This window comes from Vicia villosa, linkage group LG5 (genome assembly GCF_029867415.1).
Source record: "Vicia villosa cultivar HV-30 ecotype Madison, WI linkage group LG5, Vvil1.0, whole genome shotgun sequence".
In the NCBI taxonomy this organism is placed as follows: domain Eukaryota; kingdom Viridiplantae; phylum Streptophyta; class Magnoliopsida; order Fabales; family Fabaceae; genus Vicia; species Vicia villosa.
The window spans coordinates 5425143-5496096 of record NC_081184.1 but is presented as its reverse complement, the minus strand read 5'-3'; the positions used below and the strand labels follow the sequence as shown (position 1 = coordinate 5496096).

Sequence of the window (70954 nt, the reverse complement as noted above, 5' to 3'; positions counted from 1 at the left end):
AACTCCGATTTGCATGTTCTTTATATCGTTGGAAAGCTTGTGAAACGTACTATCTCATGAAATGATTGATATTGATTGATTGTAGGTTATTCATGTGTGTTTTCCTCTTGACATTTGTTGTCCTTTTTATGTGTGCGTTAATTGTTCATTTTCTTTTAGCTTATAATGCAATAACGCAATTCCGATTGCGATGTTTGTTATCTCTAACTTGTGTGCTAGTATGCAAGGCTTTTGGATAGTCACCGATTGACGATTATTACCCGAGTGTTCTGCTTCACTTGCGGAACACAATCCTATTCACTCGTATCGTGTTCTCATCCGGGAGACGCGATCACTATTACTTTATATCTGCTTGTTTGGTTTGCTTGTTCCTCTTGCAGGTGTATTGTGATTATGCTCGACGCGCATGTCGACCGTTGTGCGCTTTTGTGGCTAATCGGTGTGCTGACCATTTGCTTTTTGCTTGCTAGCTCGCTTGCGGGATTCTACTTTCTTCGCTTTGCTTCGCTTTAGTTTACGGATCATCATCCGTTTGGTATTGATCCCGTTTCATTTTATTTCTCTCGCACTTTATCGTTTTTCTCGCATCATCCTTTAACATGAGAAGTAGGACCTAGACATGCATCTGGCCAAGCCCTCGAAAGAGGCTCTGTTTTTGTTGGTGTGTTTATATTTGTGCTTTGCGGCAGGGAGTCACGGTGTAATAAGTCCTATATGGCACTCCGTTAAGTCCTCATGAAAGGCATGCGGTCAAGGGTTCGTAATCAACCCCCGCCTAGTCTCATCGAGTCTGTTCAGTATGCGCACGCTACGCGTTGCTCGCTTCTGAACCTGCACAAGATCTTGTTATCGAGTATGTCAGGAAAAGGGTTCATGCAGCCGGACCCCCGCCTTTCCTATAGCTCGCGTCGCTCGACGTTGATGCTCGGTGTACGCACGCACCGTTTTCCTTTATGATCTGTGACGGCTTGGTTGCTGAGAGGGGTCCGCCCTTTTGTCTATGGCCCGATCATTTTCGCGAGGTCTAATGCTTGGTTGACTTGGGTTGAGCTGCTCCCCTTGGCTATGGCGGGACCGCTTTTCTACCATTCGGTCAGTACCGTTGGTTTTGTTTGCTTTACGAGCGGATGCTCGTTTGTGTGATATTCTTGTGTGCTTCCCCTTTTTCCTCGTAGGTTGATAGCTTAGCTTAGACTTGTACCCTTTGTATGATAACATTAGGTAGCAAGCTTTCCCCCCTTAGCTTAGGTTTTCCTCATGCATCTTTTAAAACACAAACCACACTCTTTGATCTTCTTTTCTTAAGAACTTGTTATTTCCGCTCCATTCCCAAGCATAAGTCTCCAAAGGTCGAGCAGCGGAGTGTGAATGTAACTCGTTCACCTAAAAAACACAAAACAAACAAAAATTAGTTAGCCGAGCTACGGTTTCTCTGATTCCTCAAAAAGGATACGTAGGCAGCGGGGTAGGGCCCGTGCGAGCATAACTCTTTCTTTTCCCTACATTCTGCATTCATTTTAGTCTAGATTAGCGCAGTTTGTTTACACACCCATAGTTTTAGACACAGGCGTGGATACCATCGAGTACGATGGGCGTGAGGGGTGCTAATACCTTCCCCTCGCGTAACCGACTCCCTTACCCTTTATCTCTGGTCGTGAGACCGTTGTTTTGTTTTGTGGTTTGCTAGCATTCCCTTCTTTTTCAGGATAAATATGTTAGTGGCGACTCTGTTAATTTTCGCGGTAGCGACACCCCCACAAGCACAATTCCCATTCGGATTAACAGAAGCATCATCACAGTTAATTTTTATTCAATTCCTAGAGGGAGGTTTCCAAATAACCTCAATGATCCTCGGAGCTCGGGGAGGATGAATAGTAACTCGGAAGCTCTTAAGAATAAAAAAATCCTTCATATCTAGAAAGGATTCATCTGCAGTGTTGCCAGCCAAGGAGACCGCATCTAGAATACTAGAAATAATGGAAGAAATACTAACACCAATGTTTTGAAATCTAACCTTGTTTCGAGCTATCCAGATAGCAATAAAAACAAAAATCACCGCATCACAATGTAAGATTTTACATTGACCTGAGGTCCTCTTACTCAAGCCAAACCCAAAGATGATAAGTAAATTTGCAAAGGAAGAGTAAGTGATAAGAAGATTCCTCCTAGTTACAAAGATCGCATCGAGACGGAAAGGCAAAATTCTTTCGCTTCCATTGATCATCTGTGGAAATCTTATTATGAAGCAATTTCTAAACCATACAGGATTTTAAGGGTGGAATTGTTTTAAACCAAATCCAACACCACCAATCCCAAAGAATGCCTCTAGGCCTCTTGAAATCATAGCAAATTTTAGGGTAAAGCTCACCATTAGGAGATTGCTTCCAAACTAGTATCCGCCCGAAGATCGTGTGGGATGTGGGAAGACCGAATACGCATTTGAAGCGAATGGGGAATAGGAGGAACAGATTTTGAAAAATCCCAGTCACCATTAACAATGATGCTGCTCACCTTATGATCAACCAAACCATTCGGATCATCTGCCTCTAGGTAAAAGGGATCACCGCACCAACTGTCGAACGAAAGGTTAATGGACTCCCCATTGCCCAAACACCAAGCAGAATTATCCAAAATAGTGTGTAGCTCAGATTTAAGACTAAACTAAATAGAAAAGAAAATGCGGTGTTTAATGAACTTACCCTTTCTAAGAATTCTACTTCTAAGTAACACTGCCCAAGATTCAGAAGAGATAAGGAGATCCCAAGCAATCTTCAAGTTGAAAGCTTCATTCAACTTAACAAGAGAACAAAGACTTAGTCCTCCTTCAGCAAAGGGAGTGCACATCTTCTTCCAAGAGACAGTAATGACTTTGCTTTTAAACGAATTTCCACTCCAAATAAATCTTTTGATCGTACGCTCAATGTCTCGAATGAGGGAAATAGGCCACGCATAAATGGACATAGAATGCGTTAACATGCTTTGGATAACGGATTTAACGAGTTCCACTCTACCGGCGAAGGACAACGGTGAGCCTTTCCAAGAGGAAAGTTGATTGATTACTTTATCCGCAATAGGCCTAAAAAACACCGCTTTCGGTTTGCCTTTGAAAATTGGAACCCCGAGATAAATAAAAGGAGTTTCACCAATTTTAAAGCTCGTTATATCCAACAGAATATTTAGCCTAAAGGTTGACATTGCCCCACCAAAAATGACAGACTTACTGCAATTCACATACTGGCTCGAGACAGCCGCATACTCATCGAAAGTAGAAATGAGGACTTTGATATTGGAAATTTTGCCTTTACAAAAGACAAGAACGTAGAATGTGTGACGGCACAATTGTATTATAAGGCCCCTTGGAAAGCTCAAGAAACGTCGAAGAAACCAATAAGTTGATCTTTCTACTCAAGACTTCCTCCGCAAGACAGAACAGTAACAGAGAAAGCGGATCCCCTTGACGGACTCCATGAGAGCAAGAAAAATAACCCATAAGACTACCATTGACATTCACCGTGAGCTGGGCAAAATGCAATTAATCCAGGAGCAGAATTTTGCATTGAAACCAAAATTATGCAGAACTCTGAGTAAGAAATCCCACCAAAGAGTATCGAAAGCTTTCGAAACATCCACTTTAAAAACTATATTACCACACCAAAACTTTGTGTCGAGTAAGTTGAAGGCCTCATACGCTAAGTCAATACAGTCCTGAATCCTACGATGACAAAGAATACGTTAAAACATTTCATTGCTATTTTATATTTTATTTTACTTTGACAAAAATATTTCATTGTTATTTATTTTAAAAAAACATTTCATTTTCACAAAAATAAAAAATAAAAAATTCATCACCGTTACGACAATTTTAAAAATTTGTTATTATCTGAATCAGCATCTTCGTGAGCCTCATAAAAACCAAATCTCCATCTTCACAACCTTCCATTCATTTCAATCGAACTCTCCGCACCCTAACCCTAATGGCATCCATCTCCGTTCTCCTCGTCGCCCAAGTTTTACCCTACCTCGAACAAGAACTCAACAAACGCTACAACCTTCTCCGCGTATGGGACTTCCCTCAAAAATCCAACCTCTTCGCTCAACACGCTGCGTCGATCCGCGCGGTGGTTGGACACTCCGGCGCCGGCGCCGATGCTGAACTCATCGACGCGCTTCCGAAGCTGGAAATCGTTTCGAGCTTCAGCGTTGGTGTTGATAAGATTGATCTTGGCAAGTGTAAGGAGAAAGGGATTCGTGTTACGAATACGCCTGATGTGTTGACTGATGAGGTTGCTGATTTGGCTATTGGTTTGATTCTTACGCTTTTGAGGAGGATTTGTGAGTGTGATCGGTTTGTTAGAAGTGGGAATTGGAAGCGTGGTGATTATAAATTGACTACTAAGGTAAAATGCTAATCGCCATGTTTATATGTTGATGTTGCGAAATTTCGCAGTCTAATTCAATCATGTTGTCAATCCTAAATCAAGGAAATTAGATTTATCAAATTATGCCATGCAAGAGTGCTGCAATCTCTGTAGCACCGACACCTTTAGAATATAAAACGGTGTGTTTGTGTCTGCGTTTGGTGTCTGAAACCGACTATGAACTTGTGATTGCATTTGATTTATTCAATTTTTTAAATTATTGCTGCATGTTAGGTTGGTGTTGTGTTTCCAGTGTCCATGCTTCATAGGCCACAAGTCTATAGTATTTCTATTTGACTATAGGCTACGAGTCTATTATATTTCTATTTGACTAAATAGTGTATTGGGAGAATAATAGCAATTTTAGTTTGTTGAAATTGCAACATTGAATGCTATTTGTTGTATGAATAACCATGGCTTTAGTTTTAAGTCTTGTTTGTGTGTCTATGGTATTAATACTGTGAAAAAATAGAAGTGGTGAAACCAATGTGAATAGTATGTTTGGGTTGACCTTGAGTTTGGCAAATCACAATGTACTATGATTTTGTTGAGGCATTGAAGTTTGAATTTTACCATAATTTTGGCAACTCACTGTAATTCCACATATCTCAGTGTCAATTCAAACCTGCACTCTAAATGATTTAGGTAGAGCTAGAAACATGATTTTAAATTTTGGCTTGCGACTGCGGCCGTAATATAAAAAGTCTTAAGAGGTCTTTGCAAGGAAGTCACAGTCACAATTTGTGGCTGCATTTTTCAAAATATCTTGGAGCATAGTAGTGCATGCTCTTAGGATCCCTTTATCTCCACTCACAAACATGTATGAGTTAATGCTTCAAAATAAGAAAATTGAGTTCAACTGCTTACAAAGTCATGTTTTAGATTACTCAGTTGAACTTATTCATACTTTTGCTCAGACACGCGAGATTATACTCAAGGGTGTGAGTTTATTAGAAAACCCACATCAAAACCAATATCATGTGTTTCAACGTAAGAGTTTCTACATTTTTATCCCCCATAATGCCTCCCTGCAAAATGAATGTTCTCAGTATTTTACAATTCATGTAATTCGCTTCTTGATTCGATACGAAATCAAACACAGTTGATACATATCAGAGTGTGAATGAATCTCTATTGGACCTCTCAGCGTGAATCTCAATTCAATTCGTTGAACCTCTCAGCGTGAATCTCAATTCAATTCGTTGAACCTCATGGAGTTGGGAGTTGTGAATCTTGTTGAATTGCATGATATGAATTCAATCATGGGTACATCCTAGAAACAGGCCGGAGTTATGCAAATTTTTGCTTTTACTTTAAAATGGCATATTTGTATATACTGGAGAAACTCAACTAGTTTGTAGTTGTACAGGTTCTAGAGTTTGACAAGCCTCCTGTTTTTCAATATTTACAATTTCTAAGCTTTTAGAAAGCAGTAAAAACATTTCAAATTGGTTATATGGATCCTACTGTAGTATTCCCCCATCCATTTTCCAACAAGAAATTGATTTTTTTTTTCATCTGATTTTTCCTTGCAGTTCTCTGGAAAAAACGTTGGGATTATTGGGCTGGGAAGGATTGGCACCGCAATTGCCAAGAGAGCTGAAGGTTTTAATTGTCCAATAAGCTACTATTCCAGAACTCAAAAGCAAGATTCAAAATACAAGTACTATCCAAGTGTTGTTGAGCTAGCATCCAACAGCGACATACTGATCGTTGCCTGCCCTCTTACAGAGCAAACCCATCACATCATCAACCGAGAGGTCATCAATGCACTTGGTCCAAAGGGTTTCCTAATTAACATCGGCCGAGGTAAGCATGTTGATGAGCCAGAGCTGGTCTCTGCATTGGTTGAAGGTCGTTTGGGTGGAGCTGGACTCGATGTTTTTGAGAACGAGCCTCATGTTCCGGAAGAGCTGTTTGGGCTAGACAATGTTGTCCTGTTGCCTCATGTTGGAAGTGCCACAGTAGAAACTCGAACTGCCATGGCTGACCTTGTTCTTGGAAACCTGGAGGCTCATTTCCTTGGAAAGCCGCTGTTAACTCCATTGGTTTAAATTCTTCACGCCCAGTCTGTTGGCCATTGAACTAGATAATTTGAAGGAATGGCCTCCATTCAGTTACATCATCGGTTAATGATTCTTGTGATGTGGAATTGATGATTGTGAGCGTCTCAGATATCTTATCTACTTTGGTGCTTCAACAGATATTGTAAAGAATAAGTTAGCACATTTTAATTGTGTTACATCTTAATGCATGTTTGGATTTAAGTTGTTGCTTTGATTCAAATGTGTGTAGTTCGTTGCAATAATAAACACATAATCTGATTATCAATGAAATTTGACTGGCATTTAGAGAAGAAATTATCTAGTTAAATGGCTGACGCCATTGTATTCAAATTTTATTGCTCATCTGATAAAATGGTGCTTGTGGAACAATTGATATATTTTTGAGTTAGCAACACACTTTTTAATACGCGGTTGTTTATTGGTTAAAATTCACACGAGTTTTACATATTAATTTAGAGGGGCTTATGAATTCTAACTTATAAGTGAGTGTGTATGAATAATATAGATTAAAGAGTGTTGCTAGCATTATTTTTAGGATAAAATTTGAGTGTTATTTTCCGACTGCAGCGTGATCAAAGTTATGTCTGAATTATATGAAAAGATGATAATTTATAAGTGATCAATTTCTTGTTACTCCCTCATTCCGAAAATAAATGTCGCATTTTAACAAATTATTTGTCTGGTTGCTTTTAGTTTTCAATGTAACTTTCATTCTTTTCTTCCAATTATATCCTTTAATTAATACTAACTACATCATTCTTAAGTTGATATTCTTTCACTTAACATTTATGATTATTAGAATACATAGTTAACTAGGATAATATAGGTGAGCCATAAATTCCACCAAGATGAATTTCCATTCAACCAACTTAACTAATTGAATGACCTCAGGCAATTTAATTCCATATTTCTTGATATATATATATATATATATATATATATATATATATATATATATATATATATATATATATATATATATATATATATATATATATATATGTTAGATGTTTCAGTTATATAAGATTGTAATCTGAATTATCCTTCCAAGCTTCTATACTTGGTTTTGTAAGAATTTCGGCTCTCAACCTCATCTAGCTGGATTCTCCTTTCAAGTTCCTACACAAATAACCATATTTCAGAAAACGTTAACATGCAGTAGCCAAGTGAGATGGCGTCTCCATATAATTTTTTAAAGGAGACGCCAAATGAGATGGCGCCTGGTAGGGGTAGGAATAAGCTGAGCCGAGGTAGGATTTTTTATGTTAACCAAGATTAAGAAACGTTTGGCTTCTTGGAAAGGCAGATTTTTTAGTTTGGATGGTCAAATTACTCTTATCAAATCGGTTATGTCTAGTTTGGCCATTTTCTAGCTCTCGTTCTTCGAAGCTCCGTCAAAGGTTTATCATATAATCAAGCAAAACCATAATAGGTTCTTGTGGGGAGGTTTTTCTAAGGAGAGGGAGATGCAATGGATTAGGTGGGAATCGTTTTGCCCTTCCATCGATAAAGGCGGTTTAGGCTTTAAGAGTTTTAAAGAGTTTAATGCGACTCTTCTTTTCAAGTGGAATTGGAAGATTTTACAAGGTTTTAAATCGCTTTGGTCGGAAGTTTTGGAGGCGAGATATGGGAACTTGAAACACTGTATATTAACAGGTGCTAGAAGATCTGATTGCAATCCTAAATTTGTTTGGTAGAGGGACTTACTCAATCTTGAATCTAAATTTCCTCATCATATTTTGTCTCAACAGTGCTGCTTTAGTGTAGGTAGTGGGGTTGATACTCCATTCTGGAGTGTTGTTTGGAACCGGTCCAGCAGTCTAAGGTCGGATTTCCCCGGGCTTTTCGCTGTTAGCAAGGTTAAGGATGTGGTGGTTGCTTCGATGGGGTCGTGGGAGGACGGTTGGGGGTGGGGCTCGTTTGGCATTCCTGCGAAGATTTTCGAGGTTGTCGTAGGTTGGGTTCAACAACTACAGTTGTGTTTGCTTGCAGTTTGTCCGCTGCCTTTGGTGGAGGATTCGGTGGTGTAGCAGTCGGATCGGGAGGTGGCTTTTAGAGTTAAAGTCTTTAGGTGGAGATGTTTGTGTAATAGGCTACCTTCGAAGTATCAACTCTTATGTAGAGGTATTATTGTCTCTGTTTCTGATGCTTTTGTTGGAATTAGACTCTCAAACCTTTGAGTAATTCCTTATCGTTAAAGATGACAATGAAGAAAAATAGGATTAGGGTTTGCGGAAATATTAAAAGAGAAGGAGAAAATATTTTCTGCAGAGTTTCTCTCTGCCCACAAACTGTGGAAATTCTGTTATTCACTTGCAACTGCAACTTCTATGAATACAAGATAATGACTTGATTACAAATAATGAGGGTTACTCCCTATTTATAGATTTAGGTTAGCCTTCTCCTAAGCCAAAGCCCAAAACTATAAAAGCCCAAAATACCTATTTTGGAACTAAATCAAATCTAATCTATTTTAAATCTAAATCAAATCTATCTAAATTTAAAACAAACTTATGTGTAACAAACTGTTACACACTTCGACACACCTTGTGTTCGAGTAACAACCTGCCTCGACACAAGGAATTACAAATTAACACACCACCTAATTCATTGTGTCTAAGCTATCCACATTCATCATAGCTCTTAGTCTTCTGAATATTTCGACTAGCACTCCCTTCGTCATGATATCTGCAATCTGATTCTCAGTTCTGCAGTGTTCCAAATTCATCTTCCCTTTAGCTACCTACTCTCGAAGATAATGGAACCTCATTTCGATGTGCTTGCTTCGACCATGTGCTATCGGGTTCTTCGCCAGATTGATAGCTGACATGTTGTCGATCTTCATGGTAATTGCTCCATGATCTTTACCTGTTATCTCTTCGACCAAGTTCACCATCCATGTTGCTTGACATGCACAAAGAGAAGCAGTTATGTACTCTGCTTTGCACGATGATAGTGCCACTACTGGTTCCTTTCTCGAACTCCAAGCAACTGGTGCACCACCTAGCATAAACACATATCCTGCTGTGGATTTTCGATCCTCAGCATCACTACACCAACTCGAGTCGGTGTAACCCACTAATTTGCATTCTTTTCCCTTATCAGCTGCAGGAAACAGAATGCCATAGTCGAGAGTTCCTTTCAGATACCTCAGTATCCTATTCGCCGCTGCTAGGTGCGATACCTTTGGCTTCTGCATGAATCTACTTATCATACCTACACTGTATGCTAAGTCAGGTCTTGTGTGACAAAGGTATCTCAATGACCCAATAAGTCTTCTGTATTGGGTTGGGTCGACATCCTCTTCATCTGAGTTCTTCGACAGTTGCAATCTTGTTTCAGCATGTGTCGAAGTCGAATTGCATTCTTCCATCTCAAATCTATTGAGAATTTCACTTGCATATCTTCTTTGATGCATCATCAAGCCTCTACTACCCTTGTAGAATTCGATACCAAGGAAGTATGAAATTTCGCCCAAATCTGACATTTCAAATTCCTTGCTAAGATCACCTTTGAAGCCTTCGATCTCTTTCTTGCAGTTACCTGTTATTAACAAGTCATCGACATAGAGACATAGTATAAGCAATTCACTCTTGCTTCTTCTTACATATACCCCATGTTCAGTTGTGCACTTCACAAAGGATTTCTCTCTTAGGAAACTGTCGATCTTCTTATTCCAAGCTCTTTGAGCTTGCTTCAGTCCATACAGGGCTTTATGCAGTCTGTACACTTTTCTCTCTTCGCCGTGTTTCACAAACCCAACTGGTTGTGTAACATAGACTTCTTCGTCCAAGGGTCCATTCTGGAATGCACATTTAACGTCCATCTGACACATGTGCCAATTGTTAATGTTCGCCAGACCAACAACTAACCTGATCGTTTCGATCCTGGCAACAGGTGCAAAGACCTCATCGAAGTCAATTCCTTCCTTCTGAAGAAATCCTTTCGCCACAAGCCAATTGTAACACCCCAAATTTACCCAACGAATATTTAATAAAATCAGAGTGCGGAAATTCAACATACAATTGGGATGTCACATTCAACGTAAAACAACAAACAACTTAATCACATATATCATAGATACATAGCACATAACTCGGATGAACCGATAAAACCTGTTTACTCTTTTAAAAAATAAAAACAACTTTTATTAATAATAATAATATCAATTATTCAACTTCACTTCGCATAATATTTTTATTAAACTAAAACAACTTCACCAACATCATATTACTTCATAAATTCCACTTAAAAGTTAACAACTTATAGTTATAACAACAATTAAAAGACAATCGTTCATCCCCCCGAGTGCTACGTATCAGAGCAAGACCCAACTCGAACTAACAGCAACTAAAGACTTCATAAAATCACTTCAAACTCCCACCGCTATCTTGAGTACCTGTCCATTTCCCATGGTAGGGAAACATCATTCAGAAGGGGTGAGATATCCAACAATATAAACAAGCGTATGATAAATAATATATTAGGATTAAATCATACAAAGTTATCACTTCACAGTCATAAAACTATAAATCACTTCACATCACAAAAATCAACTCATGTCACTTCAAATGAGACACAACTGTGCATATGCATGTGGTACCCAGGGCTTCAGCCCCCATCGCCAATTGCCAGTTAAACAGAGGCATCAAGGCATAAGCCTTCGTCGCTAATTTGCCAATCCAGGCCGTCGCCAAAATATGCAATGTATGCAACTCGATAATGCACATCACACAACATACAACATAAACAACAAATCCTCGTCGCCAGGCATAAGCCTATATCACCAATTCATTTACCAATAATTAGTGGTAAATATCGTCACTGAAACATCCTGCAACTTCGCATAAAACAACAAAATATAGCAACATACACATCACTGATAAATCTCAAAGAAAATAGCAGCCCATCGTATTCAACATAATGCACGAAACAACTAATATACAACAACGTCATAATAATTTCATACTCATTCAACACTCTAACAAAATATTTTTATTAACTTATTCTATACTCTTAACTCGCGAAAATTTTTAATAATTAATAATTATAACTCGACAGAGTTTCCAAGAACTCTAAATAATTCTATAATAATCTCTACAACTCTAAAGTGCCAAAAAAAATACTCTACTGACAACATCTAGCAATTTTCTGCAACTAATTCCTCAATAATAATAATTATAAACCCTAGGTTAATTTTCCACCACCATTGATTGAACTTTTATAACCTTATTCACCGACGTCAATCAATTTCAACATTCAACAATACAATCACAACACACGAAACAGAGGCAATCATACAACCATAACCCCCACATATCATTCATCATAATCCTGTTTATAGAGCTAGAACCCCACCCTTACCTTGGATATGAGATTTCTCTACTCTCCCGGTTGCCATAGCTTATGCCTCCGCTTCCATCTTTTCTCCGAAAATCTTTTCTAACAACGTGCAGAGACGCAACAAAAACCTGTTCGGAAATCGCTTTGTCAGACGGACTTAAAATCATCAAAACGAAAATCGCTCCGGTCAGAAGTTACCTCTACAAGTCTGAAACGTTGTGTCCAAGAACCGCGACGATCCAACGGTTGGATTGGGAGAAACGTCCGTTTTACTAAGGTGTCTCACTGCAGAAACTTGCTGCGAAAATTGGACTTCCTCTAGCTTTTCTCTTCCGCCATGGCTCTCTTCCTCACCTCTCCTCCAAACCCTATTCCTCTTTGTGTTATGATAGTTCTTCCTTCTTCCAATTCTAAATCCAACATAATTGGGCCTAAGTTACATACCCCCTCCTAACTTCACAACAACTCAAATTAAAGAATTCTCACTGAATCCTTCTTGACATTTTCAGTCCAATCCCATTCTTTAAGCTCATCTATGATCACGTCCCTGCTGATCACTACTTGCTTGTTCACTGGGTCGAACAACTTGTATCCTCCAGTCGAATGATATCCTATAAGAATCATTTGACTCGACTTGTCATCAAGTTTTCTTCTTAACTGATCTGGCACATGTCTATGTGCTATAGATCCAAATACCTTCAGATGACTCAAGCTAGGCTTCACACCAGACCAACATTCTTCTGGAGTAATTCCTTCTAGCTTCTTCGTCGGACATCTGTTTAGAATGTATGTTGCAGTCGACACTGCTTCTCCCCAAAATTCCTTAGGTAAATGCTTTCCTTTCAACATACTTCTCACCATATTCATGATGGTTCTATTCTTCCTTTCTGCAGTTCCATTTTGCTGTGGAGTGTAGGGTGGCACCACCTCATGCACAATCCCTTCTTTCTCACATAACATGTCGAAGTCTTTCGACACATATTCTCCACCACCATCAGTTCTCAAAACCTTGAGCTTTCGACCACTTTGTCTTTCGACCATAGATTTGAACTTGACAAATACCTCGATCACTTCACTTTTCTTCTTGATCAGGTAAGTCCATAGTTTCCGACTGAAATCATCTATGAATGTAACAAAGTATTTGTTACCTCCATTCGAATCCACCTGGATTGGTCCACATACATCAGAGTATATGACATCAAGGATTGCCTTCGACTTGCTTCCTGCATCCTTGCTGAAGCTATTCTTGTGCTGCTTCGCCTGCACACATTCCTCACATACCTCGTTTGGAATGTCGATTTCTGGCAGTCCTGAAACCATATTCTTTCTTTTCAACTCTCTGATGTCATTGAAGTTGAGATGGCCTAGTCGATAGTGCCATATCCATTCATCTCTGCTAGCTGCAGTTGCAAGGCACTCGTGCTCCATCACATTGAGTTCGATCTTGAAGGTTCTATTATGTGACATAGGAGCCTTCAAGATTAACCTCCCATTTGCATCGACAACTCTCATCATCTTATCTTCGATCGAAACCTTGTAGTTCTTTTCGACCAACTGCCCAATGCTGAGTAAGTTGCTCTTCATGCCTGGTATGTACAACACATTGGAAATTACTGACCTCTTTCCATCTTTCCTCGTAATCATTACATCACCAATACCTTCAGCTGCTAGAGTATTGTCATTTGCAAATTTCACCATGTTCTTTATTGAGGGTTTTATGTTGACAAACCAATCTTTCCTTCCAGACATATGTGATGAGCATCCTGAATCCAAGTACCATTGCTCCTTGAATTTATCTTCATCTTTTGTTGTGACCATCAGCAACATCTCTTCTTCTTCTTGTTTTGCAAGCTTTGCATCACTTTCTTGACTTTTATTCTTTTCTGGACAAACTGTCGAATAGTGACCATACTTCTGACAGTTGAAACATTGAATGTGACTCTTGTCAGGCTTTCGACCACCACCTCTTCCTCTACCTGCAGCACCACCTCTTTGGTTGCCTTGATATGATGGTTTTCTCTGATTCGACCAATTTCCTTCTTGCTGATTTCGACCAGTCAAATTGTTGTAGCCACCTCTACCTTTATTTCTAGTCCAGCTTCCTTTGCCTTTCTTTTTGTTTGCTGACTGAGCCTGCAGAGCCACATCGTTCTTCGACTTGCCTGCAGCTCTTTCAGCCATTCTTTGTTCATGAGATTCAAGCGTCCCTTGAAGCTCTTCTTTTGTCAACTTCGACAAGTCCTTCGACTCTTCTATGGCTACCACAATGTGATCGAACTTAGGAGCCAAAGACCTCAATATCTTCGAAACAACAGCTTTTGTTGTTAACACTTCTCCACATATCTTGATTTGATTCACTAGTTTCGTAACTCTAGTGAAGAAATAAGTTATGCTTTCGCTATCTTCCATCTGAAGCAGTTCATACGTTCTCTTGTGAGTTTGTAACCTCACCTCTTTCACCTTTTCTGCACCTCCAAAAGACTTTTCAAGAATCTCCCAAGTTTCTTTTGAAGATTCTATATCACTAACCTTTTCAAAATTGTCTGGACTCAGACATTGATGGATTATAAAGAGAGCTTTATAATCTTTCTTCTTCAATTCTTCATGTGCGGCCTTTTCTTCCTCCTTCGCACCTTCTGCAAGCGGTTCTATCCCTTCTTTTACAAGATCCCAAAGATCTTGACAACAGAATACAACCTTCATCTGCTTGCACCAATTCTCATAGTTATCTCCTTTCAGAATTGGTAGTGTTGCTGGAAAATGCCCATTCGGATGATTCATTGTCATCGCCATTCTTCTTGCCTTGAATCGATTAACCGGAGCTCTAGATACCAGATGTTGGAATTAGACTCTCAAACATTTGAGTAATTCCTTATCGTTAAAGATGACAATGAAGAAAAATAGGATTAGGGTTTGCGGAAATATTAAAAGAGAAGGAGAAAATATTTTCTGCAGAGTTTCTCTCTGCCCACAAACTGTGGAAATTCTGTTTTTCACTTGCAACTGCAACTTCTGTGAATACAAGATAATGACTTGATTACAAATAATGAGGGTTACTCCCTATTTATAGATTTAGGTTAGCCTTCTCCTAAGCCAAAGCCCAACACTATAAAAGATCAAAATACCTATTTTGGAACTAAATCAAATCTAATCTATTTTAAATCTAAATCAAATCTATCTAAATTTAAAACAAACTTATGTGTAACAAACTGTTACACACTTCGACACACCTTGTGTTCGAGTAACAACCTGCCTCAACACAAGGAATTACAAATTAACAGCTTTGTGTTCTTTTTGTTTAGTAGAAGCCGAGTCGATTTCCCATATTTTTTGGATTGTCCCTTCGTTAAATTGATTTGGTGGGATATTTCTTCGTGGTACGGTTTTAATTTCGAGTCGGGAGATATTTTGTGGTTATACTTGAAAAATTGGCTTGTGGAAAGTAGGAGGTTGAGGGTTTCGAAAGTTAAGGCGTGTTCTATTTGACTAGAGGTGTGTGGTGCTGTTTATGACATAATAGAAACGGCATTATTTTTAATGGGAGTAATTTTTCAATTTTCAATATAGGATGGTTGATTATGTTATTTGCTTGGAAAGGAAATGATTTCAGATTGAAAACATTAATACGAGCACAAGATCATCTATTGTTTATTGGTTCTAGGCCTTTTGTAAGCGGGTAATACATTCCTTGCTTATAAATTTTTTTTTCCATATTTTATCATGAACATAGAACTTGCAAAAATAAATTTAAAAAAGGTAAATTCTTTGGTACCCTTTAGTTTGAGTTGGGTACCGGTACCCTTAGTGTTAATTGATTTAAAATTTTAATTTTTTTAAAAATAAAATAATATTAAAAAATGATGTGGCATTGAATATCTTCATTTGATTGGAGGAAGGTACCGGTACCCAACCAAATTCAAGGGTACCGGAGTGTTCACCTTAAAAAAAATTTTAATATAAAATATAAACTACTTGGTGTATTATTTTAGAAACAAAGCAAAACGAAACCAGTTACATTAAGATTTTACCTATTCATACACCAAACTAGAGATTAAACCTAAAACCCAAAATCCAAATTTCTCAGACATAGCTTCCAACCAAGATAGGTTTCTTCTCCTCCTTCTCTTTTTCTTCCCTTTCCTTCGCATCCTCTTTCTCCTCAATCTCCAACCCTTCCAACCCATCCACACACGGTCCCGGCACTTCATTCTCCGGTTCAATTCCATCCACAACATCGCACTTATCGTCTTCAGCAGGCGTCGGATCATCGATGCAAGCATCATCGCCGGAGAATATAGATGCGGCGCCTGATTTCACGGCGGCGGCGGCCTTGAGAAACGCCTCGTGGATTAAATCTGGCGGTAGCGCGGGATCTTCGAGACCTGCGTCTTCTAGACGCGGTGGTATAATCTGGTGCAGCAAATTTGATTGATTTTCGGTGGTCTCCATTTTTTTTTGTCTCAAATGATTCAAGATAAAGCGCTATTTGATATACATATATACTACCGTTGAAGGCGGTTATGGTGTGTGGGCTTTTTTTGCTGGGCTTCTAAGTTTATGGCCCATTATAGTTTTTATAACCCATTTTAATATTAAAAAAACATCAATTTTGTTAGAAAAACACATATCAATAATTAAAAGTTAAATATACCTATACCAGAAGGCCTTCTTGATCATGTTCTTGGTTTACACGTCCCTTTTGGTGGACAAAAATGCAAACTACGTGGACGTAAGATATCTCCGGTATTTCATGGATTTGGATATATTGAGGGAATGGAACTGGGGGCGACTGTTTGATATACCTATACCAAAAACTGAATGAAACCTCTAACTGAAGGACGAGATAACTTACAAGTTTTGCCACACTGCTGACGGTACCTTTCATTCCAACTATTAAATTTAATTTACTATTAACAATTTGTTAATAATTTACTATTAACAAATGTTATCGAGTGCCTTAGGCGCACTCTTTAAAGTTTTCATATAAAGAAAATACTCTCTAAATAAATTAATCAATTCAATTTCCAATGCACTAAATACAAGTTTTGTTAATGAAACATGCATTTTTGCTCATTAAAAGAAGTCAATTATTTCTATTTTTAATGCATTAAATACAAGTATATTCAACAAAACATTCCTTTTTTAAACTCTTAACCAGTACCCCTGGGGCACTCGTTAGCATTTCCCTTTTTTTCCTTTTTATTATTCGAGAATATTATGTGTTTATTATCGCTTTTTATTTCTTATCGTTTTTGCGTTTGCATTTCATTTATCATTTTAATCTAATTATGTATCAAAACTTTTATATATATATATATATATATATATATATATATATATATATATATATATATATATATATATATATATATATATATATATATATATATATATATATATATATATATATATATATATATATATATATATATATATATATCATTGTCCAGGATTTCAGATATTTCAGATATGCATTTCTAACACATTTCTCGCGTATTAAGGGTGCTTTCGAATATAAATCTCCGAAACAATCTCTTTTATAGTGCGTTCAGAGATACATCTCCGAAAGATATTTTTCACCCTACATGGTGTAAAAAAAAATTTCTTAATGTTATCCAATTTTATCTTATTTATAAATCTTAGTTCTACTAACAAAACTCAATATTAAAAAAATCAAAGACCTCGCAATTATGTGAAAAATTTTAGAAGTTATTACCACTTCATCTAAGACTAAAAAATAAATAATTTTAATTTGAAACTTTCATCAAAAGACTAAAAAAATTTAATTTTAACTTGAAACGTTTAGCCTCTGGATTTAAATTTAATTTTTATAATAAAATTTATTATGCAATTCATTTTCACATAAATATATTCAAACATAACCACTTAATATTCCAGTTACTTTTAAATAAAATCAATTTTACAAAATTAATTTTTATCAATGCAAAACCAAGCATCGAATAAGTGGAATCCACTTAAACATTTGGGAATATCCTACATGCTTTGGCACCTTTATTTTGAAAGGGGAAGGAGGGTTAGGAATATTCTTTAATAGTGTGTTGCATCATCTTCATTAAAAAAATAAATAAATGGAAACCTTTGATACACTCTCAACCAATCACAAATCTAATGATGGATTCACATTGTTAATCCAAAGCCAAAAAATTATGAACATCAATGCAATAACTCCCAAAAGCACACAACAATAAATTCACCAGTATACATTTCCTCATTCAGAATATATTTTGACAAACAATCGAGATCAAGACAAATAACCAGAAAAAATTTAACAAGATGAACATCTAACCCACACTACTGAGATACAAAACATTCCTTGGTTTTACCATTGCTAATAAAAATAGCTGCTGGCTCATAATCATCGAGGGACAATTTGTTCGCATCAAACAATCACAGAACTCTCTCTACTCAACATTCACAGCCAGTAGATCTTTGTTGTCGGCCACCATTGCCCACATCGATTGTGTCGGGCAGATACCTGGAATAATCAAGAAACACCACACTTAAAGATATGACATTTTTATGTAAAAGCAAGTGACATGGCAAAATTATAAGCCAATACATCATCCACTAGTAATTCAAAATCCAACCATTAATGAAAAAATCTACTAATGATAAAAGATTAAGTTCCTCCAAGGCAAAACAGGATTTAGTTACTTTATCTCAACTGTTACTGAGAAGATCAACTATTGGTATTCGAACACATCCATGATATGTAGTAGTATATATGTTGGACCGTAAATCAATCATTGATTTTCTCTTCAACGGTTATTACATTACCCTCTGAAGTAAATTACTCATTTTAGAGGTGTCAAATCCAATGAATACTGGCATGCATAAAGAAAAACCCGGTTCAAGAAAACTCACATTTCTTCTTCAGGTTCATTCTTGAGTGCATTTTTAGCTATACACTGGAAAGCAGCTTCAACATTAAATCCTTCTTTTGCAGAGGTCTCAAAGTATGGTATGTTTCCCTTTGAAGCACACCATGCCTTTGCTTTCTTCTCAGAAATCTGAAAAAAAAAAAAAAAAAAGAGAGAGAGAGAGATAGTTATGTGACATCTTCTGGTAGGTATAGAAGAAAATTTAAAGAGCCTGTTTGATTTGAGAAAATCTGTTTTGCTTTTGTTTCCCGTTTTACTAATATCTGATAAGAACATTTCTAAAATTATAAGACCCTTATTCACAGTGCGTAATATACAATTATGACATTGGAAAAGGAGTAACTTACAACTCTGCTGTTCCCACCATCAACATCAATTTTGTTTCCCAAGACAACAAACGGGAAGTTTTCGGGGTCAGATGGACTAGCCTGAAAGTCAAATAAATCAAGAGTTTCTCAAAGTTACTTTAATAAAAGAGATGTAAAAATATAACAGAGCGTATCATTGATTTGAGTTTAACACAGACACACCATCAGTGTAAAATAGTTTAACAGTGACATCCAATGAGAACTCATGATATGGCCGCATAAGACCACTCTGTAACTGCAATTCTCATTGGATGTTGAGTAAAACTAGTTTACTTCGGTAGTGCATATCCCCTTTTCTCTAATGATCAAACAAAATTACCTGAATGAGAAATTCTTCTCTCCAATGGTTAAGGTTTTCAAAAGATTTCAGGACATTAACATCATAAACTAGGACGCAACAATCAGCACCACGGTAGAAAGCCACACCAAGACTCTGAAACCGCTCTTGACCAGCAGTATCCCAAATCTGCATGTACAATTGGAATACAAAAGTTAAAAATAGATGTTATGTACATCAGAGAACATTTCAATCTTAAACAATAATAAATTTATATCATGCATTAATTCTGAGAATATCATGGCAAAAAAGATACAACCAAACATACATTGATCTTTCATCAAGTAGAAAGTGAACAAGTCGCAACAATCATCAAATATCATGCACAACGGACATCATTTTATGGTTCATTCAACAAAATGACATTAACTTTACAACAAAAAACTAGGATATTTTCTTTTCATTCAAAGTTTTAGTGTTATAACCTTTCACTTGCCTAACTTTGACAATAATCTGTTAGTATTGATAACAAATTGTAATCTGAGAGTTTTCCCATCAATGCAGAAGAGGTTGACAAAGTTCATAACTCTATTCATGAAATCCGAAAAACAAAACATTTTTGTAACTGGAAATAAAAACATCTCGGCAAAATTTGAAGTAGCACACAAACTAATAAGTTTGTTAGCTCTTCAAAAAGACAATGATTTGAACCAATGAAGATCTGAGCCATTTCAATTGAGGAACAAATTGATCCTTTCATGGCAGCACTTACGGCAGTGAAGGAGAACATCCATAGAGTTGTGATGGTATGCGACGAGCGTGAGTTAACAGCAACTCCACGTACAGGGTTTACGACGAGCGGGATCAATTGTTTTGTTAGAAGACAGGGAAAGCTAACTAGAGAACATAAATTCCCGAAAACACTTAAAAAAACATGTTTTGAAATTTTTGATAAATATTCAATCTATTTCAAAAATGCATTTCCAAAAACTTCCATAATATCTTCTCTAATGTCTATTTAACTATATTACCACCAATGAAGCACGGACACTCCGAACATGACTATGACACTGACACGGCAACACCGGTAATAATTTGAAAAATTAAATAAATTAGACGGAATCACAAGTGTCGGTGCAGTGCGGGTGTCCGACACAGATCCAAACACACAGACACGCATTTTTTCAGAGGTCTCGGTGCTACATAGATTACCACGGGTCATAAATGGTATACGATCACACATGGCTTCTATAAGCTAAAATTCATCTTAGATTATATACAAAACGGAGATGAAATCTATCAAATTGTGTTTATGTGTATCTCACCTGCAATGTGAACAACCTATCTTCAAATTGAACTTCCTTGGTGAGAAAATCAGCACCAATGGTAGCCTTATACTGATTACTAAATTTTCGATTCACATACCTAAATGCAAATCAACAAAACAAAACAAAAAATCATGACCATGCAAATCAAACATTTCAACAAATTACTAATCAAAATCCAAAATTTATACATACTGATTCATCAATGATGTTTTACCAACCCTGCAAAAGAAAAAACAAATCCAAAAAAAAAAAAAAGTCAATAAATTTGCATCTATAATTGTATGATATGAAGAAAATTGCACAAATCTGTTGAATCTATAACAAAAAAAAAAATATCTTTTCACAATCAAAATCAATAATTTCTATTTTTTTTTTCTGATAATTTCCTTTTAGGTAAAAATCGATTAATGAAGATTGGGAATTTGAATTAACAAGAATAAGAAGGAGAAGAAAATTACCCACTATCTCCGAGGATTATGACTTTTAACAACATACGGCGGCGAGAAGCCATGGGAGATCAGAATCAAAATCTTGTGGAAAAGGAAAAGGAAAGAAAATTGGATTGAATTGGAAGAATGAGAATTGTGATGTGGTTGAGATTTTTGTGCAAGAAAAGTAAGTTTTGAAAGACAGGTGGAGGAAGAATGGTTATTGGTGAATTAGTACTCACCTAGGAAACAATGAATGAATGCTACTCCAATTACTCTTTTGTTTCCTAAATTGCCCTCACTTGTTTATGTGACTACTTTTTTATTTTATATTTTGGAAAATACTTGCTACTATTGTTATGTTAACTTTTTTTTATTTCTAACTTTTTTTTTTAACTTTATTTTGTGGTATTTAATTAGATTTTTATTTATTTTAAATAAGACTTCTTGTACTATGTTAAAATAATAAATGGATCTTCTTGAGCTAAAAAGAAAATTAAGACATGTAGCCATAGTTAGCTCAGAATAATTTGCATTTTATATTTGAACAACAAATTAATGGACCTTGCTTCATAGAAACAAAAGTCTTGTAAGTTCTTCTTTGAGTTAAGGACCAGGCATGAAGCTGCATTATTCTATCGAAGTTTTTATAATTGGTTCATCCTGCTTTATAGAAAAATAAGCATTAAGGTATCTCTTTGGAATTAAAGACTAAGTCTGAGTCAACGTACTTATATCGGAATTTTCCCATACAAGTATATAAAGACTGGGGAGAGGATAAATCTATGGTTGAGGACTTAAGGGAAAAGGATATACTCTTGTATAGTAGGGTTATTATATTTTAGAGTATATTATTTAACGGTTGTAGAACACTTCGTTATGATTAATTTATGTATCAATGAGGATATGTGGCAATTAGGGCGAGACAATTTTTAAAGATTTATAGGAAAAAAATCTCAGAAACAAATGAGAATAATTAATAGGGAATAGAGTTAGAGCCAGAAGCATCAATGCGTGAAACAGATCAGCATGATCAAAGGGATATTCAAAAGTTAGCATACCAAGATAGTATCTACGAAGGTTGGCCTTTCACTCAACAACACAATGACGAAGGTTGGATATTCAAAAGTTGCATTTTGTGGAGAAGCCTGCTCCTATATTCCATGACCAACACAAAAAGGTAAGGGGAGATGGGGTCCCCTTGCCTTATTCCTCTTTTGGCCATCATAATATTGGATGGCTCACCATTGATACTGAACCTATATGAGACAGTGGAGACACCAATCACGATCCAATTAACAAAAGGCTCAGTGAAACCTAACTCAAGCAGAATAGTAGTGATAGCCTTCCAGATGAGCATGCCATATGCTTTTTGTAAATCAAGTTGAATGAGGCATCTTGGGGGACCATGCTTCCTAGAATATCCTTTAATAAGTTCAGTAGCAAGAAGAATATGTGAGTGAATCTGCTTACCAGGGATGAAAGCAGCCTGGTTATGGCTGGTAATAGATCCAATGATATTAGCAATTCTGGCAGTGAGGATCTTGGAGTAGACTTTATAAGCAAAGGTACAGCAAGCTATAGGTCTATATTCCTTTAGGTATTTAGCATCCAACTTTTCAGGGATCAAGGTAACTAGAGTGCTATTGAAAGCTTTAAACATGGTACAGTGTCTAAACCAATAGCATATAGTGTTGATAAGATCTCCCTTCACAATGTTCCGGCAGCTCTTGAAAAACTTGGCACTATAACCATCTAGGCCAGGGGCTTTAGAGTCACCTAAGTTATGGAGGGCGTCGTAAATCTCCTTCTCTTGGATGGGGTCAGAAGTTGCTGCCTTTGAGTAGTTGATAATTGAGGATCATCTCTCATAGCCCTCAAATCAATTTGTTGAATCTCTCTATCCTCATTTCCCATTAGCTCACCAAAATACATCAGCACTTCTTTTTCAATATCATCTCTTGAAGTAAGTTCAATTCCATCAGGTATGCACAAATACATCCTTTTCTGTTTATTTTTAGCTTTTAAAACAGCATGAAAGAAGTGATTATTACCATCTCCAAGTTTGATTCAGTCTACTTTAGATTTTTGCCTCGGTACTTTTTCCTCCATCTCTTGCCATTTGATAATCTTTTCAGTCTTCTCCTTGATTTGCTGCATAAGGGTATGATTCAGAATATCTCCTCCAAGAGCCTGTTGCAGACTAGTTAACTCTTGCCTGGTAGCAGTGACAATTCTCTGCACATCAGTCAATGGCTTACTCAGATTTTTGATAGTGCTGACAATCTTTTTAATTTCTGCCATAATATAAAAGGGGGGCTCCCTGTGATAGGCATATTCCAATTTCTAGCCACAGCTTCCTGAAAACATGTAATCTCGGTAACACAATTGATGAATTTGAAATTACTTTTCCTGGGCCTTGTAACACCCCATACATAATTGACTAGTATATTATGCATGAAACGTTAATAATTGATATTGAGTACATACAAAATCCAAGGATACAAGATGATCCATTTAAAATACAACATGAAATAATAATAATAATTACAAAACACGTGTCTTCAATGGATCTTGCACAACAGAAATATGAGATCAGACGAGGTTTTCGAGCCAACACCACTTCCAAGTCTTTAGTCCGAACCTGCTACTGATCAACCACTACCAAACTGCACCTGAAAAAAATATAAGTTGATTGGGGTGAGATTACTAAATCTCAGTGAGTCCTCCTATCCTATGGGTCCACTCGGTTCTATAGGGTACATGCATCAACAAAACCGAATCCACCATTGATTCGGGGTTGTCCTCACATCCGGTATAAATACGGAGCAAACACATGATTCGTCCACCATAGGAGTCATCATATCACAAGAACACAAATAGTACTCAAACATGTATGCAGACCCATACCCATGTACGGGGAATCCAGAAGTGGTAACAACCAAACTACCAAGGCTGCACACACACCCTCGGTGGGTTCACCCATGCCTATTTGCCAAGAGACTTGCACAAGCACCCTGCAAGAGTGATTAAATGGGTTCGCACAGGCCTACATGGCTGCGAGATGACCTTGCCTAAGAGGCGACACTGTCCCATTAACCATTTGTACGCACGTGGTGTTAACGGCAAGTGCAACACGCCGTCTCGACGCATGAGCCCATCCGGGTAGGAACCTAATGATATAGCCTACTTGGCATCACTAGAGATGGTTTACCTGTTATGCGTAGGCTTACTTAGCCGCATAACGCCACCATACCAAGCACGCAAGTGTGTTAACGGCAAGTGAGTAAAACCCCGTACGGAAACTCACGAGCACACTGCAACGGTAGTTCAGGTGTGTTAATCATACCAAGAACGTCAATGTGTTAACTGCAAGTGAGACACGCATCATAGACTCTCACGAGCACATCGCAATGGTAATTGGAAACTAGTCCATATACAATGGTGCCTTACCACCTAGCAGTGGCCCACTTCGATTCTAGCATACCACACGCATAACAAGCGTCAATCACACAATACAATCAATCCCGAATGTTTAACCGAAACAACGGGCATTTATGATCATTATCACACAAAGCATCATGCCACAAACAAGCAACCATCTCAGAACGTCAATCGAACGGACGGATAAACATAATATGATCATCATAAAGCATATCAATATAATGCATTAATTAATGATTCGCATATTGAGAATCAACACATCCATGATCATAAACAACATTAACATGTTCAAATACAATTTAAACAAGTCTCACCCGACTAAGGAGGCGTTCGGTTCTCTATTCGGAATGAAACTGCTCTCGGGGGAATTAGTAACGTAAAATCTCGCCCGACGAGGCGCACTAAGTGGGGTTCCAATATTATTAAATCAAACATTCTGATTTTGGGACCAATTTTATTATAAAGTACACGTCGCTAGCTTTCCAACGATATAAAGTTTGTGCAATTCCGATACCCGAGCCGAAAGTTACGAATTTCCGAAGTTTGCTGATTTTTCCCCCTGCGCCCAGGGTAACCGATTACCCAAACTCAGTAACCGATTACTGGCACTAAAAACAGTCCAAAATTGCATTTTTAACAGAGTAATCGGTTACCCAAAGACCCGTAACCGAATACCCTGTAGCAGAATCAATTTTCTGCATTTTAAAAGCTCTAAACCAGTCCCAATTGCCCTATAATCAATTCCAATCATCATGATTCAATTCTAAACGAATTTCCAACATGCAATAGTGATCTAATGTACACATTACATACATAAAACACAATCTAAGCATTAAAGCAAGCATGCATTACATAAAATCACCAATTAGCAATTAATCACATTTATCACTATGGATTCATAGAGTTATCACTCACACCCAAAACCCCAACATGCAATTTCCCACAAATTTTCCCCAAGTCTCTAACTAAGGACTCACCTTGCATCAATGGAGCTTTGGATGATGAACATGCTGCAATTGAGCTCCTAACTTGACCAAAATTCCAACCCCAAACTCATCAAACCCGCATCCCTCTATTCACACCTTCAGCATAACTGACACAACTTCAAGCTCAGTTTTCTCCTCCAAAACAGAAGCTATGAACGCGAACCATAGGTGCAAATCAAAGAGAAATTTGTTAGCTTTCCAATGGGACCAGAATCGTTACGATTGGAGTTACGAGTTGAGAGTTATACCTGATTTAGTGGAGGCTGCCATGGAATACGAAAATGGAACTTGAGTTATGAGTTCTCCTTGGCTCTAATCTCTTTATTCTCCAAAAGAAATGATTCTCTAACAAAGATATGCATCCCTCAATCCAAACAACTCCTTATGACTCATGCAAGATGTCTATTGTCCAAAATGCCCTCTAACTATGCCATAATCACAAAGTTGTCATCTTGTTGGTTTCTAACCAATATCCTTCTATTCCAACTTACTTTGGATTTTTCTACTAATCCACTTACTCTCACTTTTCAATTCAAATGGGTATCCTAACGGACACCGGTAACGGCTAGTTTTGGAGCGTCCCTGCTGTTTCTCCACCTCTTTCCGGTGTTCTCTCTTCCCCCTCTCATCTTCTTCTCTCCCCTGCTCCTCTGTGACTTCATCTCAACATGGATTTTTCATTGCTTTTCCCTGAAACGCGCGTGAACAACGGTAAACCAAACCCAATCAACGATGTACCTAAGGTTGCACCCTTGGGTGTAAGTAAATATTTTGCTGCTGTGGTCTCAAACAACGTCTGCGACATTCCGTTGAGCCAACTTCCTACGCCTTGTCTGAAAGGGGATAGGCTTGCTATTACTATCCCAGAGGAGGAATATGTGCTGGGAGTTGAGGCGTGTAAACACCATTTACATGGTAGGGTAGTTTGGTCCAAGGGATCCCAACCTCTCACGATGGTCAATCTGAAGAGCAAACTGATGGCGCTATGGCCGTCTCTTGGTAAATGGGGTGTGACGTCCTTAGGGAAAGGCTTCTTTGAATTCGCTTTCTCCTCTCTTGAGGACGTTCAGAGAGTTCGTTCTGTTAGTGCTTGGTCCATTCCTAATGGGGTTCTAAAACTGTTTCCATGGTCGAAGGACTTCATTCCATCTACGTTAAAACAAACATCAGCCCAGGTCTGGATTAGGATACATGGGCTCTCCCAGGAGTATTGGAGACCTAGAATCCTTTTTGCTATTGCAAGCAGTATAGGAACACCGATATGTATTGATTCAACATCAAATAAATCTGCTTTTGATAGGCCTTTTGGGCACTTCGTTCGTATTTTGGTTGATCTTGATCTCACAAAGGATCTTAGTTACAAGATATTAGTTGAAAGGGTTGGATTTGCCTTTTTTGTTGACATAGAGTATGAGAAAATACCGGAGTTCTGTGCGTATTGTAACAACATTGGACATTCCATCTCCAATTGCAAAAGGAAAGAGCAAGCTAAAGGTAAAGGCAATACCTCTGTGCAAAAACAGGACACAAATGTTTATGTCCCAACTGGAAAGAAATTCACATTAGGGGAAACATCTAATGCCAATAAAGACTCTACTCTTGTGGAGGATAAGATGGCTGAGAAAGAAGATCACATTCAAAAAGATCTAAAGGTCAACACGGAAAGAACAGATGCTGGATCTGATGGTGCCAATCTCAACGAGAATTGTAATGCTGTGATAGTGGTTCAGTCCTCGGACTCTGCAGAGGGTGAAGGTGCATCTGAAAGTGAGTATGTGGATGCAACACAAATGGTTAATTTTGTGCCTGAAACACAGTTAGAAGAAAAACATAAAGAGCAGGTAACTGATTTCTTAAAAGAAGCGTGGGATAATATGGAAGATTTAGATGATCCAGGTGTAGACCTGTTTCAGCATAAGGATTTCCAGTTGGTTTCAGGTAAGAAAAGAAGAAACAAAAGAAGTGTATCTACTAACAATACCAGGCTTGTGGCTGGTACCAAAAACCTTACTCAATGAATAGCCTCTTTTGGAATATTAGAGGTATTGCAAAAAGCTCCTCGAGACTGGCCCTAAAGAAGCTCATACAAAACAACTCTCCTGATTTTGTGTTTTTGGCTGAGCCTTGGATGGATTATAGTAATTTTCCTCAAGGATGGATGTCAAGGTTTGATCTCAAACCTTTTACTTTCAATAAAAGGGAAGGTCTCCTGCCTAACATTTGGTGCTTTTGTAAGTTGAATCTTAACCCTACCATTTTGTTTACTGATGAACAACATGTTTCTTTTTCCGTTCATGTTAATAACCAGGTCTTCTGTTATTCTGTTGTTTATGCATCTACATGTTATACTATTCGTAGAAAGCTTTGGCATAATTTAAATAGTTTAATCAATAACACTAATTATCCGTGGTCTTTTATTGGTGACTTTAATGCTATTATTAGTGCTAATGAGTATTGAGGTACGCATAATCCTAACAACACTCCTATGAAAGAATTTTTTAATTGGTCTGATTCAAACCATCTTATTCATTTGCCTACTATTGGGAATTTCTTTACTTGGAGCAATGGGAGAAAAGGTAGACATCTCACTGAGAAAAGATTGGACAGGGTCATATGTAATTTAGAGATGTTGGACTCTTGTAATACCCTTGTCTGTCATACTCTGTCCAAGGTTAAATCTGATCATTGTCCTATATTGTTGACTTGTGCTTTTGATCAAATTAAGTACAGATCCCAATTTAAGTTTATGAAGATTTGGACTTTACATGAGGAGTGTGAGAAGGTCATCAAAGACATCTGGAGCATCAAGATATATGGCTGCCCTATGTTCATTTTAGATAAAAAGCTGAGAATTCTTAAAGGGAAGCTAAAAGAGTGGAACAAAAGCAATTTTGGTAATGTGCAAGAGAAAGTTATGCAGACTGAAGTAGCCCTTAAGGATCTTCAGGATATCATCAATAGAGATGGGTACAATGACAATTTGCAGATGGAAGAGGCTAAAGCACAACATGAGTATGAAAAAGCTTTGATTCTTGAAGAAGAATTCTGGAAAGAAAAAGCTAATGTAAAATGGCATAGTGAGGGAGATAGAAATACTAGGTTCTTCCACACATATGCCAAGATTAGAAGGAAGAAAAGTTTAATAAATTCTATGAATATCAATGATAGGGTTATTACTGACCAAAATGCTATTGAAGCTCACCTTGTTGAGCATTTCTCTAACTTGTTCAATAAAGATGTTTTCCTGCAGGATTCAGGCCTCATTCAAAGGGTCATACCTTGCTTGGTCAATGACAACACTAATGCCTTGCTTACAATAACTCCTAGTGCTATGGAGATCAAGAATGCTGTCATGAGCCTGAAAACTGACTCTGCCCCTGGTCCTGATGGATTTGGAGCCCTGTTTTTCCAAAAATACTGGAATATCATTCAAGAGGATGTCATTGGAGCTGTCACTCAATTCTTCTTGCAGGATTGGCTGTTGCCTAATTACAATGCTAACACCATTATTCTTCTTCCCAAAACTAATGAGCCTACTGCTATTAGTCATTATAGACCTATTACTCTTGCGAATTTTAAGCTTAAGATTATCTCTAAAATCATGGCTGATAGATTAGCCTCTATTCTGCCTAGCTTGATATCTAAGGAACAACATGGTTTTGTTGTTGGAAGAAACATTAAGGACTGCATATGCCTTGCTCCGAGGCTATAAACATTCTGAATAATAGAGGGTTTAGTGGTAATGTTGCCTTGAAGATTGACATCTCTAAGGCTTTTGATACCCTTAGCTGGGATTTTCTAATTAAAACCCTTGAAGCTTTTGGCTTTTGCTCTAAATTCTGCAATTGGATTAAAACATTGCTGCACTCTGCCAATCTTTCTATTGGTTTTAATGGGAAGCAGGCAGGCTACTTTAAATGCAAAAATGGGGTCAGACAAGGGGACCCCTTGTCTCCTCTGCTCTTTTGCCTGGCTGAAGAGGTGCTAAGTAGAGGGATTACAAAGCTTGTGGAATCAAATTAAATGAATCTTATTAGAGCCTCTAGGAATGTTTTTGTTCCTTCTCATACACTTTATGCTGATGATATAATGATATTTTGTAGGGGGGATCACAAGTCTCTTAATGCCATAGCTAACTTGCTTGAGGAATATGCTGTTTGCTCTGGGCAGTTCTGCAACAAGAGTAAATCTCTTATATATGCTGGTGGCATGTCAACAGGGAGGTTCAAACATCTTGCTGATTTGATTGGTTTTACTATGGCTTACCCACCTTTTGTGTATCTTGGTGCTCCAATCTTTGTGGGCAGACCTAAGCCAATTTATTTTTTGTCTGTTTCAGATAAAATAAAACTCAGATTAGCTAGCTGGAAGGCAAGTATGCTCACCATGGCTGGCAGACTCATGCTTGTCAAATCTGTCATCCAAAGCATGGTGGTTCACTGTATCTCTGTATACAATTGGCATGGAACTCTCACTAAGCAAATCATGACATGGATGAGGAATTTCATTTGGAGTGGGAATATAGAGCAGAAAAAGATTGTAACTGTGGCTTGGAAACACTGCTGTAAAAGTTTAAAAAATGGAGGGCTTGGAATAAGATCACTCAAGGAATTCAACTCTGCAACCAAACTGCATCTCTGCTGGCAGCTTGTTAAAGGGAACTCTTGCTGGTCAAATCTTCTGGCTGCTAGGGTGTTAAGGAACAAAAGAGTAATTTCTTACCATCTAAGCTCTTCTATTTGGACAAGCATTAAAGACAGTTATCAAGTGGTGATGGATAATTCTAAGTGGATCATAGGTGATGGAAAGAATATTAATTTCTGGCTTGACAATTGGTTAGATGAACCTTTGGTGACGAAGTATAAAATTCCTCAGATTTTTCATAAGAAGATTGTTGTGTTGGTTAAAGATTGGATTGAAGATAATAGATGGAAAATCCCCTCTAATGTGTTAGCAGCTTATCCTGGTCTTAGAGATTTAGTGGAGAAGGTGGAAATCCCAAATTTTGCCATCGAGGATCAATTAATATGGAGGAATTCTGGCACAGGGGAGCTCACTGTTAAATTGGCCTTCGAGTTTCTTCAGAATCAGGGCATTGCTAATACTCTGCCTTTCTATCCCTGGGCCAAATGCGTGCCTCCCTCACACTCAATGCTTATTTGGAGAATTGCGCATGATAGAATGCCAACGGATGAGCATTTGAAAGTCAGAAGTTTCCAATTTCCGTCTATGTGTGCTCTTTGTAGAAATAGTTCTGAAAATACTGCTCACATATTTTTCCATTGCTCCTTTGTTCAAAATATTTGGAACTGGCTGCTTCCTAGGCTGCAGTATGCTGGCAATCTTTTCTGTTTGCAGGATTGTTCTAACCTTGTGAATGCCTCGTGGTCTAGGCAAACAAAAGAGGTAGCTTTTTCTTGCATTTGCAGTGTTTTCTTCACTGTTTGGCGGGCCAGAAACTTGAGGATATTTGAAGATAAGGGGATGCATTGGAAAGTCTGCATTAGCAACATAATCTCAAGAGCTAGACTGGTGGGGAATAACACTTCTAGTACCTCTAATAACTGTATTGACAGTTTCACCATCCTTAAAAATTTTGATGTGGTTATCTTGCCTAGTAAACCTTTGAGTCTCTTGGAGGTTGTGTGGTGTCCTCCTCCAATTGATTGGATAAAGATTAATGTGGATGGTCTCGCTCGTGGCTCTCCTTCGTTAAGTGCGTGTGGAGGTATTTTCCGTAATAGCCAAGCTTTGCATTTGGGAAGCTTTTGCAAGTTCTTGGGTGAAGGAGATGCTGTTCAGGCTGAGCTATGGGCTGTTATTATTGCCATTGAAAAGGCCAAAGAGATTGGCTACAAGAATGTTTGGATGGAGACTGATTGCAAATTGGTTGTCTCTGCTTTTTCGGATCCTCGTCGTGTCCCTTGGAAGATTAGATCTCGTTGGCTCCACTGTATTGATTACACTCGTAAGATCGAGTTTATGATTTCTCATGCTTTCCGTGAAGCCAATTTTTGTGCTGATCTTCTAGCGAATTTAGGATTATCTTTCGGTAAATTCTTTTGGTTTGATCATGTACATTCTAGTTTAGTTAAAGATTACCTCTTAGACAAGGTAGGCACTCCTAGGATTAGATTGTGTTCTTAAAGGGGTTTTGGCTTTATCCCCCTTTGTGTTGTTTGTTCTCCTTTTGTTTTTAATATATTTCTCAGTTTAAAAAAAAAAAAAAAACTTACTCTTATAATAATCCTCCTTAGATTTAAGTGATTTTTAATATTTAAAAAAAGTTTATAATAAAGAGATGAAATTCATAAAATAATATTTAAATTAATTTTTTATTTAAAATTTATTTTATTTGATAAATATATCTATACTAAATCATATTAGTCAAAAAAATATTATTTAAGAAGGTAAAAAACTATAACTTTTATACATAGAAATATTTTGGCAAATGTCTATAGCAGCAGCATTAGATACATTTTTTTTTTTTGACAGTAGCAGCATTAGATACACGAATGCATGTATACGCATACACAGAAAAATGAAATCTGATTCATTCCGCGTCAATATCACGATTCATAAGCGAAAGAGTTCAAGAGAAAACTGACACACACACAAAAAACTCAGAAAAATCAAACTCTCAAACGCCATCACCACCAAAATACCTAATATTCAATTTCATGCTCCTATCTTCAATTTCTGTTCATCTCAATCGATGATTATCATTTCTATTGATTCGAATCGTGTTTTCTCCTATCAATGGAGGAGTTGTGGTTTTGATTGATTTCAATTTCGATTCGTTATTCCCAATCTGTGACTTGATTCCGAGAATTTCGAGATGAGCATGCCGAAACCTAATCAAGTAGCAGTTAGAGACCTCGTTGAGGAAGCGAAGAAACGGATTGTGATTCTCATCGTTTGCGTTGTTGGACTCTCCTATCTAATGTCATGTGAGTGAAACTCTCGTCGATTTTTATTTTTCGCTTTCGTTTTACTTCAATTGAGAGTGTTTACTATGCAATCTCTGACTCTATGTTGTTTGTTTGGTTTCAATTGGTTTTACTTTGTTTGATTATCAATTTATCACTTGCTCAAATTTTTTGAAAGCGCTAAAGTTATTGTTGCATTGTTAGCTGCTCTGCGAAGATTGGTAGGATTTTGAAGTAATATGGCGTTTAGTGTTTAATGCATCTTGGTTTGGAACAGTTAGTTTAGTGATGTTGAAATTAAGACATATGATTGATTCTTTGTCAGTTATAAGAAATGATAATATGATTTGGAAACGTCTATAGGACAGTTGTTGGAAAGTTTTTGTTGGAACATGTTTAGCTCCAATCCATTATCATATTCTTGTTGGGTCCTATATTTTTTACATTATCGGTGTCGGGGTGTCTGTGTCCGTGCAGTGTTTGTGTCGGAGTTCGAGCTTCATAGGATACCACAAATATCATTGTGCAAGTATTTTGGGTACATCATGTAGGACAATGGGAGAGTTGAAGATGTTAAGGGTGGACGAAAGGGAAATATGTTTCTAGTTTAATTTGTGAAAAAGTACCACTACTTCAAGTTTAAAAGGAAAGTTTTGGTGCAACTATAAAATCTGCGATGTTTTATGAGACTTAATATTGAATCATGAAAAGACAATTAGAAATAAGTTCAATCTTGTAGAAACAAAAACCGTTGTTAAGATGGTGTCTATTTTGCGTGCTCTCGTCTACAACTTACATTGGGCTCTGTAATAGCTAGTTATTAGAAATGTGTGTCATATGGTGACTTGAAGGAGGAGATCTTTATGGAGCAACCACTCTGGAATGTGGCTTAAGGGAAGTTATGCCTTAATTACAGGTTACGAAAAACCTTGTATGGTCTTGAACAAAAACAATCACCTAGAGCTTGGTTTATAAAGCTTAACAAGTTCATTTAGTAGGTTTGCATGATTCTTTGCAAGACGGACCATCTTGTATTCCATAAATGCTTTGCTTTGAATAAACCTATTTATCTTGTGATGTATGTATTCCATAAATGCTTGGTTTGAATAAACCTGTTTATCTTGTGATGCATGTAGATGGCTTTGCCATTAGAAGCGACGACCAAGAAGCCCTTAAGAACTTAAAGCAACATTTATTCAAGATTTTATAAACCAAAAATTTAGGTCGGTTGACTTACCTTTTGGAATTGAAGCTACCCCCATCACAGGCAGGATTTGTTATTTCACAAAAGATATATGCTTGGCATTTTAAAAAAATACAAAGATGCTTGATTGTAAACCCAAGACACCTAGAGACCTTCATTGGGAGCCAAATCCTAACCTGGAAAGATATAAGATGGGAAGGTTTTGTTATCTAACAGTGTCAAGTATTTTGCTTTCATTCACCCTTAGATAGTCATTGAATGTAGTTGTTTTGTTCATAAAGTCTGTTTATACAAACACGAGCCAATTCAACATTATTGGATACACGGATTCTAATTGGGTTGGTGATGCAAGTGATAGAAGATTTATTCCATGTCATTATTCTCTTATTGGAGACTTAACCTCTTTGAAGAGCAAGAAGCAAGTTAGTGTGCCAAGGTTAAGTATGAAGGCAGGGAGTCATGCTATGAGCTTGTCTGTGATAATCAATCAACATAGTGTCTTTTTTCACACCCTATCAATGAAGCACGGACACGATACGGTTATCAAATACGGTCATTTATTGAAAAATTTAAGATACAAAACGTTTAAGATTCGTGTATAAAAATTAAAATTAGATATTGTTAAATCACACATTACTAAATATTAAATCTAGTAATTAAAGTTGAGAGAATAGTACCCGAGGGGAAAGTTTGATTCTCAGGATAGAGAAAGAGAGAAGAGGTAATTAAAGGAGAGAGGAGAGGTAATTAAAATGGAGAGAAGAGTAATTAATGAAGGGAAAACCTGATCCATGTATTGGAAAAATGAACACTAATGAGATAAACCTGTTGTATCTGTGGTGCATCAGAGACGTGTCGATGGCATATCTCGGCGTATCAGAATTTTTTGTTTCTTTTTTTAAAATAAAAAATTCGGATATTCCTTCAATACGTATCACAGTGATTCAACGTTTCGAGTGCGATTCGGCAGAGATTTTAGTGTATTTATGCTTCATTGCACCCTTTCTTTTACTAGAGGACTAAATACATAGAAGCAGATTATCATTTCATCATAAAGGATTCTCTCTAGAATCATCAAGACTTCTTTGACTTCTTTGAGCTCCAAGGACCTGTTAGTTGATCTCTTCGCTGAATGCTTATTAGGACCTCGGATAGATTACGGTGGTCATAGTTTATAGTTTTAAAACTATATCTAAAAGTTAAAAGCTGTTTGAGGAATATTATAAAAAAATATTGATTGTTATCATACTATCATATAAATGATCCATGTAGCCGACTCCACTTAATGGGATAAGGTTTGGTTGTTGTTGATGTTGTAATATCCACAAAGTTGGAATTTGACTGAAACAAAACATAGTCCCTCACTGATGTTAAAGGGTGTTTATTGGACTAGCCTTATTATGATTGGTTCCAGTTGGTGTTGGCATCCCTACTGATGTAGTCCCTTCTGCCTCGATTTTTGCTAATACACCATCTCAGACATTTATTTTAATATTTTACCGCTTTTATTTTAATCTTTGGTGATTCAAATCGAAACAAATAAAATAGTTCCAAGACTAGAAATAAAACGATCAGTTTGTTGTGAAATAAAACATGGATCAAGTGATAAAAGCAAATAAATAAAAACTACTCCCTCCGTCTCATAAAAATTGTCTCATTTGCATTTTTGCTATCTCAAAATAAATGTCTCTTTACAATATCAATACAATATTTATTATTTTTTTCCACTACAATACCCTTATTTATTAACTTTCACTCTATTCGACTACTTTACTAACTATAATTAATAAAGGCATTTTAGTTAATGATACGAATTATATGATTAGAATCAACACATGTAATCATTTTCTTAAGAACCGCACATAGTTCAAATAACACAATTATTATGAAACTGAATAATGAAACAAAAAGTATGGAAGATATAGATGCATGTGATATACATGCTTCAGGTTGGGGGACTTGGATTGTTAGTTTTGACTATAATTATAATATAATATTTCCTTTATTATTAGATATGGTTTACATAGATAGTTTGATTGTTATTACTAATTTTGCCCCTAACTTTGAGAGATTTCAATCATGTCTACCCTGTATATATAGTAGTTGTCTTGTTAAATCATTCAGATTATTCGTCTTATGATCAAACTACTTCTTTCAATGAAACCATTCTGCACTACAATTTGGTTCATTTTCATAACTTTCATAAACTTAGATAAACTTATATTTGCTCGTTGAACAGCCCTGCTTTTGTGTTTGTTAGGCAACTACATACTAACTCATTTAACCAAGATAACACCTCATTCCAACACTTAGAAAACCATGCATATTTAGAGTTGTCACTTCACTCGCTAATTTTCAGCTTCGTGTTAGTTTTTTAGATCCTGGTGTTTGGTTTTTTTAATTTCTTTTGTATTATTTTTTCAGTGACAAGCTCCTCAGTTTGGGTCAACTTGCCTGCTGCAGCTTCCTTAATTATCATTTTCCGTTATTTATCACTGGATTATGAAATGAAGAGAAAAGCTGCAGCATACAACAATAAAGCAAACTCCACCAGTATTCAGTCTTCAAAAAAGCCTACCGAAAATCCTAAAGCAGTTGCAAAATTTGAGTGGCGAGCAAAAGTGAATTCTCCTGTTGTTGAGGATGCAATTGATCACTTCACTAGACATCTGATTTCTGAGTGGGTAACAGATCTTTGGTACTCTCGCTTAACACCGGACAAAGAGGCTCCTGAAGAGTTGGTGCAACTAATTAATGGTGTACTTGGTGAAATTTCAGGACGCATGAGAAATATAAATCTGATAGATTTTTTGATAAGGTTCATTGTTACACTTTTTGTCCATGATTTTTGTTTATCTTGAATTCAGTTTATTTGATTCTGGAATTAACTTTCTTCGATTCAGGGATCTTGTTAATCTCATTTGCACTCATTTGGAGTTGTTTCGTGCTGCTATCTCCAAGATTGAAAAACAGCACACAGGTTCATTAACAATTGAAAGTCGAGATACAGAACTAAAAATTGTGTTGGCTGCAGAAAACAAATTGCATCCTGCTTTATTCTCTTCTGAAGCTGAGCACAAGGTTGTTTCACTTTCTTGTTCGACATGCATTCATAACATAATGGGGAATTTAGTTTTCACCCACGGGTCAAGCTTCCATTTCTCATATTTCCTAATTTTGGATTATAATGCTGTGTCTTTATTTTTCAGGTTTTACAGCATCTGATGAGTGGTCTTATGTCTGTCACTTTCAAGTCGGAGGATTTGCAGTGTTCTTTCTTTCGATATACTGTCAGGGAGCTTCTTGCATGTACTGTAATGCGACCTGTTCTAAATTTAGCCAATCCAAGGTAGTTGTCTTCTTCCATTTTGCTTCATTCTTGACATATGTTGTTCTCATTTTTCTGTGTTTTTGCAGATTTATTAATGAAAGAATTGAGTCTGTGGTAATTAATAAGACCAAGAGTAACAAAGGGGTTGATGCAGCTCAAGGGGTATCCCACACTAAAGCAGATGAGCCACAAACTTCATCTGACCATTTTTCCAAGTGTGTAGATCCTTCCGTTACTGGTGTTGAGCTTACACAGCTAAAAAATAGTCAATCCAGAAATGCAGAGACGTCTGCAGAAAGAAATGCTTCTGATAACCTTGCTAGGGATCCATTGCTTTCAATTGATACTCGATCTTCCCGTTCATGGAGCTCTCTACCTGGAAACTCTCAAAGTAATGGTGACCAAGGTATTCAACGATATCGCTCTGGAGGAGAGTGGGGAGATATTTTAGATGTCGTCTCTCGTAGAAAGACCCAAACTCTTGCTCCAGAACATTTTGAGAATGTGTGGGCAAAGGGAAAAAATTACAAGAAAAAGGATGGAGAGAACCAATCGAATGAACGAGCCCCACAACATCCCCCAATAGGAAAATTACCCAATGTAAATCATATTAAGGCAATATCTGGACCAAAAGAAAAAAATACTAGATTGAAGCTTAATTCCTCTACGGACAAAAATGCAACCTTTCATACAGACAAAAATGGATCAACTCATTCTTCAGTTACCTCGTATAAAGATGATGAGCACAACCACATCAATATGCATACGAGTGAATCAGAGAGCAATACTTCTTACACTTCAGAAGATGATGAAACTAGTAATGTTACAGGTCTTGATTCCCCTGGAACTAAGGTTTGGGATGGAAGAAGTATCAGAAACCAGGCTGTTTCTTATGTTCATCACCCACTTGAAAGTTTTGATAACCACAGTACAAAGAAAAGGAATAAGAACCGTTCCCGCTACCCGAGATCATTCAGAAATCAATCTGGCAGTAAAAGGTCTAGATCAAGCGATCAGAAGACACAGATGTGGCAGGAAGTTGAAAGATCAAGTTTTTTATCTGGTGATGGTCAAGACATACTCGGCTCTTCAAAATCACTTGTGAATTCTGACGAGTCCTCCGATGAGGTCGATTTTGAAAGTTTGGGTAGAATTTATAGTGGAGCAGCTGCCTCTTCTTCATCCTCTATATCTAAACAAGAATCTTGTAGTTTGGCTGTTAATCCTCTGATAAGTTCTTCTTCTGTAGATTCCTTTTACAAGTTGAGATGTGAGGTACTACTGATGGTGTTGGATAGCTTCTTTAATCAATAATGAGTTAGTTCATATACTAATATGTTTGTATATGAAAATATGTAAATTAATTCACTGCTGCAGGTCTTGGGTGCAAACATTGTGAAGAGTGGTTCAAGAACATTTGCCGTTTACTCCATATCCGTTACAGATGTAAATAATAACAGTTGGTCAATTAAAAGAAGGTGTGGAGGCTTTTGCTCGTATTTCTAATAAAATTTCGTCATATAATATCTTCTGGTGTTTCTTGTTTCCTTTGTATTTTTTATTTACCTTACAATATTGCATATTTTCTAAGGTTTCGTCATTTTGAAGAGCTGCATCGGCGCCTGAAAGAGTTCCCTGAGTATAATCTTCATTTGCCACCGAAACATTTTCTGTCAACTGGTTTAGATGTAGCAGTCATTCAAGAGCGGTGTGAATTGCTTGATAAATATTTGAAGGTCAACTTAACTCAGACTTTTTAGGTTAATAGCTCACATTTCTTTGGTACCTACCACTACCCAATCCGTGGCACACTCTTTAATTTTTTGTTTCTGTGTCTGCATTATTGCTTTAGAAGTCACTTTCTGGCACCTAATTGTTTCTTTGGCTAATTGGTAGGCTTGCATTATTAATGAACTGGTTCCTTAATCCTTTAGCCTATTGGTCAACTTTCATTCTTCGTGTTTTTTTGTATGGAGGAGAATATTGTCTGATTTTTGTATTATTTATGATATAATTGAGAATGATCAACACCATGTTAACAGCAGGATAGATGTTGGATATGAGTGCACCTCTATTTTGAGTTGATACCTCCTTTTGCATCTATTGTACAGCATTTTCTTCTGTCTTTGCTTTTAATTTTTAGTTGTTCTTAAAATAATTTGTTGACACGTGGTTTATTGGCCCTCAGAAACTTATGCAGCTACCTAAAGTTTCAGAATCAATTGAATTATGGGACTTTCTGAGTGTTGACTCTCAGGTCTGATTTATTGTGCACCAGTTTCCTCGCTTCTGTTGTCAAAAGTTTTTTAGAACTATTTGGATTACCTCTTATTATTATATTTTATTTATTGCAGACCTACATATTCTCAAATTCTTTTTCTATCATGGAAACATTACCAGGTGACTCATTATTGATGAAGAATATTGATCATAGAGTTTTATTAACCTTCTAATCCCATCTTTTGACATGTCTTACATTATGTCTTAATTAAAAATTATTCTAGTTGGCCTGGACTCTAAGTCACCTGAGAAGACTAAAATCAGTTCCACTGTTTCTGCATCTGGAAGTGACCCTTTTGCCTTTCAGAGGGAAAACTATAGTTCTGAAAGTAAAGAGGCTGGTTTGCGAAGAAGAAATAATGCTGTTGATAATGGATTGAGGCCAAAATTAAATAACACGCCTCTTTCTCTACCGACGAAAAAGAATACGCAGGAATCTAGACAGTCATTTGACAATTCTGGAAGCAATGCAGATATTCTAGCACGGAAGAGTGCGCCTTCTCCCAATAATCCGCAGAAGTCAGTGAAAGGAAGAGATAAGTCGGATGAGGTCTCTGATGTGAACCGTGATACTGCTGACACTCTTCCAACAGAGGTTATGAAAATACTAAATCTGTTCTGTAGTATTAATCTTTTGTTATAGATGAATGGTGATTTCTTTTTTCGTTCATTGCTGCCTATCGAACAGAAAAATGGTGATATTTGGTTTTCAATATTGTTTTTATATAATTATATGCATGATGGCTTCTTGGTTCTGATTAATATAATTCTATGCAGTGGGTGCCACCAAATTTAAGTGTACCCATATTGGATCTCGTTGATGTTATCTTCCAGCTGCAAGACGGTGGATGGATTAGGTAATTTGAGAAATCTTGTTCATTTCATTATAAACATGCAGTTTGGAGTTAAGTTTCACCAGTAAGATCTGATCTTAAAATGCTTGCATTGTGTATGATACAGGAGGCAAGCTTTTTGGGTTGCAAAACAAGTCTTACAACTAGGGATGGGCGATGCCTTAGATGATTGGTTGTTAGAGAAAATTCTGCTTCTCCGAAAGGGGTCAGTGATTGCTTCAGGGGTCACACGAGTTGAGCAAGTAATCTTATGATCCCTTTTTTAAAATAAATTTTATGATGTTGATTGGTAATCATCCTTTAATGAGTTAATTTAGTTAGTTAGGGTATGAGATCAGAAGCTATAAGTAATAGAAAAGAGGTTGAAGAGAGTGGTTTTGGTGAGGGATTTAGAATGGGAGAGAACCAGGTCTGTCAATTACCTAAGCTACAACAGTGAGATGAAAGGCTATAAATATGGAAATGAGAAATTAGAGCAGGCATTCTTGTTAATGGGAAGATTAAGTGTGGGAGGGAACCAGTTCTCTCAAATACATAGACTGTAGTAGTGATTTACTATCAACTAACACTATTTTCTTCTATAATTGGGTTTGGTTCTCATCAGATTGGTATTCGAGAGCTCCTTTCAGTAGTTGTTGGGAGAGGTTAACAGCAAGATCCATTGTATCGACAAGAATGGCACTAAATTAGTGGAGTCAATAGTGCTCTAGCAGCGTTGCAAGGAGGCCCCTGATCACTACATAATAAGCTGTTAAGCGTTCTGGCTGTAGCAGCTGAAATAGCGATTGTTGCACTCCACTCCACTATCTGATTTTGGCATTGGTAACATTGAGCTAGATTAGATACAGTGGCGAGAACGCATGAAATCCAGATACGTAGGATTCTTGTATTATGAAGAAAAATACTCCCCGAAGCTCTTCACTCCTTCCAGTTCCTCTTTCTTTTTTTTTAAAACCCTCTCCTCCCAAACAAATTCTAAGTGTAGCAGTGCTTTCTATAATGAACACCTTTTTTTCTATCATCTGATCCAATTCTTATAATATGTTTTGAAAATGTCTTAATCATTTAAATTTCTCTCACTTTGATGAAATTATGTGTTTCAATTTGTACTATACATTCCTGATTATCTTTGGATGCAACAGTGCAGTTTTAATTAGTATGATGGTCCAGAATATACTCCGGACATTGCTTAGATATAGATGTAGTGTACTTATGAGGTATTGTGACTGCAATTTTAATAGATACTCTGGCCTGATGGAATTTTCTTAACCAAACATCCAAATCGACGACCACCGCCTACCAGTCCATCGCAGAATTCACCTAATGGCCATCAACCTTCACCAGGATCTTCTCCAAGGACGGAAGATGAGCAAGCAGAGGCAGATCGGCGCGCAAAGTTTGTATACGAGCTAATGATTGGTAATACCTTATACTGTTCTCATTCATCTTCTTAATTGTGACTGCAGTATCACATACTCAGTTCTATTGGAATAAATTACATTATACTTACACCATCGATCCCCTCTGTGTAGATCAAGCACCACCAGCAATTGTAGGGCTTGTTGGAAAGAAGGAATATGAACAATGTGCAAGGGATCTTTATTTTTTCCTTCAGGTAAATTTTATACCATATTTATTTGTGTTGTTAGTTATAAGAAAACCAACATTTGATCCTGATTTAAAACTTAGTCGACTTCACTTTCACTCTGCTTGTGCTTCTAATGGTTAGTATCATCATTTATCAATGTTTCAGGTTAACTTCGATTCACTATAGGATTCTCACCAATATTTTTGTTTGTATCAATTTCATTAAAATACCATGTTTGTTTTTTTGGTCGAAATAAAAATAACTTGTTGAAAAATGAAAGCCTCACTACTATGATCACGATATTTAGCTGTTCCTTAATCTACTCAACAATGATTTATTATAGTTTGAAACCTTTACAACATTGTGTTGTTGTGGGAATGATCATGTAACAATCCCACGTTATGGTGACTGGATTAAATAAATTATCGTTCGGCCTTAATTGACAATGGTTATTAAGACTTTTCTTGATTTCCTTCTTGCAGTCATCTGTTTGCTTGAAACTGCTGGCTTTTGACCTCCTGGAGATGCTGCTTTTGTCAGCATTTCCAGAACTTGACGATGTATTCAAGCAGCTGCATGAAGAAAAGCATAAATTTGGTGAGCTCGTAAAGTAAATATAGTCATTTTCTGCCAAAGTATGGAGAAACGAAGGTGTTAATGTAGTCTTCCAAATTACATTTTTGTGATTCAATTTGTCTCTGCAACCAGCCTCCTTCATTTCCGCCAGATGATGAATAGAAGGCAAATCCATTTTACAATCTACCGCGTTGAGGCTGGCTGGCATTTGTAAATTTTGAGATTAATTAAATCATTTGAAGTTCATTTACCAAATATTTTTCGAGCCAACAGATACGTTTCTAGTCTAGAGGCAAATGTGCCTGCCTGTCGGGGTTCCTTGTACACCTGCTGGTTTTGCATGAGTTACTTTGGTTGGGGAAATTAGTGAGATCAGGGATTCTTTCTTTTCAAAAAGAAAATCAAAGTGCCATAAATTTACTTTGGTAACCAAATCATCATTTAACACACTTAAATACAACGTAATACAACATTCCGAAGAAATAATTTAGACTTATATTTGATACAAACAGTTCATATGTAAGTTGTTTTTGATGGGTGTAGATAGAATTTGCAAATAGCTTCCTATGGATGTCAGTTCCAATCAAGAAATGAGACCAATGAATTAAACAATTTTGCTTAGCTTGAGATGCAATATAATTCGTTGTCTTAAAGTTATAAGTTATGAAATTTAAAAATAAAAATTTATATTGAATAATATAATATTTTAATTTAGAAAAAAAGTTGAATATAGTGCTTTAAAGTTGGTTAATGTAAGTTTAATTTACTATTTTGTCTCCTCTTCCACTATGCAACCCTTTCCTTTCTCACCTAATACCAAATTTTTTCTAACTAATGTATTATCATTAAACTCATCGTGCAAGGAGAAAATAAATCAACAAAGCCACCACAAACGAATGTATTATCAATGCTGCATGCATACATATGCTTCACGAAATGCAGTTCTACGACCATTCATTTCTCTTCTCGCATATTCATTGCTGCATGCATACTTATGCTGCATGAAAAACGTTCATTTCTCGCACATTGCTCCTAAATTGTGCAAGATGGAGAGCAACAGCTTCAAAATGCAGCTGCTGCTTATCATCCGCATATCAATCCCAAATTAGAAACAGAGGCTTTTTAAGCAGCAACTTCTAGCTTATTAAGCATAAACATACATCATTTCTTGTTTACATAATCCATCATTTCTTGTTTACACAATCCATTTCGTAAATGTATGTTCAGAAGTTGGATTTACTAATGGTATTAGTCTGGATGTGGAATTTATGCTTTATAAGTTATCTTAAAACTCCCCTAACTGCTGTAAAACTAACAACAAGGTACTCCAATTCCATTTAACTCCTAGAAGTTGACAAACACTCCAAAATCATGCACACAAAAAACAGTAAATCATAATAATAATTTGCGAGAAATATCCATTCAAAAATTATCATTGAAAAACAAAATGTCATACAATCCTCATTTTGAAACATAATGCAGTTACATATTAAAAGAGGGAAATGAAAACTAAAAGTAGAGTAATGTTTCCAAAGATCAATGATCAAACACAAAAATAGCTCCACTACTATAATTAAAGGCTTAGGCAGAAGCAGCAGCTCCCTTCTTCCTGGGTGCAGCTTCAGTACCTGTTTCAAAAAGATACATCTTGTTAAGAAAAACTCATACATTTCATAATACATATCAAGAAAAGAGAATAACTCCTAAAACAAAAATAGACCAAAGATATTCAACAAGACCAGAATAATTAAGGTTAAACAAAACATTAGCCATCACTAAATGACAACAAAATTAACAAGCACAAACGTTATAGATTCACATACTCATCCTAAAAAATGCATACATGAAAACATAGCTGTCTAGAATAACCATATAAAAGAACAAAACTACCACAAAAATTAATACTCCTAAAACAAAATCTTCATCAAATTAAGAGAGAGAAAGAAAACAAAAACATTCAGCAAACAATATATATATATTAGCAAACGAGTATTAACAAGAACAAACCAGTTTCACATATTATAATCAACAAAAACAATATATTAACAAAGAGATAGATAACTGCACCTACACCTACACCAAAGAGAATCAACAAGCCAAATTAACATTTGCCTTACTACGCATCATTGTTAATCATGATTCCTAAGTTATACAATTTCACTTATTATTTCCCTTAACTATTATTGTTTCAACAATAGTTACATATATTCTAGATAACTCAACTACAAAATAAAGTGATTATTCAAAACAATTACCTTCTCTGAATCCACTCTTGAATCTGCGAGGCACGTTACGCAAGTACCTCATCCTACCAGTCCCGGTAGTCTTTCTCCTAATAGCCTTAACACTCCAGTTATCTGAAATCATTTCACATAAAGTTAAAACCTAAATCAAAACTAAAAATTATAACTTTAACATAAAATCATACTCAAATCGGAAAAAGAAAGAAAAAAAACTCACATTTCCTCACACGTGCAGCTGGGTAAGCACATGCTGAGCAGCGACTCTTCTGGAGATGGAAACTGCGACGGCCACACCTGACGCAAAGTGTGTGGGTCTTGTTCCTTCTCTTACCGAAACTACCTGTTCCCTTACCCTGTAATCATTCATCAATCGAAGTTCAGAAAATGAAAATTGCAAAAATATAAAGCTTCGGATCAATAAACAGAATATTGAAATGAAATTAGGTTTTGGATCCATGGAGAGAGTGAGAGAAATAGCAATACCATTTTAGCAGAAGAAGTCGCAAACCCTAAATCAGAGAAGCTGCGTTAAGACGACAGAGAATTTATATGAATCAAATGGGTTTTCGGTTCCTTTTTATATATTTTTGGGCCGGGTTTGGGCCCAAGTATTTTTTGTTGAAAATGTTTCTTTCTGCACACCCACTTGGTTGAGTAACTAAAGATGTGCCCACTCTTGTTTATTTTATCAAATGAGAACTAGAAAGAAAGAAAGAAAAAACCTACGGTTTCTGGTTGAAAAAATCTTGGTGATATGGAATTTACTCACAAAGAAAATAAAATTTACAAGAATTATTTTATCTCAAATTAACTTTAAATTATTTTAAATAAAATGTTATTAATTATCTAAAATCTTTTGGATCAGAACTAGAGATGATCGGTGAGACGATAAGGTAGTGTTTTGCTATGGTAAACTTGAGTTTTAGATATCTGGAGAAAGGATTGACATGTAAGGTTAGTACATTAACGTGTAAGTCAATGAGATAATAACAAGTAATGTGTGGATAAGAGATGAATTCAATCCTCTTTTTTTTTCATCTTCAATCATTTATGTATGAGAATTGGTTGGGGCATTTCAGATTTGGATCAGATGTAGGTTTTCTCTTACTGCACCTTTGGTCGGTCCAAAACAGTTGCTCTCAAGGTTTCTTGTGGTGTGGTGGTGAGAAGTCTTTTAAAGAACTAGTTCAGATTCCCGCCATCGAGGTTGTTTGTTAGAGATAAGTGGAATAGGTTTGGCTGTCGGCATGGATATCCTAGTAAACAAATGTATTAAATGTGAGTCTCGTAATTGAGATGTTTTGCATGATTTCTTTGACACATGGTCCTAGGTTTCTAAACTATGGTGTGACATATTTTCCTAAGATACTTAATTATACCAAATTGGCGTTGTATTCGTGAGCTGAAATCTAAATGTTGTTTTTTTGCCTTTCCATATTCATTCGTTTTTAGTAGTTGATTGATCTGTCTCGCTTCTCTACACAAGGGTCCTAAGATTATGTGTAATACTTCTTGTAATTTGTAATTGGCATTTTTTTTCTTTTAAGAATAGTTTATTTTAGTTTTGTATTCAATTTATGTCTTCTGTCAAAGTTAAAACTTATGTTAGAATCGTATAAGTAACATTAATTTTACTTTCAAAATGTTCATAAGTCTCTTTCAAAGTAAAGGTGGTTTTCAAAGTGTTAAGATATAGTCCATTAAGATTGTGGCTCAATCATCATATTGTGTGAGGGACTATGGTGTGTAGTAAATTCTCTCCATATATTGTATTGATTATGTTTTTCCATTATTAATTATTTTATACTGAAATTAGAAATAGCTGAAGATCAAATAGAATAGAGTTCTGATGTGGTGGATTGAGTTTTTAGTACGACGGAGCAAGGGTGAACATGCAAAGTTAGTACTTCAACGTCCAAGTCAAAGAACTAGTGAGGAAATAGTTTGAGGCGTGAATATGGAATACCTGAAATGACACATGTTAGGTTTTATATAGTGTGGACGATTAAAATTGACCCCTTGCGGCCTGGATCTTACACAGGAGACCGTCCAATCAAATATGACGCAGTTTTACCTGGTCTTTAGCTACTTCACGAAAGTGCCTTTTGGGGTAGGTTTTAATGCAATTGGCATCCCATATTTTGGGCCTTCTACCGGTCTAGAACAGTTGGTACAAAGACTTCGTTGTTACTTAGTAATACGAGGATTGAGATTGATAGATCCTCTTTATTCGCAAACTTTATATTCTCGATATTTGTAACTGTAGATGTTTATGAATATTTGTTTTCCTCCTTACATATATGATTTTATTTCATCACCTATATTCATAACTGATTTTGCTTCATCATTTTAGTCTCAAATAATTTTGTTTTTTCATTATAACTCTTTAATAATCATGCCTAGGTTAGCTTTGATATACATAACCAGTCTTAAACTCAGATAAAAGGAGAGAGTTATGCTAGACAGTCGACAACTAACATAAAACTTTGTCGAATCTATATGACATGGATCAACTACTAAATAATGTAGATGCTAGGTTGTTTTCCAGAAGTAATGTGTTGTATGGCTCGAGTACAATGTCAAATGAACTAAGGTTGTTGCATTGTCGCCTAGATATAGTGAAACATAAACTAGGGTTCCTGCATTTCTGTGAACGAGTGAAGGCAAAGAAGTTAGTTCGTGAGTTTTTGGTTTGGATCATGGAAAATAGGCACGCTTACTGAAAATATATGAAATTAGTGGATATTATGGTTAGGAGGAAGATCAATTTTAAGTTCCCATGATAAACTAAGTGGACAAGTGAGAAAGCCAAAGAATTAGACATCTCGGGATTTAAGTTTTTTAGATCAATATGACATACCGTTGTAGCAATAACTCTTTGGTTTGGGTTTATCCCTTAACTTGCAAAACCACATGCTAGGAAACTATCCTCAACCTTTCATTTTCTGCTCCCATCTTGGCGGCCAATGTGAGATTAGAAATAATGGCTTCATACTCAACTTGATTATTGGTGGTAGAAAACTCGAAACCCAAAGATACTTCGATTATTAGGACGACTTTGTTTTCTATAAAAGTTTGAATCCACTTCCATGACTTTAAAAAGACCCATATGTAAATACTACCCAAATTTTAAGCTAGCTTTTGTTCGTTTGGGGTCATTTATGGCATGAAATATGCAAATAATTGTGCCTTCAAAGCTTTCCTCCACTCGTAAGAAACATCAAATTCAGACATTTTGATTGGACCATTTCGTCAGTTTCCCGACTAGATTTGGCTGGTGGAGTACTTGTTTCAGTGGTAGGTCGATCCTGACAATTATGGTGTGGGCCAAGAAATAACATTGTAGCTTTCTTAATGTTGTCACCAACTTTAGTGCCACCTTATCTATTAATTGATATTGTGTTTTTGGTTCGACTAAAACTTTGAAGATGAAATAGGTCGGGCTTTGATGGTTGTTTGGCTATCTTACGAGGATGATAGTAATGGCTTTCTTGAATACTGTCGAATAAAGATACATAGACTCTCGACTAAGAGCTAAGATAACAGTAAAGGAGTTAATAAGACTATTTTTAGAGACGTGAATGCTTGTTGGCACTCTAAAGTCCATTCAAAAAGTTTTGCTTTCTTCAATATCTTGTACAAGGGCAGAACATGTTACACTGATCTCAAGATGAACCTGTTAAAAATTGTTAGCATCTCGTTAAACTTCATGACTTCCTTCTTTGTTATTGGTGTCGTTATCTGGATGAACACCCCACATTTATCAAGGTTCGTTTATATGTCTCTATCCGTTAAATAAATACCCAAAAACTTGACGGGTCTCACCTCGAAGGTGCAATTTTTTGGATTGAGCCTGATGTTGCACTATCAAACTCTCCGAAATACACGTGTAATATGTTGTTCGTATAGCCCATCCTCGCTAGATTTAGAAGATCATGCCACTCATGTATACTTCCTGTGTTTCACATATTTCTTCTTTGAAGACGTTATTCATCATCCTCTAGTATGTAGCCCCTACATTTTTCAAACCAAAGGGCATCACATTATATTGGTAGTTGACTTTCTCGGTCATGAAAACAATCTTTTCTCTGTATGACTCGTACATAGGTATTTGATTGTAACAAAAATATGCACCCATAAACGACATAAGCTTGCACTCGACCGAATTATCGAACAACTTGTCTATGCTTTTGAGCGGGTACAAATCTTTGGGATATGTTTTGTTGAGACCAGTATAATCGATGCATAATTACCATTTCCCCAAAGATTTTTTTTACTAGCAACGTATTGGACATCCGCTCAATGAATTTGACTTTAGAAATGAAATTAGCGTCTACGATACCTTGGATTGTCTTCGTTGTTGCCCCGACTTTCTCACGAGATTGTCAACTTCTTCTTTGTGATACGTACTGGGAGCTAGGATAGATGTTTAGTTGATAACATGCTACACTATGATCTATGTCCGACATCTCGTGGGGAGAGACGACAAAGAGATCAACGTTGTCCCTTAGTCATTCAACCAGTCATTTCTTTACTTCACTAGATAGTAGATAGGTCAGCTCATATCTTTACCAACCTCATCAGATTATCGTCCATCTAGATGGCTTCGAACTCCCCATTTAGGTTGGACATTAAAACTTTTGTCTTGATCCCGATCAAGGGGCCTAGTTCGTTTTCTCGAAGGGGTTCATCTTTGCGAACATCGAGGTCAACTATGTTCGACATTCCACAGGCTTCGTCGACTATTTCTTTAGGGATGGCGACTGCCATACATAGATTCTTCAATATTAGTTACTATATTCAACGTGATTCACAACTTTGACTACAATAGGTGAGCCATAATCATTGTGGTAATTTATCTTCATGTGGACAAATGAGGCTACATCGTCTAAAGCTTCCAGCAATAGTCTACCGAGAATATTATTGTAGACACTTTCACATGAAATCACAAAGAAATTAAAGTTCATCGTCCTTTTTTCATTCTCCTAAGGAGACTAATAAGTACACCTCTCCACGCGAACGAATGAAAGAATCATTGAACATAAAGAGGCTCTAGCCTTTTCACGATCTCAGATCTTGTTCACTTAAACCTTGCTCAATGAAGATTTTAAAGTAGATCATGTTACAGGAAATTTCATCATCTAAAAACTGATTCAAATTAAATCGCATTAAATTAAATTAAATTAAATTGTATTTTAATGCATCATCTATAATTGAACTAAATTATAAATAGATTTATCTTTAAATCAAATTATTTTTTTGTTTCACAACCAATACAAACCTTTATCACAAACACGTAATTAAACTAATTTACGATAAGCTGTATAGGATAGTATCGTAATTGTCAATCTCTAATTTTAATTAATTAATTAAAAAAAGAAGTATGATGAAAAGGGTAGCCGCCATGGAAGTGGCGCGAAAACTCGACCAAAATTTAAAGCAAAAACAAAAAGAAAGATGAACAACCCTACTTAACACTATTATTCTGAATCCTCATTCATTTCTAAGCACAATCGAAAATGGATCACACTAAGAAAGAAGAACAGAACCCTAAATTCTCAGCATTCCCTTTCAAACCCTACTCCATCCAAATCGATTTCATGAACGCACTCTATCAATCTCTCAACCAAGGCGGCATCTCCATGCTAGAAAGCCCAACCGGTACAATCTCACTCTTCTTTCAATTCAACTTCACTTTACTCATTTTTCCAATTTCTGTTTCAATTATAAAATATAGCCTGATATTTTGATTTTGTTGTAACTGAAAAGGTACTGGAAAAACCATGAGTGTAATCTGTAGTGCTTTGCAATGGGTACTGGATCGACGGCGACGGGAAGAAGAAGAAAAAGCTGCAGGGTTTGTGAATGGGAAGAGTCAAGGCTCAGATGATGAACCTGATTGGATGAGAGATTTTGTAGCAAAAAATGATGATAAGCAATTCAAAGAGGAAAAAAGAAAGAATAAGAAGGAAAAATTTAGGTCTGTGTTAGGAAAATCTGGTAATGATGTTAAAAAAGGTAATAATGGTGACTTGAAGAAGAAAATTGATGGGGTGGGTGATAATGAAGAGGAGTTTTTGCTTGAAGAGTACGAGAGTGAAGATGAGAAAGCTCGTGGTGATGGTAGTAGTGCAGCGTCTAAGAGGAAAGTGAGTATAAGTAGTTTTAGTTCTTCGAGTGAAGATGAGTCTGATGATGACGATGAGGATGATGGAGAGGAGAAGAGGTTTAAGGTTTATTTTTGTAGTAGGACGCATTCGCAGCTTTCGCAGTTTGTAAAGGAGTTGAGGAAGACGGTGTTTGCTGATGAGATGGGAGTTGTGAGTTTAGGTTCCAGGAAGAATCTTTGTATCAACAAAGGTTTGGAGTTTTGCTTAATTTGGAAGGTTCTTTTGTGTTCTCCTTTGAGTTACTTGATTATGTTGATGTTGTTTTAAATGTTTGTGTGTTGCGTGTTTTGCAGAAGTGCTTGCAATTGGAAACTCTGCAGGTGTAAATGAGCGATGCTTGGAACTCCAAAAGAAAAAGAAAAACGATGCATCAAAAGTAAAGGTGTGTGGAGATTGGATTTTAGGATATAGACTACGGGGTAGTTTGATTTGGATAACTTCTTAGCATTCATGAAAAGCTCATGTAAACTATGAGCTTTTCAATCATGTATTATGTATTTTAGTGTTTTTTCCTAAGTACTTTTAACTTATCTATAAACATCTACAAGCTTAGAATAACAACTAAGTCTTATCCCACTAAGTGAAGCCACTCATCTACAAGCTTTCTAGAACTTTTTTGTTAGGGAAGAACCATTAGCTTTTTTTGACTCAGAAACTTTCATACACAAGAATATGGTTTAAAATGAGCCTAAAGATCTATTGTTGTTCTCTTGGAACAAACATGTAGAAACTTAATATTGGCAATGGCTTAACACCTATTTATTCTAAAGGGACGGTATTTGTGATACATCTCTGCATGTCTGACTCTATCAATAGGTATAAATAGATGAATTTGTGCACATGTCCTCTTCATATATCGAATATGAAGATTGTGCTCAAGATTTTATGGAAGCTTGATATTTCCACTTGAATATGGCTTCTGCATTTACTCTTTCTGCCAGGAGGATTTATGTTAATGAAAAACATTATCTCACAATAATCCATCATTTTCAGGATTATTGGTTTTTTAATGAAGAGTATATGGTTTTGTTACCTCCCCAACTATTTCCCCATAGATAGGATTTTTGTGCGCAAACACTTGTTCAGGAGGAACTGATCAAATTCGAACCTTCAGTATTGATGCTTTTACTTGTTTAGCATTGAAGTATTGGTCTGTGTGCATGGCTGAATAACCAAAAGAAAAAAAAAACTTGGAAATATAGACTTGAAGATCAAACCATAAGTATTTCTAACCTCTATGCTAAATTTCTAATTGAGCTTCTAAGTATCTAACTCTGTATTACTAACTGCCTAGCGTGACCAAAAGTTTTTTCAATTGAAAATCAAGTTAATAGAGTTTCGCACTAATGTTTCTTGGACAATGCTTTTTCTTACTTGCAGAACTTAAAATTAGGTACAGGATCACACAGAACAAAAGCCTCCTCCGGCTGCCCAATGCTTAGGAAACATAGACTGCAACGAGAATTCAGGAATGAGGTATCTCAGCAAGGGCCTTTGGATATTGAAGATCTTGCTAACCTTGGAAGAACTATGGGAACTTGTCCATACTATGGCTCTAGAAGCTTGGTTCAGAAAGTTGATCTTGTGGTCCTACCTTATCAATCTCTTCTTTCAAAATCATCTCGTGAAGCACTTGGTCTAAATTTGAAATCCAACGTTGTTATAATAGACGAGGCTCATAATTTGGCTGATTCACTCATCAGCATGTATGACTCTAAAATTACTTTGTCACAGGTATGCCTGTCATTTCCATGTATACAATTATGGATGCTTTACTAGTTTTTTCAAAAGCTTGTATAAAACTCACCATCTGCATTAGCAATCAGGATACTTAGTATTTTTTTGGGATTTGAGAGTGGGCTGATGAAACAGCTATCAAAAGTCAAAAACTTTTGACTCGAGGACTCTGTCCGAATTCCCAGCCTTCCAAATCATATGATCTATAAGACAAGGTTTCATTTGGGGTGATTGATTTGAAAAGCCTACCAAATGAATGGTTTTGAATCTTGATTAATTTAACGGTCAATTAATGTTTCGTTAGTGTTGACATTACAAGAGTTATTTCATTTAGACACCAATGCTTTGGATGCTTAGTTTTGATTTTCCCATTCATTGTTAGATTAAATGATTTAGCTCTTTGTTTGTACAGCTAGAAAATGTGCATCGCCATGTCGAGCGGTACTTTGTGAGATTCCGGAACCTTTTGGGACCTGCTAATAGGAGATATATTCAAACTCTGATGGTCCTCATAAATGAATTTCTCAGAGTACTACTCAATGAAAAAGATGAAAATCTCATAGATTCACGTCCAGATATAGAACAGGCTTCTGAAGAAAGAAAAGCCTCTGATTTTACTATGACCATCAATGATTTTTTATTTGAACTAAATATAGACAATATCAACTTAGTCAAATTGCTAAAGTACATAAAGGAAAGTCATATCATGCACAAGGTGATTCTCACTTCTAAATATTTACATTTTCTTTTGACACAACAGAATGCCACTTGGTGCTTCTGAATTTTATGTTATCATTTTGATGTAAAAGCTTACTTGATTTTCCAGGTTAGTGGCTATGGAGAAAAGCTGGCTACATTGGAGAAGGCATCAACACTTAATATAGCAGGGGACCACGGTGAAGATGGAAGCTGTCAGTCTGCTTTCCAGGCATTAGCCGACATGTTGCTATCACTTGTAAATAAGGACAGTGATGGAAGGATAATAATTTCCAGGTCTAGTTCAACAAGCTTCAGGAAACAAGGTCAAGGATATATTAAATATGTTATGCTCAGCGCAGAGAAGATTTTCTCCGAGGTTTGCCTTAATTAGACAAGACTTTATAGTTTATAGTGCACGTTTTTCACCTTACAAACAATGAACGAAGAAATTTAACTTTGAAACTTTCAATAGATTGTAGATGAAGCACATGCCGTTGTGTTAGTAGGAGGAACACTTCAGCCAATAGAAGAGACAAGGGAGAGACTTTTTCCAGGGTTACCACAAGATCAGTTGCATTTCTTTTCTTGTGGTCATATTGTCCCTCCTGAGAGCATTATGCCAATTGCAGTTTCCCGTGGGCCTACCGGCCGCTCCTTTGATTTTAGCTACAGCTCCAGGAGCTCAGCAGACATGGTGAGCATATCATTGCTCTCATCTACCATTCTTCATTCAATATAGGCTCTCTGATATCATAACCATCAATGTACATTTTATTTTGATATTTTGGAAATAACAAACAGAAACCGAAATGATATTTGATAGTTTACCAGAATTTAGGTTAATTGTAGGAAAGAAATGCAACACAATGCATGGATTTTTTATGTATAAAAATAATGAGAACCATGTCTTTTGAGAATCATATGAACCAATGTGGAAAACGACTAATTATGCCGCATCTTGTGCTTTACAGATGCGAGAACTAGGTCTTTTGTTATGCAACTTGGTTTCTGTTGTTCCCCAAGGAATTGTAGTTTTCTTCCCTTCTTTTGATTATGAAAGTAGAGTCTATGAAAACTGGGAGTCTTCTGGCATCCTCGAAAGGATTACAAAGAAGAAACGTGTCTTTAGAGAGCCTAGAAATAATATGGATGTTGAATCTGTTCTCAAGGAATACAAAGATACCATTTATACCCCATCAAGTGTGAATTCAGAAGCGAATCAAGCATCTCATACTGGTGCAGTACTTCTTGCTGTTGTTGGTGCAAAGTTATCCGAAGGGATCAACTTGAGTGATGGAATGGGTCGGTGCATACTCATGGTTGGTCTGCCATATGCTAGCCCTTCTGACATTGAGTTATTGGAGAGAATAAAGCATATTGATGGTTTTAGAAATTCCAAGTCCCTTAAAAAGCCTGCATCTTCTGCTAGTTACGATGTATATGGTGGAGATATACAGGGTGGTTTTGGTATATTAAGAAGTTGCAGTCACAGGGGAAAAGAGTATTACGAGAATCTCTGCATGAAGGCTGTAAATCAATCAATAGGTACGTTCTTACAATAACCCCAAAAAGGTAACTTTATCGAATGTAGATCTCTCAAGAGGTTAAGCACTGGTTGATGGAATTTACTTTTCCATATGATCTCACTCACTAGTTTAAATTGTTTGTTAAAAAATAAGAGATGAGCAAATCACCAATTTAATCTTTGAAATAGTATGTCGATGTGCATTGTGTACTCAGTACCTATCTACCAAGTCGCGTGTACCCATCTAAATCTTAATATATTGGTTTCTCCACGAACGTTTTCACTGATAAATGCTTGTTTACTGTTTTAGGCAGAGCAATTCGTCACATCAATGACTATGCAACTATTTTATTGGTTGACACAAGGTATGCATCTGATTCATCAAAAAGGAGCTTTACTCACCCAACCACCAAGCTACCTAACTGGATAAAAGACCGCCTTATTTCTTCTAAAAACTACGGGGAAGTGCATAGGTTGCTGAGTCAGTTTTTCAAACTCAAAAAGACATGTTGCCAATAGACACTACAACAGATCTTGTAAATTTATGTTTTCCACTATATCTTATTCATTTATAACTCCATCCTCATTTGGTTTTATACTTTTTACTTCACAAAAAGGAAGAACAAAGAGAAATTGCACAATAGGTTCAATTGACTTTTATCATCATGTTCGTAACATTCTAGATATTTACTCGTTGATTTTGTATCCTGTGAATGTACCCTTATAAACGATGAGTTTTCCATTCAATGTTAAGATAATGGTTGTAAATACTATACAACATTTAGTCGACATCTTATTTACTTGGGTATTTTATCTCCTTACCACTTACGCCAGCATGTTCATTTTTTGGGGACCATACTTAGACTAGCAGGTTGTAAATATCACATGTGATATTTCAGTGTTTCAATATTAAATAATAAAATTAAAAAAAAATATTTGTACTGCTCATATACGTATATTTCAACCTTATTTTCTTTCTTCTAATTTAAACAATATTGTACAACCAAACAAAAGAAATAATCCATCTATATAATTGCACATCCTCAGACATCCTATTTGGTCTGGTCTTTATCATCCATGTTTGTGCTTCCAAAGATAATGTCAGTAGCCACCAGAGTTCAGTAGCTTTCCACTGGCCACAGTTTTTGAAGAAAGCAACAAATAATGCCAATATGTTGCAAGTGGAGTCGCTTTAACTTCATAATTTAGGACAGTGGTGGATGGAGTGATTGAAACAGTGGCAAGTGTCCAATAGTCACATTCATTTCTGTAAATGGAATGCTATCTTCTCATTACCAATCTTACTATACAATGTGGACCATCCACTTCTTTTTTAAACATAATAAGCAAGTATTTCTGACTATAGAATGTGTGCCATTAATTATTTTTCAGTGATGCATAATTTTCTGTTAAAAGTATAGTATGTTGAATCTGCTTTATAGGTGCATTAATTTTGAATGAAACACCTTGCTCTTTTTTTTTTTGGCAAACAAGTTATCATGTGCACGTCTCTTAATTTGTGAGTCTGAATTAGGACAAAGTTTTGAGATTAAAACTATGCTAGCTCTAGAAGACAGAACCTGAGAGAACCACTTAGAGAAAGTTTCTTTCACACTAACCAAAATGGTGCAGGTAAGAAAAACCATTCACAAGACCAAAAGTTTCTTTCACAAAAGTCTCAAAAACTTCAGGTCTTTTTTCTCTGGAGGGTACCAAAAACTTCCAAGATCTCTTTCCTTCAGTCCATTCCTTTGTAACATTGACAATGCAAAAGCTTGCACAAGCGACCAATTCTACAACGAGTTCTATGATCTCTTGCAGTCCGATCTCAGCACAATGAAGGTGTTCGGTAGCAATAACAGCACCAAATCAATGTTAAAAGAGCCTGCAATGGAAGATGCTGTAATAAATGGAAACTTCATGTGTTTCGCAAAGAAAAGTCCACAAAAGAATACTCATGATGTCATAGAAAAAGAGAAGATGAATAAAAGTAGCTCGTCGCAATCACCACTGAAGAAAAAGGGAGCTCATGTCTTGGCACAAAAGATGAAGGAGTTGGATATGATGGATTCAGGTGATCTCGAACATGTACTAGACATAGAAGAAGCACTTCACTACTATTCTCGCCTTAAAAGTCCGGTTTATTTAGACATTGTGGATAAGTTTTTCACTGAAATAAATTCGGAGTTTATTGTTCCACAGCGCTCTATCAGCTTCAAAAACTCAAAGGAAAGACTTGCTCCAATTCAGTTACTTAAAAGATAAGCATTTAATCACAATGCCAAGCATGTTCTAGTATATAGGAAAAACCAGTTCTACAATATTACTGTGTCTCTTATTTTCCTTTACTCCAGTTTGATGTACTATTTACTGTATTCGGTTTAGTTCCTATTGTTGAAAGCTGTCTTCTTTATTTTTCTTTTCAATTGTTTAGAGTGTTATGTTTGCCTCCTTTCTCATTTTACATACTTCAGCTCTGTTTGGATAAACAACTTAATTAAGCACTTATATCATCAACGTTTATCATATACTTCATAAACTATTGATATTATTTGAACGTTTCTAGCTGCTACAAATCTACAGCAAACAAGCAGAATGCAATGCATACAAAAAATGTGAGATAGTTCTAAACAGCACTGTCATGCAACTTTTGAACAGCTGCGTCGAATCTGTCCCATAGGCATTGTCAAAACCTGGAGATCCGAGAGTTTCATCATTGCCATGGCAAAATCCTGATGGAACAAACTAGGATTAGATGCATATTTATGAACCCAATACTTGGTTTTTTCCCCTTCCATTAGCTGCTGATCAGCATAGAGGATTCCTTTACTGTGCAATAGGCTGCGGTAGTATAACATCCCGAAATTCGACACAGATTTCTCAGAGTCCATAGTGATTTCCTGTTGCTCTTCAATTAAGGAAGAAGGTGAGGCATGAGATGCATATGCTGATGTTGAAGTGGACATTGCATCAGTTTCATTGCATCTTGATCTTAGTACATTTAGAAATTCAGTATCCAAAGAAGGGTCAGGTTCGTTAGTTCCGCTGAAGTTATAGAGACGGTTTTTGAAAAATTTGCAGTGGATTACACCAATGTTATGGGCACCTAAGAGAGTGACCATTTCTCTTTCATCAAATCCCCTTGATTTGAAGGATGCAATGATTTGAGATAAATCAGCATAGGGTGAAGGAAGCTCATCTGTTGCAATGTCGGCAAAAGAATTGGAACCATCCCTCCTGCCTGTATTCAAAGGATAGAATGGACCACCAGCCTATAAAATACACAATGCTCAATTAGGCTCAAAAGTCGATTAAAAATCAAACATAAGACTTAATTTGTATGCGTTGTCGGTGTAAATTTGTTTATACAGATGCATCTAATCAGATAGTTGTGGACAGAACACACGCAAAAAACACAAACAAACGCACGTTGTTCAGTCAATTGTACCTACGTCTCTGACTGCAAACCAGCTACAATACTTTTCTATTATTCAGGTTTAGGTTTATATAATAGAAATCGTGGTTAAATACTACGGTCCAGTTTACAAGATTAATCGTATCAATAAATTATGAGTCATATTCAACAGAAGCATGTGCATAGAAGTTAATCTCTTAACCATCTATACTTAAAAGCGATGACAGAAAGGAAATGTTACCAGAACAACACAATCTCTTGCAGCAAGTACAACAATATCAGCACAAGAAACAATTCCCGGACACGCTTCTTCGAGATTGGATTTTATCGTTTCTATTACATCGAATCCTTTGAGATTTCCATTCAGAGGCGACTCTTTCTCTGAATCAATGTAATCATCATCATCTAACAAAATAGAAGCATCACATCCCTGATATACAAACCCAATTAAAATCAACACAATGCAGTTTAAAAACTAAACAAGGTTAGATATAAGCACCAAACACTAACCATAAATAAGCACTTTTGAGACTATATGGGAGAACTTATCAAGTAAGCTCATGACATGTTTATAAGGTTTTTGGCTTACTTCCATAAGCTTTCTAGTCTCTAATATATAGCTTAGAGAAATAGCTTATAGCTTATATACAAACAATTTGATTTTATTTGACGTTTTGTAATAAGGGCCTGTTTGGATGAGCTTATTTGAGCTTTCTACTGCCATAAGTTTTGTAACACATATAAGTTGCAAAACAGGTTATGCTAGCTTATTCATAAGCGCTTATTTTATTAAACACTTGTGCTATAAGCTGCAATTAAGCTGTTTATCCAAACATGCCCTAAAAATATAATCTACATAAGCGCTTATACTAAGTGCGATCAATTAAGCAAGCACAAGCCTAAAAGAAACTCAACTTAACACAAAGAATCACTTTTTAATTTCTCTGACTTCAGTCAAACTGAGTTTTGGGGGGAAAAAAATTCAAAAATCAAAACTTTTCATAAAATCAAATTTATATAAGAAATTATTGATTAGACAAGAATCATAAAAAGAAAGTACCTGAATGAAGCAGTCATGAAAAGCGAGACGAATAATCGCAGGAATCAAAGAAGGAGTACTTTTATGAAGCCGATGAATCGTAGAGCGAACGATGCGTTCAGCGTGAGGACACGAATCGCGGTAGAAATCATATTGAAGAAGAGATTGAGAGTAATGATTGTTGATTGCTGATAAAGAAACTGAACCGCCGGAAAAAGAGTGTATGGGAATGGTGTTGATGAGATTGAATGTGGTGTTGTTGTTGTTGTTGGTGGTGGTGTGGTTGTGTTGATCGAAAGAGAGTAAAAGGGATAGTACAAGAAGCATGAGAGTGAGCTTGGGTAGTATCAATGGCGTCATCTTGTTTTTTTTTTCTGTTTCAATTGTTGAGAAGATGGCGGGAAAAAAATGTTTCTTTGGTGTGAATGAAAATTGAAAACTAACATAAATGTAATTACACACAAGGCTTAATCTCTTTTACAATTATGGTGTTAAAGAATAAATTACACCAAAACTCGCAATTCATTTAACATATAAGGTAATCGAAATCGACTGAATATCAAAGTATATCTATGAGTTCAGGGTTTTAAGATAAAACTGATTATGGTTCCGATTTTTAATAAGATCGATAGAACCGGCTAGTCTAGTCCATTTTTGATTACCATGCTTTGTATCATGTGCATCACTAAATTTTCAAATTTTCTATTTATTTATTTTTCTATTGTTCTATAAATAACCGTGTCTCTTTGGAAGTTTTGACCGCATGACATGTTTATTTTAGCAGCACTTTTTTGCGGGACAGGTCAAAGATTTAGACCCACACCTTTTAATGTGCTCGTCTCATTTTGTTTTTTTTTTTCAGGTTTTTGCCGGCGCGGCCACTAGCATTATTTTTTATTTTTTATTTTTGCATTTTTATGCTTAAAAATAGCAATGTCGATGGGTCCACTCCATCCCGCCTTCACTTTTTTTGTTGTTGGACATACTAAGATTTTAGACGCGCAACCTCAACTATGATCGTACTGTCCCACACTATATTTTTATGGTTTTTTACGGGACGGACCTAAACAAAGAGAGCATGCCTCTTTGCCACTCCTAAAAAAATTAAGTGTGGAGGGCATGCACTGAACACTGAGTGTTCAGCTCAGATGAGGGGAAGAAAATAATGGTTTGTGAGACTCAATCATGCATTCAAGAATAAGGTGAAGTTTATATATGATAACACACTAACAGTTGAGGGAGTTGGTGATGTTTCAATTAAGAGAAGAGATTTGTTCCATTCCGTAAGTGTTATATATTCAATGTATAAAGGGAAATCGTCTAAACATTAATCAGTTGCTTGCAAATAACTATAATATATATAATAGATAAGACGATGAAAATGAACGATTCAAAGGAAAAATAAATCTTGATCCAATGTCAAATAATAAAACCTTTAATATTGAGTAAGATTTGATGAAGCATAAGTGCGTAGCCATAAATAAAGAAGGATGAATTTGGCCCTATAGGTATGGACACTTGAATTTCAAGGACATAGATTTTGTGCACAAAGAAGGCATGACACCAATGCTTCATATAAATCAAGTTTCAACCGAAGTGTGCCTAAATATGTCAAATCCAAGCAACACATAAGTATCAAAGATGCAAGAAGCAAGATCCATATCACACTTAAAAGCCATGTACTTTGACTTATATGAACGGAGGTGTATCCAATTGGAGGTAACAAATATGAGAATTTCTTTAGCCACCTCCTAACCTTCTTGCCCACCCCTAGTGAATTTACCAGACTACCCCTTGTTTCGGAAGTTCATTTCCGAAACGGTACTTTTTTTTGCAAAAAAGGTGTTTTCGGAAATGAACTTCCGAAAAAGTGTTTTTTTTAATATAAAATATTGATTTCGGAGATGCATCTCCGAAATAAAGTTAAATTTTCAGAAAATGTGGTGTTTCGGAAGTTCATCTCCGAGCGCACCCCCATGATGGAATTCGGAAATGCACTTCCGAAGTTATGTCTGGACAGAAGCAAAATGAAAAATAACAACGATTCGCTTTATTTAATCGGGTGAAGATTACAACGATAATATTACTGAAAATCAAAGTTACATATTGTTGAACACGGGTAGGTGGGGATGAGTCAACATTTTGATAACGTCGTCCGCCGATCTTTGAAGTTTGGCGTCCAACTCGATCGGGCCTTTCGAAGAAAATCGGTCGAACGTTGTCCACATAACCGCTAAGTCTTCGTCGTTCTTGATCTCAAAAGGTGTGAACTTAATGTCTCCCTCGTCGTTAAGCGATGGAGAGCGGTACTCGAGCTTGACAACCTTTCGATTCTCGGGATAGCGCAAAAGCGTGTTGAGCGACGGTATCAATTCCGCAAACGGCGTGTCGCGCGAGAAGCGAAATTGGAACGGCATCGGGTAGCCGGTTTCAAAGTAGACGAATGCTAGGTGAGGGTAGGTTTGTGTCATTTGTGTTTTGTGGTGTGAAGATGATGAAGAAGAGTGTGTGGTATTTATAGACTTATTGGAGCATTGATGGCCCAACAAACCTTATCCTGCCTCAGGGGACATTTCGGAAATGAACTTCCGAAAATAGGCTCCAGACATGTATATTTCGGAAGTTCATTTCCGAATTATGCAGAAAACAGACTTAAATTTTGCATTTTGTTGATTGCTTAGTGTTTTGTGTAAACAATACCAAAGGAATTCAAAATAGACATAAATTAGACATTGATGACATAAAACATACTTATAATATATATGTATTGAATCGGTCCGATTTTACATGATAAACAACAATACATACAAAAAATGATCGTTACAAATACAAAAACGATCCGGAACAAACTAAAATTCACCGAACCAATCGGTGGATCCTAAGTCCAAAATAGGCTCATTCTTCGACCGCTCTCTATTTTGCTCGCGCTCTTGGCTCATCATTTCTTCAAACTCCGCCATTCTTGAAACAAAAGGATCCGGCCAAGTCTCCGCCTCATTTGAACGATGTGCAGTCCATTGACAACAAGTAGCCGGTATAGGACACCCCGGTTTCAAAAACACTTGGACGAAGTGCCGCGATCGTAGATACCCGATGCATATGATTCGGCCCGACGCGTCCAACGGCGGTCGACTATGAAGTGGAAAGAAAGTCTCACTTAGTCCAAACCTCGTCAAATCGACGCATACAATATCATATGCACTTGCTATGAGATGACCCATATCGGGGAATGACATCCACTTCGAGACCGGAGCGATACCGGTAAGTGGTGGAACAAGTGCATCATGAATTTTTGCAAACTTTTCTTGATTTTCATATAGTCGGCCGTAGATGTCCCGATACGAAGTCAACTCCGCAAGAAGTTCCCGTCGGACTAAAGTGTGATTATTTTCCCCTTTACCGAGCAAACCCGCAACGGCCCGATATCCACTATTGCCGTCTCCGCCAACATCAACGATGTTATCGATATATTTGTGCATAAAAAGTGGCATCTCATCAATGTAGACAATGGGTGATTTTTTTATCGGCGGTGTGCGAGGTGGCTTCGAAATACGGGCACCTTTGTTACCACTACTCTTGGACTTAGGTGTCTCATGAATTTCCGGTAACGATGCATCAACATGTTCAAAGTAGGAAGGAGATCGTTTTGTTGATGTGTCATCTTGTGTAATTTTGGACTTTTTCGGTGCACCTTTAGTCTTAACCGGTTGAGATGGCGGTTTCAAATCGGTGGTCTCCGGAAATGCGATCTTTCGCAATTGTTCTTTTATATGCATTTTTGTTGTGTCGTCCGCTTTAGCAAACTTCTCCAATATCACTTCCAACTCGTCGGAGATGGTGATTTTGGAGTCATTTTCTTTCGGCGGGTCAAAATCATCAAAACGAAGTTTCTTCCAATGGTCGGCTACCTCATCCATGCGTATTGGTGAATTCAACTCCTTCTTTTTTGAAATTATACAAGCACACGGAAGGCCGTATGTAGTTCTAATGGTGCACCCACATAAAGAACTATCCGCCCCCGTAGTCTCCGACCGCTTAGCTTCATGAAACAAAAAATTCAAACCCGTTCGAGATATGTTGTAAATCAATTGGGAGAATAGAATTTGGCCCTTATACCAGTGTTCCATGACCGTCTTGCTCCGACCGAACGATGTTTGAATTTCATTGTGTTGATTATCAAGCATTTGATTCACGGTGTCCCACCCGCGACACAAATCTCCCTTACTATCACCCAACCACCTCTTGAAGACCGCATGTGCGGATTCAACTCGGTTAGTCGTGGTGCAACCAAGATGTCTAACCCGATTTGTCCAAGCGCACACGACTTTTTCTCTAACTTTGTCAAGAATGGTGGATTCGACGTAATGACAAAATGTCCTAATGGAACCACACAAAGACCTAAAGTGTACCAATTTCTCGGTATAATCCTCTTCGGAGTATGCATCCAAAATTCCCCTCCATGCCGCCATTATCCTATCAACCACAACACCGGCTTTGACAAATTTACCATTTTCATCCAACCTATCTTTTGTCCCAACCGCGGGTTTCAACTTGCTTCTCACGTTGCAAGTTATGTGATACCGGCAAAGTAAAGCGGTAGATGTCGGGAAGACGGTATCGACCGCATTCATCAAAGCATTATCCCGGTCGGTGACAATGACGTTTGGCATAACCGCTTGATCAACTAACAAAGACTTGCAAATTCCCAAGGCCCACGTAAAGTTGTCTTCTTTTTCACACTCCAAAAAAGCAAACCCCACCGAATAAGTCTTGTCCGTCGAGGTAACACCGACTATCTCTAGAAGCGGAAGCCTATACTTGTTGGTCTTGTACGTCGAATCCATCACAAGAACGGTTGGAAATGTGTTGAATAATTTGATACTTTCGGGATGAGTCCAAAAAATATCACGCACGGTAACTTTGTCCTCGGAGGTTCGGAAGCTTGAAACATAATTGTTATCGCCTAAAAGTTTCAAAAGTTGTTGCATTTCCGACCGAGGGCCCATATTTAAAACCTTGAGATTGTGCCGTTCATTATAAACTTGCTTGATATTTGAAACGCTATCCGGTTTCTTACGCTTCAAATCGGCAAGTATGTTGCGAGGCGCCACTTTGACTATCGTTAGGTCCGATATCACATTCCTCTCTTCGCGGGACAAACGACACGCCATTGGATGCCCGTGTAACTTGACATCCAAGGCATGATTATGCATTCCACAAATTACGGTTAACCGCCACAAATCATCAACCCTCCGAGTGGCACGCAACTTAAACGGACACCCGCACTTTCTCGATCCCGTGTCCTCGTGTTTTAGCACACGGTTTGATTGCACATAACTACCACCACGTTCGCAATTCAAAACAACGAAAGCTTTCCGCCTACTATTTCCGTTGTCCGACCTTAAAATGACAATTCCAAATCCAAGTTTACTAGCTTCGTTTCGAACCCAATCAATCAATTGTTCTCGACTAACGAAGCTCCGATCATTTGTAAAATGTTGCCTAACATCGACCGCATTGATCATAGGAGTAGCGTCAATAACCGGATCGTTATTAACGTTGACAATTTCCGGATTTAATACTCCATCGTCTTGCACAATGTTGTCCGGATGCACCATACCTAGCAAATGCAAAAATTAGCAAAATTGGCCAAAACTGTTTTTTTTAAACTGCCAGGGAATATTTCGGAAGTTCATTTCCGAAATTTGTTAGGTAATATATTTCGGAAATGAACTTCCGAACCATATCAGTTTTCAGCATAAATTTGTTGAATCAATGTAGTGAAATAGGGGATGAAATGAGAGATGTTTACCTGAAATTGTAGCTTTCTATGCCCCCTTTAACGTGATCAACGGTTTGAAACTTGCTTTTAGGGCGAAAAATTGATGGAGATTGATAGGGTTTAGAGAGGGTTTTGATAAGTTTTTGGAGAAAAATGATGAAAAAGTGAAGGAGGGAAATTTGTATATGCAGCAACGGTTTCGGAAATGAACTTCCGAAAATATTCACGGTTTTGAATTTTTTTGACTTCGGAAATGTATCTCCGAAAACACCACTTTTTTGGTGTTTTCGGAGATTCATTTCCGAACTAAAAAAAAAAACAAAAAAAAAATAACTTCGGAGATGCATCTCCGAAGCAGGGGCAGTTTTGGGATTTCGCTGGGGGTTTCCCCCATAGGGAGGTGGGTAAAGAAAAATTCACAAATATTTTGTCATCTTGATTGATGATTTTAGTAGAAAATTATCGATTTAATTGACAAAAAAAGAGAAAAGAAGTATTTAGAGTATTCAAAATATTTAAGTCAATGGAGGAAAGACAAAAGACCCGTTTATTTTAGCTTTAAAAAAATAGATTTTTCTTTTATATTTTCAAAAATGATTTTTATAAAATATTTTTAAAATATTAAAAGTTTATTCTAATTCATTTTTTATAAATTGAAAGACTAAATATGACATCTTATAACATAAACATACATTATTGAAGATCTAAACATAGTTAAAATTGCAATTTTTCAAAAAATTATATCTCAAAAATGATTTTTATGAAAAACTATTTAAAATAGTTTTAAAATTAAGTATTTTTTTAATAGAAATTTTGATATCTTTTGAAAATTCTAGTAATACACGCTTGATGTCAAACTGGATGTTATGACATCCACAATTACGCAGCACAGACAACAATAATAAACATCATAAAACAATAAAGAACACACATAATTGTTTACCCAGTTCAGTTCAAACAACCTACTCTGGGGGCTACCAAGCCAGGGATGAAGTCCACTATTAGCAGTATCAATTCAGAGCTAAACTCCCAGTTTACAACTCCTCACTTAATCACTACCCCAATGACCCTTCTACCTAGGTTCTACCTAGATATGGAATATCTCCATTCCACTCCCCCTCAATCACAGCAGTGATACACATACACAATAAACAATTATAGATAGAAGACACTCTTCAAAGACACACCTTGATCTGCTTAAAAGCTTCAATCAAGAGACACACACTCGTGCTTAAAAGCTTAGAGTGACACAACTAAAACATAAACTAACTCCAACGCAATCATCAAAGATAATAGCGTGGATCACAAGTAACAAAAACAGAACTAAAGTTCTTCACAATACACAGTCACAAATAAACTACTCCACAACAATTATCAACATGATAATTGTTTGGATCGCAAGAGACAGTTACAGAACAACCGTTCTTCACACCAATATAATCTTCTGTCTGCGTTCCAAATTAGGATTGCAGGTCTTTTTATAAGCAGTCTTGGGCCTTGGGCTTTTTAGAAACACATTAGGGTTAACAAAGTTAACCAAATTCACACGTCAGCTTTCTGTTCCACAATGTGCTGTCAATAGGATCTTCTGGACGAATTATGCAGCACTCAATAAAAAGTTTCTTAAACTGATAGAAAGGATAAATCAGGAAACACAATTAACCAACAATAACAGCTCCTGCTGTCACACATGGATGTCATGACATCGATCATGACATTCCTTACAAAACCTTTATTAGCTCCACACAATATATGCAACCTGCATAAACACAGTCAACCAGGTATGTTTTACCAATAATGCAGCCAACATGCAATACACCTTCAATCTCCCCCTCTGGCAAATTTTTGGCTAAAACATCCTGTCACACCATACCAGAGAAACACATGCAGCATATAATCAAAACAAACACAAGCTAATACAAACAAACAACATACATCACCAGTATGCACACAGTGCTCAGACAAAAACAGACAGTTCACAATAGAAGCACAAGAACAAGTCACAAGAGTAGCATGGGCACAAACAAATCAACACAAAGATAAGCAAATAGAATTGTTGATCACACACAACCACCATTCTTGTTGTTCTGGGGTGACACATATTACTTCTCCCCCTGTTTGGCCACAAATGTTGTCAAAGCCAAAAGAAGTGTCTTCTCCACCTGTATTTTTTGTTGTTGTTGTTAACTCTATAGTTCTTCAAGGATGCAAAGTCCTAACTTGCTTCGCAAGTTCTCAAACTGTGTAGCATCAAAAGCTTTTGTGAAGATGTCAGCTAGTTGAAGTTTAGTGTTTATGTGCTCTAGGAAAATTACCTTGTCTTCTACCAGCTCTCTGATAAAATGGTGTCTGATATCAATATGTTTGGTTCTGCTATGCTGGATTAGATTTTTGGCTATATTCATAGCACTGAGATTGTCACAATATAACGTCATGACATTCTGAGGAACATTGTATTCCGTAAGCATTTGTTTCATCCAGACCAATTGTGAACAACTACTACCAACTGCTATGTACTCTGCTTCAGCAATAGATAAGGAGACACAATTTTGTTTCTTGCTGAACCACGATATAAGGTTGTTACCTAGAAAGAAACATCCTCCAGATGTGTCTTCCCTCCATTCTATTCTACTATCTGAGGGACACCATCAGAAAGACCATAACTACTGACATTTAAAGCAAGAAGATTCCACCCTATATTTCCTTCGGACGTCTTCTAACAGACATCTTTGTGGAAAGTAGCCTAGTCAAGTATCTTGTTGAAGAAACCCAATATACATAGGATATGGCTCCATGCATTAGAGAATTCATCAATGCAAGAAATCTGAGATACATGGGCCTGATGAAGAAGATTGATGTAAACCCTCTAACGGTTCCCTCCTCTACTATCATTGGCAGAAGATTGCCTGCTAAAAACTTCCCTTTGTTCACGAAGGGAGATAGTCTAGACGACATTGCTGCTTATGTAGTAATGATGATAGAAGCAGGGTATGATATGTCCAGCTTCAGATACGAAAATTTGGCTCCTCTAGTTGCTCTCACGGATCCTTCAAGAGGAAAGAGGAAGCAGAGTTCAGAAGCCTCTGAACCAAAGAAGAATAAGAAGAAGAAGAAGAAGAAGAAGAAGAAGCAAGACAAAGCTCGAGCTTCTAGGAACGTGTCATTGGCTTCTTACTCAAAACCTACAAGTAAGTCTGCTACTCATTCTGTTTCTAATTTTGTTACTAAAATTATCAATGTTCTTTCATCCTCAACCACCTTCAACCCAGAAACAACTACATTTAATTCATTTTCAATTCCACCATCCATAACCATTCCCATCAGTGTACCTGAACTAGTAACAACAACAATTCCAATAACAACAACCATTCCTATTAGTGTCTCTGATCCTGCTACTTTAATAATATCATTTGTTCCAAAAAAAATAAATAAATACTCAAGCTTCTAATCCCTTTCCTTCAATCACTACTCCAATTCCATCAGCATCTTCTTAAATTTCACCTCACCCATAACCATTCCCACAGGTAAAACAATTCCACCCCCATCATAATCTGAAACGTTTCACTCTGCCACCTCTCAAACACTATTTGAATTTGCTTTCTCTAACAAAGAAGCAATTAATCTTGATTCACTTTCTCCACAATCTCACCATTCTGACCCACACTCACCCAACTCTGAAAGAATCTTCTCTGAAACCTTCAAGATCCTCACCACTGAACCTCTTGAAACAATCATCTCTGAACCAGTTAATACAATTACTGAACCTTTTGAAATATCAACATCTGAACCTTTTACCATTTCTTAACTGTTGGACCTCACTGAAGAGTCAACTGATTTTCAACCTTTTGAAAAAGTCCTCGCGCTAGTTGTCTATAAACCATTTGTTCCCAAAATTCCCAAAACCTTGGATGAGTTCATTAATATGTTTAGGAACAAGGCTAAGAACAAGGTTGTAACGCTAAGAGCAAAGGCCAGTACGAGTATTGATTCCCAGGCTCTGGATAACTCTTGGAAGAATCTTTAGAAGTGGATGTATTCTGAATTTGAGAGGCTGATGAGCTTTTAAGATGCATCCAGGGTTGCTAATGTTCAGATGGTCATTGAAAGAGAAGAAGCCAAGAAGGAAAGAATCCGAATTTTTAATCTTATTCATGCTAAGCATAGAGAAGTCGAGGCTAGAGCGATCAATGAATCTGAAAAAGCCAAGCTCAAATCTGTTGAAGAAGCTAGAGCGGCTAAAGAGGCTAAAGAAGAAGAATCTACAAATCAAGCTACTTTGGTTGTCTCATCTTCTGATCCCAACATCATGCGTATGGAGCAAGCTATTGGTGAAATTAGAGAAGAGAAACATGTCTTCAAATAAGGTATCAATCAGCAGAAGGATGTCAATGAAAATGTTCAGAGTATGCTTCAACAGATTTTGGCCAAGCTGTCAACGCCATCTTCTGGACCTTAGGCTCATAGGATTTGTTTTTCCATTTGCATCTGAACTTTAGGATTTGAATTGTTTTTCCTTCGTTGTTTCTTCTTTCAGTTGTTATGTTATCTTTTGATTTTCCATGAAGTCTTTATTTCTTTATGTTATTTCTTTCTCTTTTTATCTTCTTATGTTTTTATGTTTTTCACACATAATTACCTTTTTGACTATGAAAAAAAGGAGGAGTAATAATTGAAGTTAATATTTTGATTCTAATAGTCATATTTCCTGAAATGAACTACTCACATTTAAATCCATATAAACTTATGTTTTTTTTAGAATTGTTTTTCTTTCTCACGTATCATGAACTGAATCAGGATCTGAAAGTGTACAAAGTTTTTGTGTCTAAACTTTTGGAATCAGACTCCGAGAAGATTTTATCTATAATCAGGCTCTGAGTATTCAAGATCTTATTTAGAAATTAGATTCTGAGTAAATTAAGTCCATAACCAGGCTCTAAGAAGACTGGAATCAGACTTTATCATGCTCTAAGATTTTAAGATCTCTATTGGCATTATTGGTATCAAGAATCAAGACCTTCAAGATCTCATTATTTGATCTACTGCAATCAGGGGGGATTACCCAAACGGTTCATAATCAAGATAACTAATCTTCACCAAGTCTTAGATTCAGGGGGAGTTTCTCATATAAAGGATAAGTATTCCTTACCTTTATTTTTTGAAACTTTTTCTGATTATGTACAAAATTGTGTCATCAAAATACATAGTTTTGTCATCACCAAAAAAGGAGAGATTGTTAGAACAAGATTTGGTTCTGCAATAATATCTCTGATTTTTTACGATAACAATGAGTATGTTACTATAATGTTTGTTATTTTAAGTATTTAATAAACATGTTCTGAATCTTGTGAAAGACGTGGCCAACACATCAAAAGAAACTAAGTGATTGTTTGCATATGATTATTAAGTCCAACAAATACTCCCAATTGTCGAGAATCCTTATTTGCCTTGTATGTGGTGTCAAAAGTGACGATATCAGCAAAGTACCCATAATCATTTATCATTTATGCATTTACCCAAAATATATTTGTTATTTGTTCTTCAACATCCATTTGAAAATCATAAAAGAATGAGGGATTTTCACTTTCTTGTTTGAAATATTTGATCAATGCACTCACATCACCGTATTTCAGAGATCGCTTCCTTTTGGTTTTAAGCAAATTCTTCAGGTCTTGTCTGGTAAAACCAACTGTCTCTATTCCACCAGATTGCTCGGATATATATATTCATGCAAATCTTTTGGTCTCAATTCAGATTCTTCTCCCAAGACAGTTTGTGATGCTTGTGCCTCAGATATATGTCAATGAGAGTGAATCATATGAACATACTATGGCGGCAAAAGAGGGTGGTTAAGTTGAGCTACAAAGTTAACAACTTTATATTTCTCAATCTCCCGATCAAGTGAAATAACCATACGTGCTACGCATCCCGTTCTGATTTCTACTCTAGGTTCTCTCGTTGGGTTGCGTCTTTTGTCAATAACTCGTGCATCCTCTTTAAAGCATGTGAATCTTCTTGAAGTCAA

At 36.7% G+C, this 70954-nt stretch overlaps 8 protein-coding genes across 10 annotated transcripts; 4 read left to right on the top strand and 4 right to left on the bottom strand.

Moving 5' to 3' along the window:
- The first annotated feature begins 3885 nt into the window (after positions 1-3885).
- LOC131601231 (glyoxylate/hydroxypyruvate/pyruvate reductase 2KGR-like) lies at positions 3886-6814 on the top strand. Its single transcript, XM_058873006.1, has 2 exons — positions 3886-4397; positions 5954-6814. The coding sequence occupies exons 1-2, from the start codon at positions 3975-3977 to the stop codon at positions 6470-6472; spliced, it is 942 nt and encodes a 313-aa protein (XP_058728989.1). The 5' UTR covers positions 3886-3974; the 3' UTR covers positions 6473-6814.
- Positions 6815-15776: 8962 nt separating this feature from the next.
- On the bottom strand, positions 15777-16311 carry LOC131606178 (uncharacterized). The gene has a single exon (XM_058878448.1). It carries the CDS (start codon positions 16274-16276, stop codon positions 15908-15910), a length of 369 nt encoding a protein of 122 aa, XP_058734431.1. The 5' UTR covers positions 16277-16311; the 3' UTR covers positions 15777-15907.
- Positions 16312-17949: 1638 nt separating this feature from the next.
- On the bottom strand, positions 17950-21385 carry LOC131601230 (ras-related protein Rab7). Its single transcript, XM_058873005.1, has 7 exons — positions 21161-21385; positions 20895-20921; positions 20700-20799; positions 19417-19563; positions 19077-19157; positions 18713-18858; positions 17950-18323 (listed from the first exon to the last, which is right to left on the bottom strand). Exons 1-7 carry the CDS (start codon positions 21211-21213, stop codon positions 18254-18256), a joined length of 624 nt encoding a protein of 207 aa, XP_058728988.1. The 5' UTR covers positions 21214-21385; the 3' UTR covers positions 17950-18253.
- Positions 21386-32028: 10643 nt separating this feature from the next.
- On the top strand, positions 32029-42579 carry LOC131601228 (uncharacterized). 3 transcript variants are annotated; one of them, XM_058873002.1, is made up of 15 exons: positions 32031-32510; positions 36118-36511; positions 36597-36774; positions 36903-37042; positions 37111-38299; positions 38402-38502; positions 38616-38760; positions 39213-39281; positions 39379-39424; positions 39529-39899; positions 40082-40161; positions 40265-40400; positions 41400-41577; positions 41691-41773; positions 42229-42579. In XM_058873002.1, the coding sequence occupies exons 1-15, from the start codon at positions 32399-32401 to the stop codon at positions 42358-42360; spliced, it is 3354 nt and encodes a 1117-aa protein (XP_058728985.1). In that variant the 5' UTR covers positions 32031-32398; the 3' UTR covers positions 42361-42579. The 3 variants fall into 3 exon arrangements, 2 of the variants coding, with proteins under 2 accessions (XP_058728986.1, XP_058728985.1); XM_058873003.1 differs by lacking the exons at positions 41400-41577; positions 41691-41773; positions 42229-42579 and adding an exon at positions 40763-41392 and having other exon boundaries at positions 32029-32510; XR_009283595.1 differs by lacking the exons at positions 39529-39899; positions 40082-40161; positions 40265-40400; ... (1 more) ...; positions 41691-41773; positions 42229-42579 and having other exon boundaries at positions 32029-32510; positions 38616-38784; positions 39379-39417.
- Positions 42580-43726: 1147 nt separating this feature from the next.
- On the bottom strand, positions 43727-45193 carry LOC131601229 (large ribosomal subunit protein eL37x). Its single transcript, XM_058873004.1, has 4 exons — positions 45049-45193; positions 44783-44918; positions 44578-44679; positions 43727-43950 (listed from the first exon to the last, which is right to left on the bottom strand). The coding sequence occupies exons 1-4, from the start codon at positions 45049-45051 to the stop codon at positions 43904-43906; spliced, it is 288 nt and encodes a 95-aa protein (XP_058728987.1). The 5' UTR covers positions 45052-45193; the 3' UTR covers positions 43727-43903.
- A 4806-nt stretch (positions 45194-49999) lies between these two features.
- LOC131601226 (uncharacterized) lies at positions 50000-55950 on the top strand. The gene is made up of 9 exons (XM_058872999.1): positions 50000-50226; positions 50335-50925; positions 51029-51117; positions 52116-52469; positions 52885-53187; positions 53299-53547; positions 53644-53865; positions 54143-54716; positions 55007-55950. Exons 1-9 carry the CDS (start codon positions 50085-50087, stop codon positions 55213-55215), a joined length of 2733 nt encoding a protein of 910 aa, XP_058728982.1. The 5' UTR covers positions 50000-50084; the 3' UTR covers positions 55216-55950.
- A 235-nt stretch (positions 55951-56185) lies between these two features.
- LOC131601227 (uncharacterized) lies at positions 56186-57122 on the top strand. The gene has a single exon (XM_058873000.1). It carries the CDS (start codon positions 56320-56322, stop codon positions 56959-56961), a length of 642 nt encoding a protein of 213 aa, XP_058728983.1. The 5' UTR covers positions 56186-56319; the 3' UTR covers positions 56962-57122.
- Positions 57123-57335: 213 nt separating this feature from the next.
- LOC131604083 (putative Peroxidase 48) lies at positions 57336-59510 on the bottom strand. The gene is made up of 3 exons (XM_058876576.1): positions 59172-59510; positions 58353-58541; positions 57336-57968 (listed from the first exon to the last, which is right to left on the bottom strand). The coding sequence occupies exons 1-3, from the start codon at positions 59508-59510 to the stop codon at positions 57336-57338; spliced, it is 1161 nt and encodes a 386-aa protein (XP_058732559.1).
- Positions 59511-70954: the final 11444 nt, after the last annotated feature.

Bases quoted from the DNA above. Each gene is read 5' to 3' on its own strand.
- LOC131606178 (XM_058878448.1), bottom strand. From the start codon at position 16,276: ATGGAGACCACCGAAAATCAATCAAATTTGCTGCACCAGATTATACCA.
- LOC131601228 (XM_058873002.1), top strand. From the start codon at position 32,399: ATGAGCATGCCGAAACCTAATCAAGTAGCAGTTAGAGACCTCGTTGAG. The intron at 36,512-36,596 runs GTTCATTGTTAC...TCTTCGATTCAG, and splicing joins CTGATAGATTTTTTGATAAG to GGATCTTGTTAATCTCATTT. The intron at 38,761-39,212 runs GTCAACTTAACT...ATTGGCCCTCAG, and splicing joins TGCTTGATAAATATTTGAAG to AAACTTATGCAGCTACCTAA.
- LOC131601227 (XM_058873000.1), top strand. From the start codon at position 56,320: ATGGTGCAGGTAAGAAAAACCATTCACAAGACCAAAAGTTTCTTTCAC.
- LOC131601231 (XM_058873006.1), top strand. From the start codon at position 3,975: ATGGCATCCATCTCCGTTCTCCTCGTCGCCCAAGTTTTACCCTACCTC. The intron at 4,398-5,953 runs GTAAAATGCTAA...TTTTCCTTGCAG, and splicing joins ATTATAAATTGACTACTAAG to TTCTCTGGAAAAAACGTTGG.
- LOC131601229 (XM_058873004.1), bottom strand. The intron at 44,680-44,782 runs GTGAGTTTTTTT...AAATGATTTCAG, and splicing joins AGCTGCACGTGTGAGGAAAT to ATAACTGGAGTGTTAAGGCT. The intron at 43,951-44,577 runs GTAATTGTTTTG...TTTTTGAAACAG, and splicing joins CAAGAGTGGATTCAGAGAAG to GTACTGAAGCTGCACCCAGG.
- LOC131601230 (XM_058873005.1), bottom strand. From the start codon at position 21,213: ATGGCTTCTCGCCGCCGTATGTTGTTAAAAGTCATAATCCTCGGAGAT. The intron at 20,922-21,160 runs GTAATTTTCTTC...TTTCTTTTGCAG, and splicing joins ATAATCCTCGGAGATAGTGG to GGTTGGTAAAACATCATTGA. The intron at 18,859-19,076 runs GTAAGTTACTCC...TTTTTTTTTCAG, and splicing joins ATGGTGGGAACAGCAGAGTT to ATTTCTGAGAAGAAAGCAAA.
- LOC131604083 (XM_058876576.1), bottom strand. From the start codon at position 59,510: ATGACGCCATTGATACTACCCAAGCTCACTCTCATGCTTCTTGTACTA. The intron at 58,542-59,171 runs GTACTTTCTTTT...TTTGTATATCAG, and splicing joins TTCATGACTGCTTCATTCAG to GGATGTGATGCTTCTATTTT. The intron at 57,969-58,352 runs GTAACATTTCCT...TGTATTTTATAG, and splicing joins CAAGAGATTGTGTTGTTCTG to GCTGGTGGTCCATTCTATCC.
- LOC131601226 (XM_058872999.1), top strand. From the start codon at position 50,085: ATGGATCACACTAAGAAAGAAGAACAGAACCCTAAATTCTCAGCATTC. The intron at 50,926-51,028 runs GTTTGGAGTTTT...CGTGTTTTGCAG, and splicing joins GAATCTTTGTATCAACAAAG to AAGTGCTTGCAATTGGAAAC. The intron at 53,866-54,142 runs GTGAGCATATCA...TGTGCTTTACAG, and splicing joins CCAGGAGCTCAGCAGACATG to ATGCGAGAACTAGGTCTTTT.